Below are 60,948 nucleotides of genomic sequence, written 5' to 3'. Positions count from 1 at the left end.
TCCAGTTTGGTATTTTCTCCTGACACAGCTGTTCGGATACTTCCAATGGAAATCCACAAGGCTGGAACTCAGCCTTTCTTCTTGGCATCTCTCTGTTCTAGTGAGAAGTAAAGCTCCAAATAGCTAGTGAGAACCAAAGGCTTCTCCGAACGTGTCAAGATGCACCTGGAACCAGAGCCTAATAAGTCACGTAGGCAGCGCACAAAGGACAATAGCCCAGGCAGGGCAGGTGTATCAACAAGTGCTGAACAGGATGTCCTATGGGCAAAGGATTCGGACAAAAATGGGTAATTTAACCCTTTCTGGAAGACTGACCATGCCTCAAAGTAGGCATCACACCTATCAGGAAAAGAGAAATTCGGAATAACAGCAAGGAGAGGTGCACGAGACCAGGGCATGCACTTTCAGGGCGTTTTGGCAGCCTGCGCTCCGTTTTCCAAGCCACAAGGAAGCCAGGAGAATGTGCATGCCCAACTAGCAAGGGCAGCACTGAGCAGGGCCCAGGGCAGCGGGGGTGACAACAGCCGGTGCAACCGTGTCACCGTGTTAGTGCAGATGAGAGACAGCGGGTCCAACCCATGGGAGCGGGGCTGAGCTCAACGCGACCGCACTGCCCCTGCGCCCGCGGCGTCCGGAGGAACCGCGGCCGCAGCGCAGAGCCCAGCGCTCGCTTTCCATCAATGTTTGATTTCCTGGCATCCTCCGTGCAGAGACCTTTCTTTGCGCAGCTTGAAAACTTCACAATAAAAGGCAACCTGCCCCAACACCTGCTGCTCAATATTTCACCTTGTTAGGTCAATGGCCAATGTAATCAAACATACGGAGAAACAATAAAAATGCTATATAAAACAAAGTGTCTGCACCCAAAGTAGCCTCCTCTTTGCCAATTTCTGCTTTCATCAACCTGGGTTATGAAGATATATAAAGTACGCATGATCCCTTCATGCGGCCACAGCAAGACACAGGCTAGGAGGAATGGGAAGAGTGGCCAGAAAAGGTAAAGATGCAATTATAAAATGAATAGATAGAGCTAAGAATTGCTTGTATTCCTTTTGATATAGCTCTGTAAGGTCTTGTCTCTGCAAAGATTAATACAAATACAATTTTTTTTTACTCAGGTTAAGTCTTCCAAATTATTTTCTTAACATTGTAAGAGCCCTATAAGCAATTCCACAATGTTTTCAGAAGGGTAGAGGACATACTCACTTTTTAATTTTGTTTTAGCCTCCTCCATAACTTCAATTTTCTTATTCAACAAAATCTTGCTTATTTATTAGTGTTTCTATCAGCTGTAGGTCACGATGCATTCTCCACTGGGTGCAATACTGCCACGAGCGCCCCTGCAGCTCATACACTCACAGGAGCCTTTCAAGGCTGAGCTTTCTTTTTGTATCTTCAATTCTCAGGAACTAGGCGAGACTCATGCATTTTATTTATTTATTTATTGAAAACAGAAACTGAAAAGAAAAGGCAGCTCAGGCTGAGGCGGAGCAGGGGATCCATCTCCCTGCTCGAGGGAAGGCTCCGCACCACAAGCCGGGGCTGGGACCTGGGGCTGGTCCCTCCTGCCGCTCCGTGCGGATCCTGACCCGGCTGCCGCGTGTGTCCTCCAGGCACCATGGGCAGGACCTGCGCCCTGGGCATCGCCCTGAGCCTCCTGGCAGCAGCGCTGGCCACCAAGGCGCCCGACTGCGGTGGGATCCTCAGCCCGTCGGGGCTCAGCTACCGTGAGTACCGGCTCGCGGGGTGCAGGGGCGGGCGCTTCTCGCAGGCACGCAATGAAATGCCTCACTGAATGCCTTGGACTCACTGCTACCATTAATTCATGTCCTTTACCGACTCATTCTCATTATCCTCTTTCTATAGCTAGCAGCAGTAGGATTTATAGGAGAAAGAAATGTGTCACCTGGACAGATCCCAGCCCTTGCTCTGTCCGAGAGACCACCCGTTCCAGAAGGTCTAATGGGTTATCTGCTCTATCGCAGTGGCTGAGGTTTCAAAGCAGCACGCGGAGACCATCCTCGCGCAGGACCTGATGGCCCCGAGAGTCTCGGACCTGCTCCTCGGCTCCCCCAAGCCCACCCGGTGAGTCCCCAGCTCTGCTCAATGATGAAAACAATGATGTTTTCCCCCACGCGCTGCTGCTCTGACCAGCACTGCCAAAGGCATCGCCCAGCAGGGGCAAAAGTCTTCACGGGCGTCAATACGTCTCTCTAAATATAAAGCACCAGTTTAGAGCAGTGATGTTCCAGGTTCTCACCAAGCGCACTGGGCTTGAGAGGCGCATCTGGGGCTCCCCTCTTTAGGCAACGGGATGCACAAATTTCATTGTAGCTGTTGCAGCTTGAGCTACTAAACCAAGCAGAGAAGCAGCACAAAAAGTGCCTAGATTTGGAAAATACATGGCTCTAAAATAGAGAAGGTGAAAACGGAAGTGAGTGGCCAGCAGGACAAGTGCTGTTAGCAGGAAAACAAATTCAGCTCCATCTTCTTTTGCATTTCCAGGAGCAGTGCACAGGACATGCCTGCTGCGGGGATTTATAACCTGTTTTTTCAGGCAAGGGCCTGGATTAGCCTCCAGAACCAACTGGTCCCTGTAACCCCGTACCCAGACCCGCGCATCCCATATCCCACCTTGCTGCTACCAGCGCCAGCAGAGAGGCTTTGGAGACAGGACTAGGGACCGCCGGGGCAGGTCTCCTAACACCTTCGCTTCTGCTCCATCAGGAACCAAATCGACTCTGTCAAAGTTGCCGACCTGTCGCTGTCGCTCATCCCTGACGCGGGGCTGCGGCTGAACATCGACGCAGATCTTGGCATCGTGACCGCCCTGTGAGTACCGGCACGGGCACCGCGGGGGGACGGGCTCGCCAGGAGCTGCCCCATCGCTGCAGAGCCAAGCTCTGCTCTATGACGGAACCGAGCCCAGGGAGCGGAGCCCGCTCACGGGAGCAGGCGGCTCTGCAACGAGCAGCCCCAGCGCTCCGGTCCATCCGTGTCTCCTCTCTTGGCGCAGCTCCACTTCCAAGGTGGTGAGACTGTCCATCATGGCAGACCTCCATGTGGAAAGGAATCCTGAAGGGAACCTGGAGCTGATCACATCAGCCTGCAAGCCCACCATGGAGGAGATGCAGAGCACCGAGGAGGTGGAAAGGTTGACTCCACATGTCCTCGTTCAGGGATGTGGGCAGGTCTGGGGTCTGGAAAACAGGGCAAAAGAAGTAACTGAGTGATAAACGTTCTTACACGTGAAGGTGATGTGTCTACTGAGCCACCAATGGCCCAATAGCTTATAAAGATTAACACAAAACCTTTATCTTCACAAGAGAAACTTCATTCTACTCCATTTGTTTTTTTAATACTATTCTAAAAGTTTTGTTTTCTAATAAGCAAGCAGATCTTTTTCAGTACTGTAGCACGAACACTTAGTGCAGGTTCAGTGATGGTTCTGCAGTGTGTTAGGGCTCTGAGCTGTTATCATACTTTGGTATGTTATAGGACATAAACAGAATAATGTCTAGGGCACTTGTTAGGTCAGACCAAGATACGGCTGGTCACCTGGCTGAGCACAGCCTCAACAGCTCCTGTTTTGTTATTTCCATCCAGCAAGTCTCCCAGTTTGGAGGTGGACAAGGAGCTCGATGTCAGTAGGGTAAGTGAAGTCTGCAGAGACCGAATATAACAGAGTTGCACAGTTGCACTGATGTTAGTGAGGCTGGTGCTTATGAAACCTGGCCTTGCTCAAAGCAAGGACAGGCCAAGGCTGAAGACCGTAGCACTCTCACGGCTCCTCTGCAAGCAGATGTGAGCTGTGGGAGCAGAGCCGCGTGCAGCGGGAAGGCCAGCAGCGCGGCGGGTCGTGCCGGCGTCCCATGCCCCATCCCCAGCTTCTCCACCGCCTCTCACGTTGCTCTGCTCCCCGTTCCGCAGATCTGCGTGGAGGTCTCCAGGCTGCTCGTGCTGCCCAACGAACAGCTCGCGTCGCTCACAGGTGAGGGCCCCTCGGCCTCGCTGGCTGCGAGCGGCTCCGCGACCCGGTCCCGAGTGCCGCCGGCTCCCGCCCGCAGCACGTGCAGAAGTGTCGCTGCAAGTGCAAATAACTGCGGCTGCCAGCGCCCTGCTCTGCCCGCATCTCCTCAGCAATGAGAAGCCCAGGAGAGCTGCAGGTATAATGAGGTATAAAGAGATATAACAAGACATAACCCAACGCCATCTCTACCCCTGTTTCACAGCTCAGTTCCCGGTCACCCCGAGCTGCCAGCTCCAGTATGTGCCCCTGGCTGCTCCTGTGATCTCCGAGCAGGGAGTCACCGTGTCCCTGCAGGTAAGCGGCTGCTCTCCAACAGGCACTGGCCCTGCTCCCATCCCGCTCCAGTGCCCGCGTGGCTCCTTGGCACCTCCTGGGCAGTGCCGGGATGTTGGCTGGAGCCCCTGGTCCTGGAGTGCCGTGACACCGTCTCTCCCAACCCGTGTCCCCGCAGACGACGTTCCTGGTGGCGGGGGTGGCGCTACCCCTGCCCGCCAGCCCCACACCCTTCACCATGCCCGAGGCGGCGAGCGCCAGCGCTGCCCACCTCACCCTGGCTCTGTCCACGCACTTCTACACCGGCCTCTTCTTCGCCCTGGAGACGCTGGGAGCCTTCAACATGACCCTCGCGGTGAGTGCAGCGAGCGAGCCATGAGCGGACAAGCTCGTGTGCTTGGGGGCACAGACTTGTTCTGCTGCGTGTGCATCACCCAAAGGAGCTGCATGGGGAAGGGGACACCCAGGGCACGGAGCAGCTCCTCCGCGTTGCTGCCAGGCAGGTACCGAGCTGCATTTTGCCTTCTAGACCCCGCTGACCACTGCCACGATGGCACAGAAGATCAGCCAGGTTCGTAGCGGCGTGTGCGCCCAGCGAGTGCCGCAGCGAGCACGGGGCTCCACTGATGGCCACGCGCTTGCTGCAGATCGGCTCCCTCTTCCAAGAGGACCGGCCCGTGCTGCTGCGTGTCGCTTTCCGCAGCTCGCCGTGGGTGGTGCTGGAGGAAGGCCACGCGACGCTGAAGCTCTTCCTCACCGCACACGTCGGCGTGGGCTCCCCGGACTTCCAGAGCTTCCTGAGCGTGAACGTGGTAGGTGAACGCGCGGCGCCCACGGCTACCGCACAGCCCTGAGCACGTGTGATTGCCAAATGAGAGTCTGACCTGGTTCTGGCCATCGCACACGGGCTGAACTCAGCCTTGAGCCTGGTCCCCAGCAGCCTTGGGCTCCCGTGCCCGGCACGGGACACACTGCACGAGGCTATGCCCGGATGGGCTCCTTGCTGCCGGCCTTCAACAGGGAAACGGGGCCGTTCCTCTGTGCTGTGGTTCTGCCACTGCTTTTCTACCTGCAGGACATGTCTGCGGGGCTCCTCCTTAGTGTGGCCGACGTGAGGATGATGATCTCTGCAGCAGTGATCGAGTAAGGAAGCGGCCTCCCCGGTGCAGCCTCCGCCGGGGCGTGGGGGGCGGCAGGAGACGGGAGAGGGCCAGGGTCCCTCTTCCTTTGCAACGTGGCCGTTGCAGAGGTAGCTCCATCCCAAGGGAACGAGCAAGAGCCCAGGGCCGCATTAGCTGGGCCATTCACCCGCTGCCAACCTCAATGCTCTGACAAAACCTCTGCCTTGGCGACTTGCCCAAAGGGCCTCCACGCAATTCCCGGCCTCTGCCGCTTTGTTTTGCAGGGACATGGAGCTGAGCCTGGCCTCCTCCGATGTGGGCCCCGTGCCGGTAGGTGCCTGCATGGCCGGGGCTGGGAACGGCCCCTCACGGACCGGGAGCATCGCGGCGCCTCCGGCCCGGCCTCCCCGCGGGCTCCGGAGGCCACGAGCTCAGCGGGTGCCTCTCCCCACACAGGCGGACCTGCTGGAGGAGCTGTTCGCACCGGCCCTTCGCGACGGGGTCCTGGCACAGATGAACGGTGAGGAACCCCGGGGGCTGCCCCTGGATGCTCCGCGCGCCCCACGGGTGGCACGGAACGGGCTGTTTTCTCTCTCTTTCCCTAGAGGTCCTGCGTGAAGGAGTTTACTTGCCCCATGCGTCCAATTTCATCTACACCGACGTCGACGTCATCATTCACAAGGTAGGAAAACGGGCGCTTAACGCGTTTCCTGCCACCTTGGAGCAAGCAGTGGGTGTCCCACAGCCCCACCAACCCCATGAGCAGGAACAAAACACAAGTGATAAAAGGGGAGAAGACCCCATGGGCTAACACAAACCGCAATGCACACCCTCCAACCCCTGTTTCTGCCTTTGCTTAGGACTATGTTTTGATCCCATGCAACCTCAAGCTACAGCCTAGGACCGGAGGGCAGATCGTGCTTGGCTGAAGGCTGCTGTCCAGTTCTTTGTGCCTGGAGAAAATCTGCAGCAAAGTTATTCTACAGGCTTTTAAATCAAGTTTTATGTTTTCTTACTGCGTACAATGCTAAAAACAAACAAACAAACAAACAAAAAACCTTTTCTCTTTCTTTACTAAAACATCACTTTCTCATATTTAATTGTACTAGTGAATTTATCTTCCAGTCCTGCTGTTGGAATTTTTGTTGCACCAACAAGATGGGTTGTAACCATGTTCCATACTTCAATTAAATAATTCTCTTTAATAATGTATTGCCTGGTCTGATGGCTGATTTTTTGATCCTTCAATGCTTTGCACTAGGTTTTACACTTGGTAAAGGAATTTCTCCTTGCTGAGGATTGATATCAGTGTAAGAGATACCAGATGTCATATTTAATTGAGGGAGAATGAAAATGCCACTGGTTTATAAGGATGCAAAACCTCCCCGTACTTCTCATCTGCAGAAGTACACGGCACCTACTAACAAGAAATATTTTGTCTGCTTTTCTTCCATTTCTAGCAGTGTTACTATGGGAACATGACAGTTGGTTAGTTTTCCATTGGATGAGAAAAAGGGCAAACCATCCCTATCAGTGCAATGCTTTCTGATTCCACACTAATATCCCTTCAAAGCCCTGGCTTTTGGCAGGGCTCGGACGCGGAGCCGGCGCCAAGCAGAAAGCGCAGGGAAGCCCAGGCCTGTCCATGCACTGAGGCTGCTCAGACAAACCCAGAGACAAAATAAGGATGGAAACACAACTGGAGCTCACGTCCTAGAGCGGAGCCTTGGGACGAGGCTCGCTGAGAGCAAGCGGAGCCAGTCGGGGAGCACCAGGAGATTTAATTGATTATTGGATGCTATTGACTCCTTTCCTCACTCAGGCCAACCTCACCGACGGGCTGGTGCCATGAAGGGCAGCGCTGCTGCTGTCTCTGTAATTTTCGCAGGCTCTAGGGTGTGATGTCTCACTTCACATCCCAGCCCATGAAGGCGTATCAGTTACGCACACATCTGCTTTCACTCCCAACAATTAAACACGTCATTTCTAGCCCTTGGAGCCGCCGAAAAGCACTTGAAAACCTCATATTTCAAAGGCTCCGAAATAGGAAAGCAAACAAAACAAGCCAAGATGATTTATGACAAGGCGAAAAAAACCTGAAGGTTTATGTGCCCAGCTCAGGGACCTGACTAACGATTTTAATGCCCGAAGCTGGCAATAGCAGGAACTGCTTCTAATGCGGTTTGCTGGTAGAGCTACAGCATTGCTCTTTGGCTAATAAATCTTCAACCATCTCCCCAGAAGGAATAAGCTACAGTAGTAAAAAGATTTATTTATTTGCCGGGGGGTGCTCTGGCTTTAGGCTTAACCGTGCTGCAGCAGCCTCCGGCAGGGAGGAGCCGAGCGCCAGCCGTGTCCCCAAGCACCCGGCCACGTCCCCAAACACCCGGCCATGTCCCCGCGCTCTTGGCAGACCTGTCCCCGCTTCCCTGCCATGTGCCGAGGGAACCCCATTCCTTCACAGCACCTGCGGGAGGTGCCAGTGTTTTCCTGAGTAGCCCCTTTGGTTCCACAGGAAGGGAAGAAAAGAAAAGAAAAAAGCCGAAGAGGCATTTGTGTTTGTGCCTTTCGCATAAACAAAATGCAGTTTTCTTGCACAGCAGCCAGGCCTCCAGCTGCAGGACTCACTTTGCAGAGCGATGCTACCCTTGCTTGTGCAATGCCATGGAACAGCCACATGATCAAAACGTGGGGAAATAATGGGGCGAGAGCCTCCACCCGGCCTGCGCAGGGTGCAGCAGCCACCCCTTGGAGCTGAAAATCACACCCGGGCTTGGCCAGCTGCAGCCCCAGCTCCCTCGGGCTGTGGTGGAATGCACTAATCACTCCCCAGTAATGAAGCGCTTGTGAACGTCCCGTTCTCCCCTTCTGCTGCCAGCAGCCCCGCACGGGCTCCATCGCCAGCAATGCGGCTTCTGCAGAAGCTCCAGCACGGGCCAGGAAGCAAGAGTGAACTCCCAGGGCAACCCTCCATCCGCACAAGGGTCCCAGGAGAAGCCCTGCAACTGCAGAGCTTGTCCCCAGTTACCCACAGGCCGCCCGAAGCAAATAGCGAAGGGTGACAGGTTAAACCTGAACCTCGTCTTCTCAAACATGGACCCGAGTCTCAGGGTTTCGCTGTTTGCTCTGGAGCAACATGAAGCAGATGCCAAAATAGGGCTGGGCAGTGACTGCCACCGTGCCAGCTAGCGAGGACAGCGCAAACAAGCTGTTCCGAGCCCTCAGCAGATGAATAGCAAAGAAAGATGCACTGGTGCGGACAGAGTCCTCAATGATCCCATGGAAAGTGACTAGGACACACAGCAAGATGTCCCAAGGTCACCTCTCCATATGGACTCGCAGCACCCGAGCAGCGGTGCCGGGTGGCCAAGGCACCGGGCAGGATGCAGCAGCATCCAGCAACCAACCCTTGCAATAAAGCACAGTTATTAACAGACACAAAACCCTGCCCAGCGAGCTGAAGCCTTCTCGGGAAATTGAGACCACCAGTTCCTGCAGCGTACAAGTCCCAGCCTAAGCTCTCCAGCACAAGGAGGTGCTGGTCCCTGCAAAGGACAGATTTAATTGTTTTTGTCACTGTTGTCATGACTCAGGTTTTATGACTGTGACTTGCAGTGCCCTAGTCCTGGTCCCACCTGCGAGTCACAGTATGAAGTTTACAAGCTACTAAAGTTGCCACACTAAGGAATTGCTGTGTCTTTCTTTGGAAAAGGTCCCTTTGCTCCTTCCTCCTGAACCTGGTGCTGACACACAAGACTCCAGACCCGAAGGAAATACTGCTTTCAGAGAGATGAGAAAGCCACGAAGCTTCCCCGGTTCCCTTTGGAATTGCGTGGACTCAGACGCTGCAGGATCGCGCGCGCTCCGAGCACGCACAGCCCGAGCACGAGCACGCAACTGCTCACCCACCACTGCAACGGTGCCAGCAGAACTAATCCCCCAGCCCCAGCAAACCAGAAAGTACACGGGAGGCCTTGCCCAAAGAGGGTGCGAAAGAGGCGCTAAACTTTACTTACTGCACAATAGGTGTTTGCTTTGGAACCGGGACAAAACCTTCTTCACATAAACAAATCCCTTCCTGTAATAATGACGGATGAGAGGCTGGGCTCACGTGCTGCTGATTGCTCCATCAGTCCGGCAGCTCCCAGGCAGCTCCGAGTGGCTAGCAGGGATCTCCCAACAGGGATCTCCCAGCAGGGATCCAAGGCCCCAGCGTGGCCAGTTCCTCTGTCCACTGGCCAATGTGAGCCACATGGCATCGGGTGCAGCAGTCCAAAGCCACCAGACACCAAAGAGAGAGATGTCCCAGTGTTTCCCTTTGCTCATTAGCACAACCTGGTCCCTCACGCAGCCCCACTGCATATGTGCAGCCCCAGGCGTGTTTCCCCCTGCTTGGTTTAGCCTGTGAGTGGCTGCTGCTCAGCCCGCGGCTCAACAGGGAACCCCTCAGTGTCACCGTCACCGAGCGGGCTCTCCACCCCATGCAGGGCATGTGTCACATTATCAGCAGGCCCAGAGCCTTTGGAAAGGACCGTCCCCAGCAGGCTGCACGTGGCAAGGAGCCAAGGGACACGGGAGATGCCGGGCCGCAGCGAGGCTGCTGATCCTCACCCACTCCAAACACTGCCATAGGCACACGAGACACGACGGGCCCTGAGACCAGGGTGCCCCACAGCAACTCTGACCTGTAACACAGCACGAGGGAAAGGTTGTTGTAGAGACAGGGAGAGCTGAAGGGTCCCGGGTTTTCAACTGCATCGTGTAGGAGCAGCTGGAACGCGTCTGTGGGGTCCTCTCTGCAACGTCCTGCTGTGAGGCTGCTGGAAACCCAGGGCTTGGCCCACAAGGAGGTCACTAAACCTCCCACCCCAATGGAAATCGGGAAGGGATATTGCCCTTCCCTGCAATCAGCCGTAAAAATCACCCGTCTGCCACCCCTGCTCTAACAGTCGTATACTCCCATTAGCTCTGCACAAAATAGTAATGACTACTAAGCTAGCAACAACTTCGACTATTGGGAAAGGAAAACTCTGTGTTTGATTTATGACCTCCAAAGGTTTCTATCCAAAAACATTTATTTTTTGAAATTAAAAGTGCCTGATTTTTTCTCCCCATGATGTGCAGAGACCAACTGAGTTTTATAGTCATCTAAGAAAACATGGACTATTGCATGTGGATGAGCATCCTCCAGTGCTATCGTTCTTCTCTGTTATCTGGTAATTTGTGTTTTCCCCTCAGATTCTTTTAGGAGGTGCTTCACGATCTTTTGAAATTCAATTTCCTTCTCATTTCTGCTTGTGGATTAGCACCTGCTCAGGCAGGGATACAACCAGCTCCCTTGCCAAGAGTAGCTACTGAACATCACGTGCTTCCTCCTGTGGAGGTTTGGGTGGAATAAGTTTTCAAACCAAATACCAAAATTGCCACAGAGCAGCCAAATCCCATAGCAGGAGGCAGGACAGGTACTCTGCCTTAAAGAGCATTAGAAACAAGAATTTAATTCCAAGCACTAAAAAAGTAGGAGCATTTATTAAAAGAGTTGCATGAAAAAATGTAGCCCGAGTCTCCTGCTTAGAGCTTCATATTCTTCTGAACATGGATGATGACATTACTTAGAAAGCCACATGCAACAACTCGACTTTTTCATTATATCAAGAACACTTTTTTCCTTAGGAACATTTTTTTTTTCGAGGAATTCAACCGTTCAGCTGCAACATCACGTACAATTGCTGTAACTGTGCCCTCTAAATTATGCCAGTTGACCAAATTAAATATTTGTACCTCAAGCTGCCTATCCATTTTTGGCTTATGCAAGTATCTTAGTACTCACGTGAGCCAGTTAGATTTAAAGTGCCTTAAAATGTGACCAAGAATCTTGAATCAAGTTTAGAAAAGGAAAGAAGATAATGCCAGTCTTGATGCTTCATCTTTGCTGGTCTTTCTTCCTTTCTTTCTGTCTAGTGGTGCAATGAGACGATCTCTCCATGCCTTGTACTCCCCAGTTCATAAAGAAATTGCCAACATGTTCTGAGGAAACAAAGTGACACAAGAAAGTTATTTCATGACTTTAAAGCTGTTGTGGACCAATGCCCTTCAGGTGACATATTGCTGACAGCAATATATAGTGAGCAGGAAATGGCCTTGCAAAACTACTCACATTAAATTTATAAAGAGGAGGGTGTAATATTCTTCAGAAAGTATCAGAGGATACCACAGCTCCTCTGGGATATCACCAGGATGCAGAGGGTTGGGCCTTGATTCAGGGCACTCTGAAGAGTGCCACTCGAAAGGGCATGCCAATCCCCACGGACCAACGTCAGCAATGCAATGTAACTCACCGTCATGAAAGGAAAGAGTCTGGACAGGGAAAATCAGGATCTGCTCCCAGAAAGGCTGAACATGGCTCATTTTGTACCCTCCTTAATAATGTGCATAGGCAGGATGTACCCAACAACACTTTCTGAAGGCACAATCCTTTCTTGAACTTCTAGGCTTAAAATCTATGGCTCTTGCCTACTAAAATAACAAGGTTCTGCCACAGGAGCCGTGAGCTAGAAATAACCCCCATGACAAGGGTGCCTTGCAGGAGGAAAAAGCCTTTCCAAACACTTACCTGGAGGACCTGAACATCTGCATTTAGAAGCGGAATGCCCATCACGTTTGGTAGGGGGATCCCGACGCCCAGGATATCTGCAGGGAACAGACTGGTCCTTGAACACGCCGGGAAGGACGCGCACAGCTCTGCCACCCAGCTCCCCACCAGGCTGCAGCAGCTGGTCCCGGTGACAGTGACAGCAGCAGAGCCCTCAGGAGGCTCAAGGCACACGGGCACCACTGCCCATGATGCATTTTGGCCTCCCTTATGTTCTCCAGCAGTAGCTGCTGTCCTGAGAGCTGGCACTGGAGTAGGTGTGAGACTAAAGGCCAGGCTGGGGCTCTACTACAGCCCCCAGATACACATAACAGACCTGTAATCGCTGCACAGGAGAGCTGGGGCATCACTGCAGCTTGCACCCGAACCCCTTCCCCGCTCCCGCCAGGACTCAGTCAAAGCACTCTGATTTTTACTGCTATTCTGGCCACCTTACCATTGCAAAACGGTGTGAACTTTTCTATCAGAAGGTTTCTGAGGTGCGGCTTGAGACTCGAGATCTGAACCAGAGATGAAACAACAGAGTGAGAGGTCTCAGGCACATGCAGCAGGGAGCCCTGAGGCCTGAAAGAGCTTCTTCCTAGCACAGCAAAAGCACCAATACTCCCTGTCCTCTCCGAAGCAAATCTACTTTTCTTCCTTGATTTGTATTTGGTACTTGAGAAACCTTTTTCCAGCTACAACTCTTACTGGAATTCAGGGCAATCTTTGCCAAAGTAGGGGTGAATAACCCCTGAACAGATGCCAAAATTTACACTTGCATTATGAGAAAAGGCAAAAGAAGAAAAAAGAAAAAAGAAAAAGGAAAGTTAAAGAAGAATCACTACAACCTACAAAGTGAAGACCCTTGGCAGGCAGAACCCCTCACAAGCAGGACATTCGTAGCAGCATCACGCAATGACTTCGCGTGTCCCTCTCTCCCCAGAGCCACAGCACAGAGCACCCGGTCACTCTAGCCACGTACTAGGGTTTGCTTGGTAAAAGAGACTTACATTAGTGATGCCAACATCCGAAGAGTCCAGGGAGAGCCCCAAGCTGCAGAAAAGGAAAGTGAAGAGAACTTCAGAGTCCATCACCCAGACAGGGCTCTCAGACCCCGAGTCCCTGTTGAAGACCACTGCCATCACCTAACTCAGGTGGTCACCTCACCCCAGCCCGGGGACACCTCTAGGACACCCCCCCAGGCATCCACAAAGGGAGTGCAGTATTTTATGATGAGAAGAAGACAATCCCACACTTGCAAGGGAGAAAAAAAACAAACACAAAAAACAGGAAAATAAAAGGAACAAATCAACATTAAAACCTAGTTTTCCTTTGCTTGTAAATAAAGCAACATTGAAACAGTGCACACTAGCTGCTGGATTGTCCTTCCTTCTCCCAGGCAGTCATTCAACTTGATCAATTATTTCAATTATTTCTGAGCTTTTCTAAGTCTATTCTGCTGCTTAGCCCAGGCCACACAACTTGCTCCAGAATCAGCGCCTGTTTGGCCAAGAGCAGAGGTTCTGGCAAGAGCTTCCACTCCAGATTTAAAGGTCACAAGTCGTGGGGAACTTCTACAGCCTCTAATCTACCAGGTCAATCCCATAACTATCACCACAGTTAAAAATTTGAATTTCTCCTTTCTACTTCAACTGAAATTTGTCATATCTTTTGCCTATTGAATTAAAGAGCCCTTTAACACATTTCCATACCTTATATCAATGCATACAAGCCTTGCCAATGTTGCTTCTAAATCTCTTTGACAAGCTAAACGGCTCGAATTCCTCAAAACTCACGCTATAAGAAATGCTTTACAACCTTTAATCACACTTTGTCTATCATTAATGACAGCACTTCCCTTTACTCCTTTATCACTCAAGTCCAATATCAGATATTTCAAAGTACTGTCCAGGATCAAAGTCAAACCGACAGTCTTACAATTACTCAGAATATCTCATTCCTCCTTGCTATAAAACAGAGTTCTTTTCCAGTCTCCAAAAAAGTCTCCCACTGCTGCAATATCCTTGAAAAATCAGCAGTACCTGTGTCCACCTCACAAAAGCCCTCAGATTCAAGAAATCTGGGTTTTACAGCCAGTTAAAATTATTTTAAATTAGCACTTGCTCACTAATACTGCAAAGGGGAATCTCATCAGCGTGAATAGGATTGTGTGTGCAGCCTCTTGGCAGAAGGGTTTCTGTGTTGCTCCTGTCGTGTATCCGTTGGTTCAGACATTTCTCCCACTGCCACCTCGTCACAGAGGAGCACGGCCATGAGCACCTGTAGTGTCACTATTAAAATGACGCCCTGCCTTTTGTCCTGCACTCCTGCAGACCCTGATTCCCAGAAAACTGAAAATCTGCCTTAAACTCCAGGAATGCTGGAGGTTCTCGGCACTGTTGAACACCCAGGACTAGTTGGGGAGGGGAAGCGGCACTAGGCACTCGCGGCTCTCTGTGCTCCCGCGTCGGCGCGACGAGGCGCGTTACCTGCCCAGGGACACGGCGAGCAGCAGGCCCCGACCCGAGATGGAGAGGCGGACGCGCAGACCCAGGTCCTGCGAGCGGAGAGCGCGGATGAGCCCGCAGGGACGCGGCGTGCGCGGCGCCCCGAGGCCTCCCGCTCGTACTCACGGCCCTGAGGAGCAGCAGGCCCAGGGGCGAGCCGTCCAAGCGCTGCGACAGCAGCTGGATGGTGACGGAGAGGCGCAGCGTGGCCTTGTTCACCTCCAGGGAACAGCGCGGGCTCCCGGACAAGGCGATCTTGATGCTCAGGAGACCGGTGCGGGAGCAGGCAGAGCACTGCGGGCACCGCAGACACGGAGCTGCCCCCCGCGAGCACCGGAGCACGTGGGGGACACGCGCAGCCCGGGGCCCCCACCGCGAACCAGCGCTCCCGGCTTTACAGAGCCGGGAGGAATTTCTCAAAGGATCTCAGGTGATTTTAGCAGCATGGAGTAAAATGCTTAATAAATCCTAGGTGAGAGAGGCAAATGGAACCTCAGGGCTCTCTCAGCAGGATGTACATTTGCTGATTGATCGGCTAGGACTGTGTCTGCACATCCCTATAAACCCAGCAGCAGAAGCAGCTCTCTGCTTTGGGCAGGAACAGACCAAAGGAGCAAACGGGGACACTCTGGCCACACTGGGGGTCCGTGGCAGCCGGCAGCCGGCCCAGGTCATGGAGATGTGAGACAGCGACCAGCTGGGGAGGCCAACGGCTCAAGCCCAGGCCTGTCTCTCACTCGGGGCTGGGACAGGAGGGCAGCTCCAGCGCACAGGAGGACACAGCGTGGAGCAGAGGTGGTCGCAGCTGTGCGGCCAGACGAGCCCCTGCAGCTCTCGTGTGCGCAGACCTTCGCGCAGGGGTCACGGTGACACGGCCACCGCGCACAGAAGAGGAGGGGACGGACACCAGAGACCGTCAGTGGCAGCGCTGAAGCTCGGGTGGCTTCGCTTGGCCGCCCCCGGCCCCAGGGGATGTTGACACAGACCTCGGCCAGCGCCAGGCACTCACCCCTGCAGGAAGGAGCTTGATGACAGCTTCTCTCAGCTGCTTGGCACCAGAGAACTGCGGGAACAAAAGAGCAGGGAGCCCACGTCAACCGTCCGCCCCCCGGCAGCCGCTCCTCCACGCTTGCAAACCCATTTTCAGCCAGTTTGTTCACATTCCTGGGGCCGGTCCCAGAACCTCCTCACTCACCCGCAGTCCCCACTGAAGTCAAGGGCAGCTCCGTGACACAGACCTACAACAGGGCAGCACCTGCTCTTATCTAAGACCTCTGGGTGCTCCACCAGTGCTCAGGTGGCTCTCGGTCAGTTAAGGTGACACAGGAATCACCACAGCAGAACACACAATCTGGAGGGGGTCAGCACTTTTTAGTGCAAAAACCCCTAATATCTTCCAGTGCAACTATAGTGTAGAGGTATAGAAAATGCACATGTCAAGAACTGTACTGCATGCACCAAGCTGCTTTTCATCATGACATTCGGAAACGGAGCCAAGGGCATAACCAGAACAGCTAGATTGGACAGGAATCCCTGGACACGTCCATATGGGAGCAAGAAGGGTTGGTGGCTGCACACCCGAACACAGCTCTGCAAGAGCAGCAGTAGGGACATGTTGGGGCTTTAGCGCTCAGCACAGCGGGCAGGGCACAGGCTCGGCTCCTCGGAAAGGCTGAGCATGGCCTGGCAGCACTGAGGCCAATGCGTTTGCATCCTCCTGCTCATCCCAGCATGATGTCCGGTGCTCTGTACTCACAGCTTCAGGCGTGCAGGGGAGCGTCTGGACCTGCCTGCGGATGAGGAGGCCCAAGGCGGCGTTGACGAAGCCCTGGTAGACTCCCACGACGAGCTGCTTGTTGCGCAGGGGCGGCAGGGGCGAGGGGGACGAGTCGTAGGGGATGATGCTGCTGCCCGCCAGCTGCACCACGGCCTGAGGATGGACAGGACGGAGGCTCCGAAGGGACCCGCAGAGCCTCAGCGTCTGCTGGGACCCGCGGGACAGAGCCCGAAAGAGCCTGCACACACTGAGCGCTTAGGAAAGCGCTGAACCCAGAGAAATTCTACATTTAACACATGAAAAGAGTCGATGAAGGCCAGATCGCACTACCAAGTCCTCCTCAGCTAATCAATTCGCCCTGCACAAACCACCCAATCTCACTGGCTCATCCCATCCTCGAGGCTTCGCTCCTAAGGCAGCCGAGGGGCGAGGACGTGGCCGGCGGAGCCGTCGCCTTTGGCTGTCCCAACGCTCGGCCGTGCACGAGCTGCTGCCCTGGCTCCAGCACCCCGTACTGGCACATCGGCTCACCGGGGAGGCTGGCCTGGACCCCCCTTGGGCACCAACACTAGGAAGTGCCTACGCTAAGGAATGAAGCAGAGCTGATTCTACAGGCTGCAGCACTTGTTATTTAGCCTTTGCTCTTCTTTATTGCTTACCCCCAATTTCTCCGTGCTAGTTATTCACTTTTAACTATTCAAGCTTTTCTGTTTGGAAAGGGGCTTGCTTTTTTGTTTTGTTGTTTCTTTTTGTTTGTTTGTTTTCCAGGGAGACAGCAGTAAAAATACATGCATTAATTTGGTTTAGCATCACACACTACAGAGACTGATCAGTGAAGGCAAAAAGCAACAATAAATAGTGAGCAGGCAGTGGAAAGGAGAGGGTGAAACAGCTGGTGCCATGGAACAGATACAAATAACAGACCACAGGTTGTCTCAGGATAAATCTGTGAACAGAAGAAGTGAAGGCATGAAGAAAAGCACACAAAGTCTTTGCATTATGAGAAAAGGCAAAAGAAAAAAAAAAGAAAAGAGCAGCAAGAGAAGATTTGCACCAGGGCCTAAATATTTAGCTAACATTTCCGGAACAAACATTCATTCAGCTCTTCTGCTTCGTTGTACTGAAGGAAGACAAGTCTCCCCAGGGGATCAAGGTAAATGGTGCTGAAAGAAACTACACTGCAATCAAACTCTCAGGGTTTTGTTACCTAATATTTAACTTACCTCTAAATCCAAGCCCAGGAACGAGTCAGTTGTAAATGGAGTATTGGCGAGTTGATACTGAATCGCTCCTGTACCAACCTGGATCACCGCTTACGGAGAAAATGAGCAGCAAAACATTAGGAGATAAAAAGCAACACAAAGTCCTCCTGCGACCCTCAAATCGCCACCACCCTGACCTGACACCCACAAGCAGATCTTGACCATCACTGCTGCTCCAAAATGGGCAGAACATCAAGTCATGTGGGATCTGTGTTCAGAGTAAAACCCTTAAAAACGTGCCAAAGTTGGTAGGATAAATCCAAGAAATAATATGTAGAAACAGCATAAGGAAGATCGAGGTGAGAGCGGTTCACTGGGACCATTCAGGTGCGGGTTCAGTGCTGAACAATATCCGGGAGTATTCTGTGGACAGAGATTAGCCTGGAATATGAGTTTCTTGGGCCTCTCTTCCTACCCATTTGTGGACATGGGAGCACACGTGGGCCGGGCTGGATTGCAGATTGCAGCCGAGCCAGAGCTGGAGCTGCCAGGGAACGCTCTGCATGGACAAGCCCTGGGATAAAGCCAGGAGCCCCAAAGGTCTCAGTAAGGAAACCAATTTACACAAAGGCTGCAAGAATAGTAACTACTATTTATTCCTGATTTACTCTTTTTCCAGCATTCCCCAGGGACTCCTGGATCCTCTCTCCTCTTTCCCCTCCTTGTCCCCCCAGAGCCTCCTCAATCCATGCAAATACAGACCTCGGAGCGGTGCAGGTAACACCTGCTTTGTGCTCAGGGGTGCTTAGGAAACTCGATCACGACATCTCTCCCAAGGGGCCTCATGGACCAGGCGGAGGGACGGGGGAAGCGCCGGGAGCGGCCGCGCGGGACGTACCGTTGACCGTGCTCAGCAGCTGCATGTTCACGATGTTCACCACGGCGTTCATCACCGAGCACAGCTGCGAGGGAGCAGAGAGCCATGAGCTGCGAACCCGCTCGCTCCACCAGACCCTGGGGAGACCTAGACCCCTGGTCCTTGGGGCAGAGAGACTTTGTGAAGGATTTGGGAACCCCTGGCGTTGTGAACTGCTCCCAGGGGAGCTGTTCCGATCTGAGCAAGATTTAAGGCATCGCTCTGCAGGGAGCCACGGCAGCAGCCATGGTTCCCGCGGCAGGATGTATTCTGCCTCCATCACGGAAAAGCGAGGCAGAGAGATCGTGCTGCTCGCTGCAGCATTTTAATGCGTTGCTCCTGATATCTCTGCATTTCAGCTACAAAAAGATGTCAGTCTGGGGGCTTACCAAAGCCGGCAGAGTCCCGGTCAGCTGGGCATGCACTAAGTCACTTAGTGAGAGGGACAGTAAGCTGCAAGAAAGAGAAGAATGTATGAGAGAAGAGAGAGCACCAGCCCTTGCACATAGGGCTGTCGGCCAGGATCTCCCACCCTCGTCCTGCTCCAGCCTCATCATCCCTTGGGACGTGCTGGCCAGGACGGGAAGGGCTGTACGGAGGCCAGGCAGGACAGGGCATCCCTTGCCCCATGGTGGAACACGTGGCTCCCCTACGAAGGGGATGAACCTCTCGATGTCCTCTAAGGCTGGTCCTCCCGCTCACTCTGGTACTTACATCAGCATTGCTAAGGGAAGGTGGGTGAATTTAGAACATCTCCATGTTAATCGTGGGAAACCAACACTTCCCATGCGGATTAACAAGAGAAGGAATCTGCTGTGCAGCATTTCAGCACCGCTGCTACACAGCTCGGTCTGGGTGATGTGCTGCCTGCAGGCTGTTAGTTTTGATAATCAATATATTTCTCGGCTACGGAGTTAGAGCACAGGGCAGCATGTTCTGCAAGCCCCGAACAGGAGGGATCCATCACCTAGGGCAGAGCTGTGACAGCCGCACGCGGAGCTGCGCGCGCTCCCGCCCGGAGCTCGTCCCCTGCACCAGCCCTTCAGCTGGAGCCCAAAACTCATCCCAGAGTGGCCAGGCCGCCTTCCCCAGCCGCTTACATAGAAACTTTCCAGTTAACTACTGCAGTGATTAAAATAGTGTTTAGTTCATGTGGGGAAAAAAAAAGGAGAAATTCAAGAAAAAAAATGCATAATTCAAACCCAGAAAATTTTCACAATAACCAGTGTAAATAACACAATCACCAACACAAGAAGTCAGCAGTACCAAGGAAGGAGCAAGACTGAGCAAGAGATGGGACACCTGTGTGGAATCACACCCTGCCACGGAGGTTGGACCAGAAGTCCAAATCCCCAACGCCTTTCCGTGACAGCAGCCAAAGGCTGAGCACAGAGACACGATAAGCAATCGCTGCCGTCTCCCCAGAACATTCTCCTCGCCCTTTTATTCCCACCCCTTGGGTATCAATTCATTAGCTAATTCTAAAGAAGTGCATCAGAAACGATATTAAACTTCATGTTCAGATTTTGAATTCAGGTAAGATTTCCTGGACAAGCAGAGCAGATTACTGCAATTTGCCAGCAGCCTTTTTTATGCCATCTTCCACAAAAAGAACTAGTTTTCGCAAAGAGAAATAAATTAGTTCTACTAAGGCCCAGCTCTACACCAGCTTAGCACTGTTCAAGTCCTGGCAGACTGTTTATTGACGGATAGAGCAGAGGATTGCTGGCAATGGAAAATATAAATCCAGTCACTTACCCAGAAAGGAGATTCAACTTTATGTCACCAAAAATACAGAGGCAGTCTTCAATAATAACCTGGACCGTCCCTGATTCATAATTTGTGCATTTAATGTTCATACCAATGGACACCTCCACGGCGATGTCAATTATTTCTGAGAGAAGACCCACCAAGCTGGAGAAAGTAAATGAGGTAAACAGATATAATCTCTTAGTCTCTAAAGACTCTCTAAAGAGAGAACGTCAGCAAAGCCAATGAATAAACAGCACCTCAATCTACTGTCACTCATTACAAAAGCCACATGTCACCCTTTGTGCCTGTTCCACCATGTGGCTTTACAGTATGTTAGAATCATTTAGAAATCCATAAAAGATGTAAAACATCACTTAACAGAAAGCCTGTGGACAGGGGGTTTCCTCCAGCCAAGACCATGAACGCCAACACTCACCAGTTGCCTCGGAGATCCAGCTTCATAGCGATGGACATCTGGACGCCGATGCCGGGCAGCAGCATCACGGAGAGGTCGAGGAAGCGAGCCTTGAGGAGGTGCAGGCTGGGGACAGCAGCGAGAGCCGTGACCAGGCCGAGTGTCACGGAGCAGAGCCGCGTGTGCCCGGCCACCTCCAGCCACGCGCAGGCTGTTTGAGCAGGACTGCGACCGCTCGGGCCCATCGCCCCCGTGCAAATGGGCTGCTGCTCCTGCACCACCGGCAGCGCCAATGCCCAGGGCCCCCCGCTTACCCCGTGATGCTGATGTGCAGGTTCAGCAGCCCCCCGTCCCCCTCGATGTTCGGGAGCAGGAGGCTCTGCAGGTGCTGCTGGAGAAGCCCGTTCTGGAGGATGGCTCCTGCGAGAACTGCGGGACGGCCCCGCGTGAGGACGGGGCCCTGGCCACGGCAGGGCTTGCACCGCCACCTCGGCCCCAAACCCCTGCTCTGAGGGCCTTAACACCGGCAATCCCACTGGGCAGCGTTTTACAATGTAAATAATCTTAGGAAAATATAATTTAAAAAGCCATAAAGCCAAACTGTACTCAGTTAACACAGAAAGGTAACGATATCAACTATCAAAGAGCTCCGACCTGAAGATCAGAGTAAAATTGTGTATTGGCAGAAAAGACTCAGCAAGAATGGTTCCTGAACCTGCAACATTTGATTCCCAGTTGTAAAGGATTTAAAAGAAAAAAAGAAAAAAAAAAAAGAAAAAAAAAAAAGAAGTAATTGGAAATGAATTGCTCTGTTTTTTGCTGAAGCATTGCAAATATTAATGTGGCAGTTAAACTTCACAGCAGTTTTTGGTGAAAATAAGCTGCTCCATTACACAAATGGGAAACCAAGACAAAAAGAGGAAATAATTCACATGCAGCCCCAAGAGTCTCTAAGGCCCTTTGGTGCTGAGATGTGTCTCAGTTCTGCATCTAGAGACTTCCCTAAGAGCCCATGGACACAGCAAGGCCCATCAAAGGCTCTAGCAGCATCTGGAGCTACAAGTAGGTATAAAAACAAGAAAAACCAAAAAGCAGCAAAATAAAGATGAAGAGGGTAGAGAGGGTTTGTTGAATCTCAAGGTCGCAAACAGCCTTCCGAACAGCACAACTCGTGTTCCCTCCGTTTACCGTTCTGCAGCGCTCTCGGGCTGACTGCGCAGGACAGGCCCGGCAGCACCTCCTGAGAAGGTGTCAGGAGGCCACAGAAAAGGAGAATTCCAAAAAGCTGGAACATCTTCATCTCCAGAGGGACCCTCCTGCTGGCAGGGAAACAGCAGAGTAAAAACCAGGAAAAAAACAAACTTCTAAGAGGTCTGAGCCTGTAGAGAGATACAGACCGAAAGAGCGCTCGTCCCCATCCTCTTTACTAAGCTTGGAGCTGAGGGAGGCAGAAGTCCCTTGTGTTCAAGTGTGAGGACAGACTTCAGGCCTGGGTCAGTGAAACCCCCTCACGTTTACTTTGCGACTTGCCCAAAATGTGACCTTAGATGTTCACACAAAAGGGAGTCAAACTGCTTCTCCTATCCTTAATTAATGTTTAACCAGTCATTGCTTTCTATATCCTTTAGATGGAAAGTTACACTTCTTTTGTAAGGATGTTTGCCAAGGGAAAATCTCAGGATTACTCTTATTATTTTCGATTGTCAAAGGCATCAGACTAAAACTGAAGTAACAAAAATCATGAAAAGGGAATTCTACAGCCATAACTCAATCGTTATCAGCACAAATTTAACTGTAAAGTTATCGACAGGCCGATCAGCAGCGTGGTGCACAGTCAACGCTGCGATGAAGGACCCAGCGCCGAGCGGTCGGTGCCCGGACGGGTGCAGCGAGGCTGCCCGTGCCGGGGATGCTCCTACCTGCATCAACCGCAGCCACGCGCGGGCGCCCCGGCAGCTCCGCAGGACTCGGCCTCTCCCGTTTTTTCCGGCAAACAAGCTGGAAGAAGCTGCTGTTCCACCGAAGCTGCAGCCGGGCAGACGCACGGATCCCTCGTGGCTTTTGCCTTCACATCCTTCACGCAGCAACCAGGCGTCCCTCTATATCCCCGCGCGTCGCGAGCAACTCCCAGCTCCACCTGCGCTGATTTATATGCGGTAACGTCACCGGCGCCCGTGCGGGACGCCAGGTCCTCCATGGTCCCGTCACCTCCTTGGACGTCACTTTCTGCCCCCTTTAAAAGGGGGGAACCTGCGCCTTGAGGAAACCAACTTGTAGGAAATCACGGCACTTGCTGAAGGCCCTCAACAAAAGGCAGAATAGGGATCATCTCCATGAGGAAGACCAAGCACAAAGCACACACACCTTACCAAAAAGGCTTGGAGAAATGATCTCCTTTTCCCTGAGATGACGTAAACCAGGAATGATGATTAAGTGCAGCACTGGAAAAATATTTTCTTTAGAAAAAGCAACTTGGAAAGCTCACAGAATCATCATAAAGATCAGCTTTAAGACTGAGCTTCAGAATGGATTTCAATTGTATTTGTAAGAGTTTCATGAACTGATTGAAAAATATAAAGTTGCAATGAAATGCGTTAAAAACGACAATAAATATAATTCTGAATAAGTAATGCCTACAGGAGCCGCACGAGCTGCAGGCAGCAGAAACGGGTGCTCCCAAGAGGAGCAGCAGCTTCCCCAAGCGCAAGGGGTGTCTCTGCGGGGCGGCAGTGCCGAGCCCTCGGCCCGACACGGCTCCGCTCCCGGGAAGTTTCCATTGTGCGGGGCTGGGAGATCTTATCCGAGCACTTTGTTGTGCTCCGCTGAGCCGTGCTTGGCAGGGGGAACTCCAAGCGAAACACACAGGAGGGCAGGGAAGGAGCAGCCGCGTGCGCGGAGAGCGGGATGGCGCAGAGATAGGATCGTTGGTCATCAAAGAAGAGGGGCAAACGCCAGGAATGGGGAGGACAGCGGCTCAGGCAAAGGGACAAGGTTGGAACGCAAAAAAAACACCAGTGAATAAATTCAGGCTAAAATGAGGAGAAAGCTGATCTGACCACAGCGAGCCTCCAAGCAGCTTTCCCACCAGGATACAAACGGCCACGAAAAATAGTATCAAGGCGCTGTGGGACCGCACGGTGTTTTCTTGCAGTGACAGGAAATGCTCCCAGGCAGGGATGTCTCCCAGGTTGGGCTCCCCAGGCCTCGTGCCGTCATGGCATCGCTGCAGGAGCTGCTGTTCCAACATACGCTTCAATCTAGACTGAACTGACCTGCTAATGACAGCCGAGCCCCAGAAACAAGGGGCGGACTTAGGTCTCCAAGGAGGCTGGAGAGCAGCAAAGTCAGAACTCATTTTTTTTTCCCCCCAGAAGCCACAGCCCGTCCATCTGCAGCGGTTGTGGCCGCTTGGCTTGGTCAGAACCGGGGACAAGGACAAGGACCCGCGTGGGGCTCGGCCCCCAGCATCGCCCAGGCAAGTGGCCTCATGAGCAGATGCACAAACTGGATCCACCACAAATCAGGCACTCGACGAACAGCCGAATTATTGCACGTGCACAATCTGACCGTGTGCCCTAGGCAGACAACCCTGCAGGTCAGTGGCCCGAGACAGGCCCCGTGTGCACCCAACGCACACATGTTGTGGCAGCAGGGCCACCCCGTCACAGCGCGGGCTGGAGGTGCTGCTGCTTGCTGAGCAATTTTTTTTTCAGTCATATTCTCAACTTCTTTCTCATTTACCTCTATTTCATTCTCTCATTGTAGCTGTGATTTAGGTATCACTTACCTGAGCAGTGAATTTAGTGCTGCTGGGACAGGGGGTTATATATTAAAATGAAGCACTGCAAGAAACGCTAGAAAAGACCATGACACTGTAACTACTTAACAGCAGAAAACCTCCTGAAAGACTAATGTGAAGTGCAAAAGCCCTCCAGAGCAGCCTTCAGCACCTGAACTCACCCCGATCGCAGCTCTGGAAAGATGGCAGATTGAAAACCAGCAGGTAACCTCAAAGAGAAAAATTTAAGCACAAAAAAAAAATCTGTTCTATTAAACATGGTTCTGTTTTCTGATTTTTTCCTCTGGCATCCAGAATCATAAAATTTGAGAGAAATTAGGAGTATTGCAAACATGCCTTAAAGTAAAATATTAAGCAATATAAAGGGAAAAGAATTGAGAGTCTTCCTCCACAGTATGGAAAACATGCTGACGTTTCGATACTGAGATGCTTTTTCTCGTTCACGCTGGAGAAACACCAGCTTTATTTATGCGATGAATAAAGAAGAGTAACTTTGGTCTGTAAAACTCCTTTAATGGGCAAATAGTAACTCCTTTTCAAGAACGCACACTATCTCTCGAGGTGAAAAAAGAAACAAATCTAGTAGCTTAAATTACAACCTATAACGGAGCTGACTTATCCAAACCTGCAGCCTGTTCTCTTGCAGGCGCACTTCCCAGCAATGAATGTCATGAACGTTAATAAAATTGCTCACTTCAAATTTCCATGGAAAGTAACTTCTCTGAGGTCACCAAAATGAAGCAGCCAGCTCAGGAGAACAGCACTGCAGGGAAAAGAAAGCGCCCCGGTTGGAGAAATGTCACCATGAGCCTCCACCCCAAGCTGCTGGAATAAACCCTGGGAAAAGTTATAAAGCAAGTGTGAAACGCTGACTGCATCTGGGCTGTGGATTTCCAAAATAGGTAAAATTCACTTTGTGGTGTCCCTGCCTGTCCCCCCTGCCGGGGCACAGGGAACAAGCCAATGCCTTGGCTAGGGAGATGGGCAGGGGCGATTCAGCCAGGAATGGGAAAGCTGGAGGGCTTTAGTAGGAATTGTTGATGAAACCAGACTCTCCTGGAGCTCCAAGCCTGGACTTTATCCCAGTCTTGTGGGAGTCGCCCAACTCCTGCAGCAGCTGGGGCAGCTCCTGTTGCCGGTGGTGCACAAGGGCCAGGCAGCACAATTAGCGCTAACGACCCTTTCCAACAATGCTGACTCCAGGCTCGCCCTGACCTGCGCAGCAAGCCGCTGCCGAGCGCACGCACGGCGCGCGGGCGGACGTCAGAGCATCCTCCCGGCCTCTGATCGCTCGCCCGTGCACTTTCCTACATCCGCACCGCCGGAGAAGCGGAAAGGCAATGCCAAGGAAGGGCCACGCAGAGAGCACAAGGAGGAAAACGCGGAGTTGCACGTGAGCTGCCAGCCGCCAGTCCCGAGCTGCTGCTTGCCAGGACGTCTGGGAACGGAGTCGATTGTGCCATGTGCTCTGTGCAGGTGCTGGTCTCACCAGGTTTTATGAGGTTCAGGAGGTGCCCGTTGGTCACTGGGCTCTTCTGGAAACAAGGTGAAGTCTTAAAGCTGCCTTCAACCACTCTCCACGCGGACATCTTGCATTTTGACTTGGTCAGGGCCATCATGCTCCAGATCCCCCTAGCCCTTTCTTTTTCCTGCAGCCCAAAAGAAGTCAGGCTAGGCTGCTCTCTGCAAGCAGCCTGATGTTTCAAGGGCCTGGTCAGCTCAGAAGCTACAACCTCCTTTTGGATGCCCAGGAAGCCCAGATGGAAGGTGCTGTGCGTGCACAGACCAGCTCCCTGTGAGGGACACAGGGCCAGGAGAGCTGCAAGTGCCCCGGGCACACATCTACTCCAGCAGGAACACAGCGCAGACGTCCTAGCAATGCAATGAGCGTCTTAAAGTCCAATCCAGTCCCATCTTTTAAACAAACTAATGCTGAACCCTCTTCTTCCCATCGCTTCAGACAGCTCACGCTGCGAGCCCAGGGAACACCTCGATTCCTCTTTGCTCTTCATTCTTCCAATTTATTTCTTGCCTTCCTTTCCAGCCTGTAAAATGGATTCCTGTCCATTCCGTTGTCTAAGGAACCGTCTGCATCGCGGCACCAACAGAGACGTTAAATGAAGACAGCAATTTCCATCTGACCGCGAGCGCGACGTGGGGCCAAAGCCGCATTTCCATCTTGCCTGGGGTTGGGGAGAGCTCCGCTTCAGAGAGAGCAGTGATGCCGAGGGAAGCTTGCCTCGATGAAGGCTCTTGATCCCGGGGAGGAATTAGCAGCAGCCTTTTATTACAGACGTTTATCTTGTGCTTTCTGACTCCTTCTCAGCTCTCAGCAGAGCCGGGGGGTGCAGCTGGCGAGGGAGGGAGCAGGACCGGGAAGCCAGGCAGGAAATGGGGATTTCCAGGAGCGAGGAGCTGCTCTGGATCACCCCCAAGAGCCGGACTGGCCTCGCCCCCCAGCCCTGCTCCCCTTCGCAGCCACCTCCCCCAGCTGGGGATCGCGGGGCCCTGCTGTGGGCTGGCAGCCTCGAACCGGTCTCGAACGGGCCCGCGGGGCCGCAAACGGGAGCGCGAGCGGAGCCGCGCGGGGCCACCGCGGCGGTGCCGGGGCTCGAACCCGCGGCCTCGGGGCGGGGCGGGGCGGGCGGCGCCCCCGCGGTTGTACCGCCCCCTGGCGGCGCCGCGCGGCACCGCAGCCACCACACGCGGGGGAGGGCGTGAAAATTCCGCCAAATCGTGGGCACAGGGATGTGATGCACGTGCATAAATGAAGACCCCCTTAGCTCCCCTTTAACTCCGCGAATAAGGGGCTGCAAAGAAAGACGCCAGCCCTGAAAGACTCATGGGAGAGAGCCACGCTCAACCTGCCTACTTCACACTATCAAATAAACTAAATAACAGGCCCCTTTCCTTCCTTGTGGCCACATCCTCACACCCACATAGGCTGCTCCATCAGCGACACACAGGAACCCCGTGGGGCTCGTCTGGTGCACGCTCATTGCACCAGGCCTCTGCACAGCATCTGCAAAGGCGATGGGTAACCACCCGCTGGCGGCCGCCGCAGACCCTTTGGGCCGAGCAGCTGCTTTCAGCATGTTGACATTCAGCAAAAATCCCTTTCAAAGCACGGGGCAGCGCGGAGGCTGGCAGTGGGAATGCACGCACGTAATCCCACGTGCTGAGAAATTTTCCTGCAGCCCCACCAGTAATGAAGGGGCAGCGTCAACACACAGGGCCATTAACACATCCAAAAGGGAGAGCTCGAGGCCCAGAGGCAGCAGCAGCTTCGGGCAGTGCTGCCGCCGTTGCCCGAAGCGAGCGGCCCGGCTGCCTCCCTGATCAGGCCTGGGAGCTTCAGGGGCTCCAGGCACTGCCCGAGGAACCTTCTCAACATCAAAGTCCCAGTAGGGCTTTTAGCAAGACTCTGGAAAGCAAGTTAAGGATTTTTAGCACGCCGTACCACAATCAGCATCAAAGAGCTGCGGGCTGCAGGGAACTGCCACTCAGCGAAGCCACCGATAGCGCAGAAATAGAGCAGAAGAGCTTCAGTGCTAGCATTTGAGAAACTTTTATGTCCAGGAGCTGAGCACTCTGGATGCTTCCAGGGAGCAGAGTTTGAGGGGAAAAAAAAAATTAAAAAAGAATCGACTCTCCTATTTGCCATACAAAATGAGGTGTTGAGATGCTCTGAGCCAGTGCAGAGCATATCTAAATATCCCCCGTGAATGCCGATCATCTGCAGCTCTCACCCACGGTGCAGGCTGCGGCCCTGCCGCGGAGCACGGCAGCTGGCGAGCCCAGCAACCCGCAAACCCTTGCTGTTTGCAACGGGAAGCTCCTGCAGCAGGAGCAGGCCCAGCAGCACCGGCGCTTCGGCTGCCCAAACAACTGGTCCAGGGTGCGCGGCAGCGCTGGGAGAAGATGGAGTGATGTTGGGAGAGCAAAGGAGAAGAGCAGGATGCCGAGGGATGCCATTGCCTTGGGAAGGAGACCACGCACTCAGGCTCCCATGGCCATGCTCCTCTTGGCTTCCCATGTCTTTCCTCCCCTCCGCGAGCAAAGCTCTTCAGCCTCGTGTCACGTTAGCAGACAACAGGCCCCAAGGGGCTGCAGCCCTGGACATGGCAGCGGCAGCAGCTGTGCAAAGCACTGAGCGAAACTCGAGTGCTTTGGACAGAACTGGGTAAGTGGTTTTACTTGCATGCAAGTAGCGAAGTCCTGCAAGCCAAGAAACAGGTTTCCAAGTTGTCACGCGACTGAAAAAGAAATCAAACCAGCATTAACTTAATGCCAGCCTCGGGTGCCTCTGCTAGCAATCAAGGCCACCTTCAGCTCCACCAACATGCAGCAACTTGTAAAAGCCGAGCTGAAGCTGTATTTCATGGATTGAATTGCTTCAAATCTCCAAGGAACAAGTGTCAGGACTCAATAGCTATAGTGGCAATAATAAAACAGGGACCTCTTGCAGTATCAGAGCACAAACAGCAGTTATTTTTCTTTCAAAGCTTTGATTCCTAAAACCTTTCTTACATTCAGCTTGACATCAAAACACCCATCTCATCCACTCGCACTGTCACAGGAGACTTGTGTGCTGCTATTAGGAATAGCCCTGAGGTGAATTAAGAGCAGCCTGTAATGATGTTCCACTGCAGCAACTTTATTTCTAGCAAAGCAAATAAATGAGCAATATTTTATCTGTTGTGCCTGGGCTCGGCAGAGAGCGGCAGCTGCTCCCCACATGATTTATTGAGCGGATGCTTCCTAAAGAGCCTGGGCCGGGTGCCGGAGCCGGTCACAGAATCTCTTAATGGCCCAGCACGGAGACGGAGAGAGAAATTCACGTTCTGAAGAGCAGCAAGTTTGGGCATGAACAGTTTTGTTTGCTCTTTTTCCCCCTCTAAAGACACTACACGTGCAAGAAGCGGCATCACCGCGATCTAGGAACACTGATGTTCAACAGCCGGCAGCAGTGACGGGACATGGAGCATTATTGTGTGGGCGCAGGAGCGAGCCACAACCCTGGGAGCATCCGAGGGTAATGGGCATGCACGGGGCATCCCGAGGCGAAGCCGCATGTGGGGAGAGCCGGATTCTGCCCTTTTGGGCATCTCCTGCTGCAAAGTGACCAGCGGCGGCGGCGCTGCAGCCACCCCGGCTGCACGGAGCCTCCCGCTCCCCGTGCACCCGCTGCCGCAGCGGCCGCCTGCAGCAACGGCCCTGGAAGGACTCCCAGAACTGCGGGATCTCGAGGGCGCCCGCGAGGCCGGCGGAGCCCCAAGGAGGGCCCAGGGCAGGGCCCAGGGACCCGCACGGTGCCGAGCAGCAGGGATGCTCCGCGCTTGGGCACCAGCAGGAGGAAGCAGATTTTCCCCTAGGCAATCCCGACACGGGATACCCAGCACAGACCTCCAAAGCCGAGATGTTATTCAGACTCTAAAAAGGTCTGGGCATGTACAGAGGCACTGAGGACGCACACAACCATCACAGCGATGGTAACATTGCAGGCTCGTTTCGCTGCAGCGGGCTCCAGCTCCACATCAACAAGTGCAAAGCAAGAAGGGGACGAGGCACTAAAGGTACCGGGAGCTGTGGGATTCATGGAAAAGGGGGACTCACCCAACTTCCTGGAAAAGATGCTGCTCCGGGAATGACCATCCGTGGAATTGCTGATTGAATACAGCTGGGCTGGGAGCACAGCGGAAATGACATCCCCATGCTGGGCTGTATTCGTTAGTCCTGTCTCCAGTGAAACATCAGTGAGCCTTAAAGGAAAACTAGTTTAAACCATTCACAAAACACTCAGAGAGCCAAGGACAAATCCTGATGCCAGTTCAAGTCTCTCTGTGCACATTCCCAAACCAAATTACTCTCTGATGCCAGCAGGGCACCTTTGCACTCCAGTATTCCTCTCCATGAATGAATAATAATAATTATAATACTCTGTGCTTGACTAATAATGCATTTAAAGGCCTAAGTATCCACCTGGCCTTGCCATCAATGCCTGGCACGAGCATTTCCACAAGCAGATTATTGACCAGAAGCACATGAGCCAAGATATAAACAGGTTACAGATTCAATAAACGCCACAATAAAGCATTTCAAAACAAATCCTACAGAACCTGCCTTCCTAGAACAGTAGTCAAATATGTGTTTGTTAGATTAGAACCACTTTCTGAGCCATCCAACAATGGAAAGAAAAAAAAGAATCAAAATAAAAAGAAAGCATATTTGAGCCCATAAAGGATTTATTAGTTCAATTTACATTTGAATCAATTATCCAGGCACAGCTCAAACGCTGCCATATGATTCAGATGGCTGAACACACATCACAGGGCAGCACGCAAGCCATAATCCACATCTGCAGCTTGTGGATAGCTGCAGGAGGGGCAGAACACCCGGACGCATGACGCACCGTTAGTTTTGAGCAGCAATGTGATTCGCAGAGCTGGGAACGAAGCCTCTGAACCCTCTCGCTCAAAGGAAACATTCCATTTGAAATTCCGCCCTGTGGACTAGCGATAAATGCTCAGAAGGCAGCTGGACTGGTCCGGGCTTGGCTTGAGCACCCCAGCATGGAGCAGCCCCGAGCGCAGCCAGGGCTGAGCTGGGATTTTGCCTTTCCACTGCGGTGCCCCCAATTCCTCCTTGGGAATCGGGCCTGGAGGGGCTCACCAGGCCCCGGCGCGTGCCGAGCTCGGAGCGGACACGCTGGCCGCGTTTCTGCCAATACCCGTCCGATAAACGGCCACGGGGAGCCCCGGGCCTGCAGGGATCACCCCTGCACTGAGCGCTGCCACAGCGGCCAAGCTCCTGTTTGCAGATTTGCCAACCAGCCTCTTGCAAGGACCCATCGTTTATTTTGCAAGGAGTTGACCTCGCCTGCTTTGCTGATCTCTGCTCACAGAAAAGGAGAAGGGGAGCAGGGGGAACTGGCCCTAGAACCCGCCTGCTCTCCAAGCAGCTTCTCCCTGCCTGCCCGAGGGCTCTGGATCTGTTTCCACACCTGATCTCGTGCCAACACAGGGCTGGGCACAGGCACTTCCACACACATCTGTGCAGCTCCTGCATGACTGGGTGGGAGGCAGCGCCAGCCCCTCCGCGCGGCCGTTCGCTCCCTCCCTGGAAAACAGCCTGGGAAGGAACCGAATCCTGCTACAGGGTAAAAGATCACAAGGAAAGCACTGGCGAAGTACAGCCATTTATTGGAGTAGCCAAAAGAGAGCAAGAACAGTAACCAGTGTCCCAAACTGTCCTTGAAGCACATAGCCAACACATCATCGATTTTAGAAAACAGCACTTGGAGTAGAACGTATTTTTAACAAGGAGACTGTTGTTTGGATCCTCTGAACTTCCTTAGCTGTAATTCTAAAGCAGATGCAGGAGTCTTTCCCCCCATTTAAAAACATAATCAAAGTTTTAGAATATAGAATTATATGAATTAAAATATCTCCACTCATGACGGTCTCTGGCTTTACTGTTCAGTGTAAGAGATGCAACAGCAACTCATCCTGTACGTCAGTCTTTCTTTTTCTTGTGGTAGTTATGGCACACAATACAGCGCTAGAAGAACAAATGAAAAACAGCTCAACTAATTTCACAAGCAAAGAATCGATCCTCTCCTATGTTTTCTTCCTAGCTCAACATATCTATTCTGCAATAGATTTTAGCCTTGTACCAGCGCAAGAAGAGAGACAAAGAATTATGAAGCTATGAATCCCATTAGCATCAAAATGCAACTATGGAAACAAGGGGATTTTAGGGAGATAAAGTATTTTTGAAAGAGCTCTAGACGAAGGAAATATTTCTTTAACAAAGCAAGCATTCTTCATGGACCTGAAATCCAAAGCACCTTATAAAATTGAATTTGTTGCTGCTTTCTCTTTTTACTTAACAGCATTAATCACTAAAGGCTTGCCTAGGTGGGCAGAAAAAAAAATCCATTTCCCATTGTATTAACTTCATGCACATAAGCAGCCTTTCAAGACCCACGTAAAGGCAAACATCTCTGCCCGTTTTCCGAGGAGAACGACAGCTTGTTCATAAATCCTGTTAGTAGCAAACATAATAGGCCAACTCCGACTTCTGGGCAGGCAGGAGCCTCAGAAGCACTTGCGTCTGCAGAACGTCCCCTGGACATTAAGCACGATGTACATTGATCACCCACAGTACCCGGAGCGCTGCGGGAGAGGCAGGCACGGCCCGAGGGGCTCGCGCCGGACACGGACTGACCTGTGCAGGGCGGCAGTCGACAGCTGGGAACGTCAGCCCTGGGATCTTAAATATTGGGATTTTTCCAGTTTTGAGATATGCTGAAATAAATACGCGCAGAGATCAACATCCTTGGCCTGTCTTGCTCTCCCTGTTGAGGCTGAGCTAGAACCAGGGTGAGGGGCAAAAGCAAGCACCAGAAAAGTGCAGATATTTAACAGATCTTTCACATTTGCAAAAGCCTAAGTGCATTTATAATACGGAAAAGGCACACTAGCAGAGACATACTCCCTTTGCTTGATTCTTAGTACAAATATCTCACTAGCCCGCAAAGGGACAGATTTGGTGCAGGCATCTGGAGACGCTCCGCTTTTAAACTTTACTCTTCAGTTCCCAAACACCCACATCTAACATAAAATTACTGCTGTAGCACAAACAGCACAGTCTAAGAGTCAGGTTGATGGCTATGTGTAAGCCAGATTCCAGACTCAGCTTGCCTGAACACTTACAGAATACACAAGTACTCCAGCAAACAAAAATACACTTGAATTGCTCCAAGGAACACTCTTGGCCTGCACAATTTGGGTTTTGACTAACAAGAAATCAGTGGAGAAAATATCCCTGAGGACTTACAATTGATTTCATTTATTATAACTTCTCGAACAAAAGCTCTCAAGGGTTCCTGGAGAACTTTAATCTGAAAGAGAGAGATGACTCAATAAGAAAACCAAAGGAATGCATTGCTGAAACCCTGCCCAATACCATCTAAGTGGATTTGCGCTTTCTTTCTCCTCTTTTCCTTCCCCTTCCTCCTTGCTGTGCTTATTCCCAGGGCTCCTTTCCCCCTCGGAGGCCGGAGCGGTGCCCGTTCCGCTCCGCGCCGACGCGGGACTCACGTGAGCGGTGCCGTTGGCCGGGGAGCGCAGCGAGAGCGCCAGGCTGCGGAGAGAGGGGAACGCGCGGGTGGAACGGGGGCCGGGCCGGCGCCGGGCAGGCCGGGGGCCCCGTCCTACCTGTCGAGGGCCGCGCTGAACCGCACGGCCCCGTCGGCGACGTGCGGAGCCGCTGCCAAACCCAGGTCCTGCAACGAGGATGGAGCAGCTCACCAGAACTGCGGCCAAGCGGAGCCCAGCGCTGCCAACCGCTGCACAAGGCACGAGCAAGGCTGGGCTCTCTGTTACAAAATAAATTATCCATGCCTAGTTTTCAGTTGTTAGTGCTTTTTTGCTGGAATTCATCCAAGAGTTTCTACTCAATTTATTCATATAAAGGTACAAATTCACAGTGTGTCATTTACCCACCAGCCTCCGCACAGGGGCTGCCCTCCAGCCCCCACACTTCACTGCCTTTTAAGCAGAAGTTGGTCCCCAGCACTTACAGCCTGCAGGACAGCAAGAACCACCAAGCTCTCGTTTCCATTTTTGCTCATTATCTCCAGCTTAAGGGACATGTTCATGGCGCAGCGGTTCACAGCCAGGTGCACCTCCAGCGGGACGAGCACCTCCACGATGACGACGAGCGAGAAGGCGGCCGCGGGGCACGCAGGGCACTGCACGGGGACAGAGCTGCCTCAGAGCGACGCGGACGCTGGTGCGAGCGCAGGGACAGCGGGGACGGGCGGTGGGGACAGAAGGAGCCCTTGGAGTCGCTCCTGCCCGACCAACCGCACACGCAGCCGCCACAAGAGCTTCCTCCCGTGGCATCCTCAGCACGGCACAAATCTCCAGGGAAGCTCCACGGCCTGGGCCACACTCACCTTAGACGTGATGGTATCGTTGAGGGCCTCCTCAAGAGCACGAGCCTCCGAGAACTGTTTGAAACAAACACAAACATCAGCTGGAGATGCCCCATTTCCATGAAAGGGCCATGCAGAGCTCACCTCCTCCCAGGAGGATGAGGAGGGGACACCACCTCCTCCACCTACACGGAGCCTTCCTCACAAACGATACCCACGTTAACAAGAAACCCACAGGTTCCCAAGCTAACTTCTCTTTACAGTGCTTGGTGCTCTTCTCAGTGCAGTCTGAAGGCAGTTTCTCTTTTTATAATCTAGACAAATGCAATAGGTTCTTTTTCCTCAATCAGGTTTTCAACAGCTGCCTCCAAGCCCTTTCAGGTAATTAAGGAATATATAGGAGCCTCGGTTAGAGCAGAGAGCGTGACAACAGGCTCTGCGCTCTGCAGCAGCAGCTGTGCAGGTGTTCGGAGCTGCAGCTCCAGAAAGACAGATTTTATGCAAACAAGTAGTGCCTGAAAGCACGCATTAAATGTAGCAATAAGCATTGGAATGTCACTGAGAAAAAAAACCCAAAACAAAGCAAAACACACACACAACCACGAGGTAGAAAGAGGTACTGAGGAGCAGGCACTAGCCCAAAATGCTGTGGTAAGAGCCACATCAGCTGGAAGCTTGAACAACCCAGATAGCTGCATCACTCACTGTTTCAGGGGTGCAAGGGATGGTCCTGGGCTTCTCAAAGACTATCTGCGAGAGGACAGTGGTAAACGTGTTCTCCCCAATGGTTTCAGCTGTGCCATTTGCTACCAGCGTCACCTCAGGGCTGGCTGGCAGAGATGGAATGGGAATTCTCTTCTCATCATCGGTCTCATATTGAATCTGAAAGCCAAGACAACACCACACACTCACTATGGGAGAAACTCCTTAATTACCGGGTCTCAACGAGCGCATGCTGCGAGACGTGAGCAGGAGAATCGCGCTCCGTGAATTCCAAGCGACTCCTGACAGCTGACGAGCTGCACAACAGCTTTCCTGCCAACTGTTCCTCTGCTCAGTGTCACAGAGGAAGCAAAGCTCTAAAACTGCTCAGAAGTTATCAAGCAGGAAGGGGTGAAACTTCGGTCTGAGAAGCGACCCTCACAGCTCGCACTCACCTGCAGAGGTATTTCAATGGAGGAGTTATGCACTTTGGGGGTCTTGGGCACATATATCATTTTCCCCATTTCAAATGCAATTACAGCTGCATAGAAACAGAAAGAAATTTATAGGGGGAACCCCAGAAGAATATCAGATCAGGTGGAAGTCTATGGTTTTGAGCGGCTGCTGAACCATATTAGACCGCCTAAATTAGCTTAAATAGTCATCAAAACAAGTTTGTTATTCTCAAGTTTATATAATGGGCCTATTTAAAGCCAGCAGTTTGTAGACAAAAACAAAACAGAAGTATCACCTAACAATTGATACAAGAGAAAAGGAAAAGAGTTTGCTTTGCATGCCTGAACCTCTTCTCGGCCCCCATTGCAGATGCAATTTGCTCTTCATAGGCCTGGATTGAAATAACCACAGAGGAAGACATTGCCTAGAAAGACCCACGTCCAGGCTGCCCCCTTCCCAGTTCCTCCATTCCATAAGTTTCTGACAATGCTTAAAAACAGAGCAACAGCTGCACGTACTTAGCGAGCAGCCCGGTGACGCTCCCTCTGGAAGCTGGTATTAGACCAAGGGGTACGTGGTCATACCCTGTATTCTGTCACACACAGTGCCCAGAATGGGAAAGTGACAGGGTCTCTCCCACCCAGATCACCAGATGTAACAAGGAAAAGGAAAATGGGGGCGTCACTCACAATTTATACGATGCAGCAACTTCCTGTGCCCAATGGAAATGCAATTTGAAAGTATTTTAGGTGTCTGAAACACAAGAGAATGTTATTCCATTCCAGACTCAGCAATTTTATACAGATGTCAGGGAGAAACTAGGTCTGCTCTTTCCCCCCTGTCAGAGGTGCCTGTGCGTCGCCCCTCTGCCACGCTGCGGCTCCAGATGCGGGTACTGCCCAGCGCTGCAGAACGAGTAGAGAAGACCCCCTCTGGAGGGCTGGGGAATGGAAGGGCAGCTCCAGCTGCTCCAAAGGCTTTAAAGGGCTGCTCCTTTTTCCTAGTCGGGAAGCCACGGGCTGCAGCTCTGGAGAACTGGCATCTCCACCCATGCTCAGGAGGCCGAAGGGCAGAGCCGAGGCTGCTTCCCCAGCAGCGAGAGCTGCGAGGAGGGGAGCTCGCCGGGCTCTGCTCCCATCCAGGCCTGGGGGAGCTCAACCAGGGAAGCTTCCCTTCTTTCTCAGTGTGTTAGGAAGTGAAAGCAGAAATGAGCTGTACCTTTTCTTTTAACTCCGACAGGACGCTGTTTCTTAACGTGGTTTCCACGCTAACACCAGTGTTGCTGCAGACAAAAGGAAATCATTTTGAAGCAGAAGGAATCATGATCAGACCAAAGCACTCGAGAGAAATTAGAGGGAGGAGATCATCAGGAGGTGGTTTTTAAGTGCTGCCACCAGGCTGCAGTCTCAGCAGAGGACAGTCCTGCTTCAGTTCTGGGAGCAAACAAGCCACAGCAGATCTCATACCACCTATATGGGACAGCCCAAGCCGCTTGTGAAATATATTGCCGTGAGTTAGTCTAAAATATAAATTAGTTTATTCCTAAGGAAAGGATGGGGAGAATCAAACAGTAGGACAGTATCTTGGTGGACTGGCACCCATGCAAGGCATTGCACAGAGTTTAAAAATCAAAAAACAATCTCAGTTTGTGACACCTGTATGCAGACACTGAAGGAAAGCTTTCTCTGGTCACTCAAATAGCTATGCTGCACAAATAAATCCAAAACAAAGGTGGTAAATCGAAAATACAGGCTGTATCTAATGGAGATTTAAAGGCTGCCTCATGCCGTAGCACAGGGCAGCTCTAACCCACGCAGATTTCTGCTTGCGACAAATCAGCAGCGCTCACCTCAAACTGATTCTGACATCTATCAGACTGGCATCACACGCGAGGTCCCCGACGCGGACAGAGCTGTTGCTCGGTGAATAGGCTTCCAGCAGAACCAGGGTGCTGCAGTTGAGCCTCGCAGCCGCAGTGACCACGCCAGGCACGAGGACACTTCCACTGTGGAGACCAAGCGACACGGAGCAGCTGCCGTGCCCCGCCACGGCCCCCAGGCTCGCGCTTCCGCGAAGGCGGCCGTGTCCACGTTCAAACCTGCCTCCCTCAAGATCTACCATCAACACTGCCCTTCCCAGCGCTTCCTCCCTGGGCAATCTTTGAGGGAACCTCAACTTCCAATGAAATATAAATGTGTAGTTACACCGGATCGTGAAACAGTGCTCTCTTTCTACAGTTTCTTGACAAAAACAAACAAAAACACACCAATTCCCTCTCCCTCCTCATGCCCATGCAGACACCTTCCTTATGCTCGTCTTGTGCTGTCAAAAGCAATCTGAACTCCACAGCCTTTGGCCAACACTCACCAAGTACCAAAGATGCTCAGAAGAGCAGAAAGGTTCACCTGGACCCCAGCACCAGGGATGCACTTGGCCTTTATTGGCAGAACTGTAGCATTCATGACATACAACCTGCAAAACGAGAGCAGAAAACAAGAGCAGCAAAGATATCTAGACTCAGCGTGTCAGGGTCCTTTATTTGCTTTCACAAACATGAACAATAATGTACTGTTAAACACAGAGCAGCAAGAAGAAGAACTGTCCCTAAACAGCTCGGGCGGAAAATGAAATATAGAGAGAGGAGGAACAGAAACGAGGCTGGCTTTTCAAGGCAGGCACCCAAGGCCGCATCTATTCTTGTCAAATTCAGACATTTATCCAATAAAACGCTTTTGGTTTTATTCTGCAGTGCCGTTCCTCTCCAGACAATCCCTTGCGGATGGGGTCTCAGCTCAGCGCTGTTTGCTGAAGCCTCTGTCTCTGCCTCAGCCTGCGGCTCCCGTGGGCAGACGGTACCGGCTGCACCAAACACCTTTACCCACCACGTTCCAGCGCGGCCGACGCTGCTGCTCCGGTGCAGACACCTTAGTGGGCAACGGGGCCTCTAGACACAAGAGAATCAGGCGGGAGCCTTTTCTCTGCCACTCACCCTTTGATAGCTATTGAATCCACTTTTAATTCTGGGAATGCTAATTTGCTCATTTCAGACTCAAAAAGGCTCCTTGTTGAATCTTCACAAGCTGTAAAGAAAAACACTGCTATTAGACGTGGTGTGCTGGATGGTGACCTCTAACTGCACGGAAGAGCATTTAAGTTGTCATTTTTTCCGCCTCTGTTCTTACACGAGGTAAGAGTCATAGGACACAAGGTGATGAGTTTATACTCTCAGTCACCTGAAGTTGCAAACAACAAAATTCAGTTCTTCAGACATGCCAGGGTGACTGAGGAAGCATTAGGCTTGCTTGCCTTCTTATGGGTGAAGGGAAACATTTTTGTTTGTAATTCAAGCGGACTGCAGCTCAAAAATAGCTGCTCCTGCTGCAGGCTAGGTGGAAAAAGCAAGACCTCGAAAACTCTGGGTCTACGAAGGAAGAGCATCTACAAAACAGACCTGCTTAGTTTCCTAAAAGAGCTGCTATTTCCAGTGTCTGAGAACTTTAATAGGAAGTATAAACAAATGTAAGCAGAGCAGCCAGAAAAGGGTCGTTGGGGAACGATCGCCCCGTGCACACATGGCTGGGATGAACTTTGCTGCTGGCCTTTCCTGCTCACCCTTCTCGTAGGCCTCCCGGGAGATGATGGCGCTCTCTGCATCCGAGCTTGGCAGCGACACCAGCAGACCACACAGGACAAAGCCTAAAACTTTTCGCATCTTCAGTCTTAACAACCTGCCAAAGACAGTCAACTACAAAGACAAGTCTCCTTTTGACACTTTTCTTATGTGTGAAGCATATAGGTCACAAATCACTATTGATTTAGACAAGGGGTGTACAGAGCCAGCCAGAGAAGTAAACCGAAAGGCCCACAAGTATTTAAGATATTGTAATTTCTCTTTCATTCTTTTCCTCCAAAATAATCCACCAACACAGGCTCTTTCAGAATCTGAAACAGCAACTCTGAATTGCCTTGGAAACTACTTGAAGCACACTTACGTGAATCTATTTTTACTTGACGCAAAATAGTTTGGGCACATAATACTGCCTTGGATAGGGTGGGAGCTTGGTCGTTCCCCCAGACAGCTACTACAAAACGTAGCCCTGGCAATAGCTCCTGACGTGGCAGTCATGCAGCGAGCAGCGCGCCGAGGCACCGCGGCAAATGCGAGCGACAGAGCGACAAAGCTCATCTGTGCAAGCGTTTCATCATGCGCTGCCGTGACTCACCGTCCTCCAAACCACGAGACAAAGAGCGGTTTTGTTCAAAATATTCATAGCAAATACACCTAGCATAACAAAAAACAGCAAGGGCTCTGCCCTTCTGCTTTACTCACAGCTCCAGTGACCAGAGGAACGTGCTGAGTTTGGAGATGTTGAGGGATGAGCAGCCGCCAAGCAGGCCTGCAGCATAAGAGCCTAGGAATACAAGAGAGGCACCAAAATCTTGGGAAAAGACGAAAGCCACATGGGTAAATAAGCACGTCCTCTCCAAGCCATGGCCTGCAGCAGGCTCATCGCTGCCTCCGCGCAGAGGGATCCACGCCGGGCTGCACCGCAGGCCCTCCCGGCTCCCCCAGCAATGCAGCCCCATGCTGCCTGCCTCCCCCTGCCATTCCCAACAGAACAAGCGAGCAAACACGCTCCGCTCAACAGCAGGGAGCGGACACGCACCCCGGCAGCCACGGCCAGGGAAGGAGGAGCAGGTCCCGCTCCCGTCGCCCTCCCTCCCAGCTCCAGCAGTGCCCAGCGCTGCAGGGAGCCCCCACTTAAATAGGGCCCGTTGTGCTCGGAACGCCCCGCCGGACACGGGGCTGACAATAGTCCCCACCGCGGGTCACACTAACCTCGGGGCCCGCGCTAGACGAGTGTCAACACCGAGAGGTGCCACTTGAGAAGAATGGACAGTCATGGTCTGTGCCTGGTGTCAGCTGAAGCGGGTGACAAAGCCCTTTCTGCAGGGGACACTCCTGCCTGGGTTGCTCATCTTGACCACCCTGGGAGCCTGCGGAACCGCACGGTGAGGGTGCCCACAGCCTGGCCCTGCTCCATGGAAAGGTGCTGGAGCCACCGCAGCCCCCTGCTCCTCCAGGGTGTCTCAGTCTGCCTACAAGGGACACCGATTTGCTGCACGGGTGACAAACACCCGACTTCACCAAAAACAAGGGGAAAGGTTGATCAGCAAGACCACGCGTGGGGCAGAGCTCCCGCCGCCCCTCGGGGAGCGGGATGGGCACTGTCCCTCGCAGGCCCGCGATGTCCTCCCCGGCGCGGGGACGGGCACAATGGGGACGCGAACAAACACGGCCGCCAATTTGCCGTGACACAGGCGCCACGCTCCGAGCTGCCCGGCTGCGATATTATCAGCAGCCATTGTCCAGGCGCAAACAGCTCGAGGCCACGCCGCAAACAATAGGACGCTTTAAAGCGGCCACATCGCCACCACCACCGTGCAGATGTGCTAATTGCTCATCTGCCTCGCGGTCTGTCACTGCCTCAGCGCAGTCCCAGGGGAGATACCCCAACAAGCCGATATTTTAAACAAGATTTGTAGTCGAAATGTCCATTTGCAGCATCGCTATCAGGCGCAAGCCAAGAGCTGCGGGCAGACACCGGAGCGCCCCGCGGCCTCCAGGCACCCGCGGCAGCACCGGGGACCGAGCGCCGCTGCCCACGCGGGACCCCGAGGAGCCCTGCACCGGCCGGGCAGGAGGCGGCTGCGCTCGGCAGGGCCCTTCTGCCCCGCGGCTGCAAGCGCCAGCACCAGCGAGCCAGGCCCCGAGCGCAGGGTTTGCGGTGAGCGCGCGCAGCATCTCAGCGCCCGCACGCGCTGCTGGCAAACACGGTCGCTGCCACGCTCCCGCAACCACCTTCCATGCTCGAGTACAAGCTCCCTGCACAGGCCCTCCTCAAAACACATTTTCACACGCCGTGATGCCCGCCAATACCGCAGGGGAGGCTCCAACGGGTAACTCTTCTGGAACAAACCATCACGCTGTGAGTTTGGTCCTCCCTCCTCCGCTTCCCTGGATGGAGGGATGAAGCCTCCCCCCAGCGCAGGAGCAGATGCAGGAGCCGATGCAGGAGCCAAGGGGAGCCGGGGGAGAGGGCGGCCCTGGAGGCCGGGCAGCCTCGCGCAGGGCCGTGGGGGCAGCGCTGCCATCGCAGCCTTTGTCCAGCCGCCACCGAGCTGCCCGGTTCCAAGTCACTTCACAGTGACATTCTTGTAGGAGAGGGATAATTACAAATTAATAAAATGCCAAGGCACACTGTATGGAACAGAGCATTGTTTCGCTGCTCGTGTTTACCTCTGTGTTTAACATTATACCTGCTGCAGAGCTCAGACTTCGATAAAAACACCGCCAATTACTTGTTAGAAGACGTATCTACTTCTCATCAAGCATTTCCCCCATTACTGTAAATACAGAGAAGGAAGTCTAAATGCAGCCATCCTTTCCTTTCTTGGGATCCAACAGAGAACTCCAGTTCCCAGCACAGCAGCCTTCGGAAAGCAGCGCCTCGGCCCTCCCACACGCCGAGCTGCTTCCCCGCGTTCAGCGCTGGAGCTTCCCAAGGCTGGATCCTGACTCCCTACAGTGCCCATGCAGTGGAACTGCCACCGGGTTCAGCTTCCCAACTGTCCCCTGGAGTCTATTTGGCAGAATTAGTAACGCGCACGGATACAAAAGTGCCCTCAGCAGCCACCTCAATGCCACAGGGCCATATGGACCAGAGGGAGGGCTGCAAAGGAGACGTTTTGGCCACTTTCAAGTCTTTATCTTGTTCTTACATCACTGGTCTTTCCAGCAGTCCTGTACCTGCCCTCAGCAGATTGCACTCCTGGAAAAGCAGAAGAGTCAGCAATAGGTCTACACTGTTCATCAGCTTTGAGCAACCTGTTCAGACAGTTCTCAGTGAGTTTTGTTGGTATTGTTGGAGGTTTTAAATATTCTTTTTCAAGGATTTCAAGGTCTTCCCTTTCACAAGATTCTGGGAGGATGGCACACCGCGTTAGGGAAACACAACCACGAGAGGAATAGGTTGTTGTGGCTCCTTTCTACCAACACTCCCATGAACGCATCCTCTCTTGGGAACAACGTGGTGCTGAGGGAGTCTGTAAAACACCTGCCCTGCCTGAACCCTGAGCCTCGTGAGGTCGCTTGGGGCATCTTCTCACTGCACTAGCTTGCAGCCAACACGAGCCTACTGATTCTGCAGCATTATTGACACAGAAGTAAGTCTTGAGCTGTGTTTCCTGACTTCACCATCCTAGCTTACTCCCCAGAAAAGGACTAAAATTATTTCTAAGAACAAAAACCTTTTGGTGGGGTAGCTGGGACACAAGCATGGATAGAGCTAAGAACGAGGCATCCTCCCACACCTTCAAATAAGAACGTGCAGCGTATAATCAAATCCCGTGTCAATTACGAGAGCATTCACGGCGACTAATAAAACACCAGTGGGTATCTATCTGCTCAGATAAGATTATTCTGTCACAGGACCAAGGCCCCACACTACGAAAGGTCATTCAACATTAATGGATGAAAATTCCTTATGGTTGTCCCTATGTATCTCCCTGACAGTCTCTGCAATCTGACATTGCAGTTACTGCTCGAAGTAATGATAAACTTGAGACTTTTTAAACACACAATGTAAGATATGTTCTTCAAATGACCCTCCAAGAGCTCAGAAGCTCTGGAGGGACCAGGGATGAAACCCAACCACCTACAATTCACTGAACAGATTAAATTAATTCATGAAGATTCTCACTAAGGACAAGCTCAACAATTTATGGAGGTTCTTGTCAGTTTAACCTTTACATCTTCTCCACTATCTAAATTATTTCTGTGGCAACTGTCAGTGTGACATTAAGAAACTGCAGGGAACTGATCTGTCAAGAAAAGGCTTTCATCCCTTCAGGGATCCGGACACCACTAATGGTAAACAACTTGTAGGGTTCAGCAGTTCATGGCAGCTATTAGACCAGAATCTACAGCTCTTGGACACAACACGCATCAGTTGAGCACAGCCTGGTTTGGGGATTCTCCTGATGTACAGCGGGATCCTGCTAGACAATATTTTTACATTCAGTGCAGATAAGTATTTTAGTTCAGTTTCTTCATGTTATTCATCTCTTTCAGAAGGTGAAAGGGTTGAAGAACTTTTCTTTTGAGACAAACGTGAGGTCAGTGCTACTTCAGAATTATCTCCGATAATATTATATAATGAATATCCACATATCTAGGCAGGCATAAGTGGCCCAACAATAATCTTACATTTCCAGTATGCTGCCAAGATCCTATTTGCAATACTTGTGAACACAACACTGGATTTTCCAAGGTGGCCGGGTAAACTACAGAATGCATCTCCCACTTGCCCTGGAGCTCCAGGATCAGGGTAGAGGTGCATGCATCTGTGCACCTGCAGTGGGAAGGAATGTGGCCATACCAGCAAAGACAACAAGCTAGAATACTTGGGAACAACTGCAAAAACTCTCTCTGTGGCAGGTGACAGTACTGGAATTGCTAATCCACACTGAGCACAACCTGCAAGGCAACTTTGCTACTAACACAAAGCACAAGGTATTTAACAGCCCAGTGCTACTACCTGCTTGCTTTCCATGGCTGAGGTCTGTCTGGTAGGAACTCTGCAGTACTTTGCAGGTAAGTGCCTAAACTTACCTTCTCTCCCCCAGATCATTCTTTACTTCTTTTGAGCTGCAGCAATGCTCAGTGTTCCAGATCTAGGCAGAGACTTGATTTTTATTTCCATCTACAGAGATGTGCTCCTGTTTCATTCTGAGATTTCAGAAATATTCCTTTTCTCTGCAGCTTTATTCAGTCATTCATCAGACTAAAATTCAGACCTTTTTTATTTAAAAAATATTTCCTCATTACCTCCCAGTCTTTTAACAGGGAACGAAATGGTCAACATATTCTGAACCACACAGATTATATATCCAGTGATTTTATTTTTGGTCTCCAAATCCCCGCCTCAAGCCAATTGCATTAGCCCATGCCATGTTCTATGCTATTACTGCTGGTACTTAAGCCAGCTTGGCTATTTATACTGCAGTTCAGTGCAGACAACATGCTTCACGACAGAGCTGGAACCACCTAAAGTCTGGCATTCAGACTGGGCTCGCTGGATGCCTCTGTAGGATCAACGGAGAGAGGTTCTCCATCCCTTCCAAAAACTGTTGTTTATGACAAGCAAGATTCATTGTTTTGGAGGAACCTTCTCTGTTGGTTATAGCAGTCTGTGAATTGGCATGGAGACCCTTGGAGGCATCTCCATGTCTTCCCAAAAGTGGAAATCATCAAAAAAAGCACCAGGGCTCAACAACTAGACTACTTTCAGTACAGGGACCTCATTGTTAGTCTAATATCTGCCTAGCAAACGTAACCAGAGCATTGCTTGGGTCTATCAAACATTCACTTTAACATAGCCCAGGAACCCCCAAGCAAAGAGATTTAGCCGTTTGCACCCGTAGACGTGGCTTAGGCAACAGCACCCATCTTTTCAGTGTGTTGCTCTGAACCTGCCCCATCATCCTCCTTTCCAGCCTCCCGAGGAAGCAGAAACGCAGCCATCCTCAGAGCTGGCGACCAGCCTGTGTCAGGATTTTGCTCACATTTCTGCAGGAAAGTTACCTGGAAGAGAGAACAGAGTGACTCATGCGTCGTCTGCTCTCCCTCCTTCGTGACCAGCGGGTAGACACGGAGCAGAACTAAAACCTCCAACCTTTTGCACAGTTGCTGCTGAGCCCCCTCAGAACTTGCTGCTAGTTTTGCTCGTCTTGCTTTTACTGATGAGCTTGAACAGTTGCTCACAGGTTCTTGAGAGAATTGACACGTACCTTGGCATTTTCACCTTCTTCTGCTGGTTAGGCTGCCTGAAAATGTCAGAAGCCTCATCGCATGCCTAAAGCTCCTGCACTTCAAATCACACCCCCCAGACCATTTCAGTTCTGCTTTGATCCGACACATATCCTGCATGCTTGAAAAACATGACAGCATTTTGGGGGGACAATATTTTTCTGAAGTTAAAGCACAAAGGAGATAATTTCTTAAAGACCTTCTGCTGCAACTTTACTGAGACATAAGGGCCAGAACTGGAGAGTCATGCTGCTAGCCATACTGATGCAGAGAGGAAAGCAAGAAGCGCAGACTGCATCTTCATTTCTGAAAGAAGCTGTTGCCTGCGGGCAGGATTCACAGAGAAGAACCCGTGCAAACGCAGTGACCACATTTTGAATCAGAGCTGACTTTACTCCGACCCCTGCTGAATCACAGGTGCCTGCACAGAATCGCACCCGCCAACGTCCTTTAGCCTGAGCAGCCTCCTCTCCTCTGGGCCGTTTCCTGCAGTGAAACAGATGGCAAATCTCTGCAATATCAAACCCAGGCAGCAGAAGTACCCTCAGCACTCCAGGCATCACTGGAGATTTGCTATACAAGCTCATCCAGCACGTATTCCTCCCACCAGCTTCCCTGCCAGACCATGCTAAAAATCACTGATTTCTTTTGCATACTTCCCATGGACACCTCCTGATTCTCAGCAAACTCCTGGCCACTGGAAATCAGTCACGTTTCCTTGTGGGAGCTTCCACTGACACTTCCTACCTTTCCCCCTCCCTGTCACATTGGGCACCATCAACTGGCTCCAATGCAAGCACCAAGAGCAAAGCAGTTAGAGCATCCCCTGTTAGAAGGGCTTGGAAAAGTCTAAGCACTTGTTGAGAGACGTGCCTGGAAGGACGGATAGAGCAGCTGCCACAAGGGCCAACAGCTGAAGGCTTCAGTGGGAACAGGACAGGGCCCTCGGCTCTCTCCTACTGCCGACAGCACACGGAGCAGTCAATGTAGGGGCAAAACTGCTCATCTGAACTACAAGATCCCTAAATATGGTTTATGGATAATGAAATATGGAGAAAATAAACAATGCCTTAGGGACACCCGCAGTCCTGTCTTAGAAATAAGGGTGTCACTAAAGTCTAGCGCGGACTGAAATACTCTGTTCGTGAACAGTCTTCCTAAGTGACTGTCCTCCTGGAAAGGGATTGGAAAGGTTCCTTCTTCTCTCATCCTTGTCTGCCCAGCTCTTTCACTAAATATTATAGAAGTGTCACCTCAGTAAAGCTTCTTCCATTTTTGTGAAAATAAACACGTTTAATATAAAATGCAAATAAATAACTCACTGGGAAGGATCTACATACGAAGATCTTAACTGTACTGTACCAGGCACTAAGAATAGGACAACAGCTTATCAGAATGTTCTTGCCAGGAATGGTGCACAGACAAACGTGATCCATCAAGCACAAAACTGCAAAATTGTGTTAATGAGCAATAACCACTGGGGGATGGGGGGACAGGAATCAGAAGGCAGAAAAATTCTAATTGCTCAAGCACTACTTCACTGTTTTGAAGGTTATAACAGCACCTTGAGAAAACAGAGCCTTTACCAGCCTTTGCAGAGCAAACTTTGCAAAATTCTACCCTGCTATTAGAATGGCACCATTACTGCAGTCCAGCCTCAGCCAGCTGATTAAGACATAAGTATCCATATTACTAATAAAACAGTGAGTGTCAGAAATAATAACCATTATAAGTATGTATGATTTCAGCTACAGAATGGAGGGAAAAAGGCTTTTATGGCATCTTATGAATAACACTCATCTCTGGGGAACTATCAAAACAGAAGATGCCTTTTTCCAAAGCAATCGCTGATGATCTATGAGCAGAGAAAACAGACAGCTATGCATGAAGATTAGAGCACGTCATTCGAAACACACTGCAAGGCCCCAGAGAAGGCTGCGTGGGACAGCCCTGTGTCCAAGAGACATTCAGCAGGAAGGAGGAGAATTCCAGGGTAGGAAAAGAGCGCCCATGTGGGAAAATAACAAAACCAGACAAAGCAGCAATGGAAGCTGCATCCATTTCAGGTAAAAAAACAGTTACAGAAGAATTTAACAGGCTGGTGCTGGCCTCCAGTTCATGCAATGCTAATGTCGCACTCAGGTGCGATGTGGATTCTTCAGCGTGTTTCCAGGGGCAAGGCTGCAAGAAGCCAGCACACAGCTGATCCCCCTGCTCCTTCCTGAGGAATAAGGAGCAGGGAAGACCGACCATGGCTGCAGGCACCTGGCAGCAGCTTTAGGAAACAGCTAGAGATGCAAGAAGGAGGAAAGACAAACGGCACCAGAATCCGTGCTGAAAAAGCAGCCCACAAACAAGATGTGGGGAGGGAAGACTAGGATAAGGATGCAGCACGTAGCCTTCCTGCGAGGCAGGAAGGAAACAGCCCTGGAACAACTGCAGAGCAGAAATACAACCATTGCTCACGCAATCCCCCGGCCAGAACAGCCACAGGACAAGGCTCTGGCAAGTAATATAGTCAGTGATTTACAGCCTGAAAACAGAGGGTCCTAATAGGAAAATAACAGCTTGTCAGTGTAAGTAATGGTGCCTGCAGAGCCCTGCCAGCTCCCTTAGAGCAACCGCTGTCGGGGAAAGAAATGACCAATTTGGGCAACGAGCTCTCGTGTTGCGCGGGGGGAAGGGGACGCCGCTTCCCTTGGGAATAGCTGGTCTGGCTGGTTCAGGCCCTGGAGATTCCCGGGAGCCGTCGCGCTGCAGGAGGCTCAGGCACCATGAGCACCTCCCAGCGCCTGGGACCTGCTGCCAGGAACAGGAGCACTAGGAAAACAAGGACACACCTTGAAGGGCTGTTTTACAGAGGGGTCCAAGCAGGAAGCTTGCGCTTAACCAAGGTGCTTGGAAACGAGACTTGCGCTTGGGAAAACCGTTTTGCCAACAGAGAAGGCAGTTCTAGGAGGAGCCTCTCTTGGCCTGGGATCTCCATCTGCTTGCCACGAAATCCACACGAGGGATGGATCCGAGGCACAATCCTGACCCCAAGCACAACCCCCGGTTTGTTCAGCTGCTAAAAAGCACGTTTGGAAAGGAGGCCATGTGCAGATGAACAGCAGCAGATGGGCCCCCGTCAAAGAACTTGAACAGCCAATTGCACCTCAAATGCCAAGTTCCGAGGAGCGAGGAAGCAGCTAAGGATCTGCAAGACTAAAATTCCAGCATATACAAAACTTCAGTGCCAATAAAAGAAAAAATCTGCAGAGATGACCCAGGTTAATCCTGTCCTATAAATCCTTCAGTGGAAGGGCTGTACCACCCTCCAGACCACAGCCCAACAGTACCATCTCGTGGCAATGCTCCTCTGCTGCAAGCAGGAGCAGGAAAGAGGAAAACAAAGTCATTTAAGGCATTAGATCCATGTTTTAAAAATAGGGACAGACCATATCACCACCTTCACGATTCTCTTCCGCATACTGAGAGACTGCCGGAGCCTTTGGGTTTAAAGAACACGGGTTTGTCAGATCCACAGAAAAACATCATAACTGAAGTTTATGTAGAACGAGAGGCAGACAAGCCCATGTGGAAAATACTCTTTAAACACTGCACCATTTTCTTTAAGCTCACGTAATCAGACACAAGAAAATAGAAGGTGTACAATAAATTTACAGATTAATAAATTATGATAGTCGCAGAAGACTGAACATTATCCTGTTGTCAGGATCCTAAACAGAAGTTTACAAGGGCAGGTGCCAGCAGTTGGGACTTTTGTTTCCTGGAAGCAGCAGTTAAATATCTTTTGTCATTCCAGGATTGTTTGGACAGGAGAAACTGCAGTTGCAGAGCCCTACAATCTCCAGGCAGACATTCAGCCGGCTTTGCTAGAGAGCAACGTGAAACCCATATAGGCAAAAACAGAGCAGACAGACATTAGTAAGGCTGGGGAAAACAGCTACAGCTGTAGATAAAGTCAGATGTCTCCCAGATTTACAGCAGAGCAGATACAGAAGTGTGTTTGGGCAGTTGCCAAGATGCTAAATAGCAACTGTGGGGCTTTCCGTGGTACCCCCTTAGCTTGCAGGAGAGGTGGACGGCTGCCAGGATCAGGGCACTGCGAGCGAAGGGGGATGGAGAACACGGAGCTGCGGGGGGGAAAGAGACAGGAATCAAAGAGGAATGAGGCACACACGGAAGAGATACAAGCAAGAATGCGGAAAAATAGAGGAAGGGGGGAATTAAAGTAATGGGAAATGGAGTCGACTAAAATTTGCAAGAAAAAGCAGAGAACAAGCAACTGAAATGTAAACCAAAAAAGAGGGATGTGAACCATGAGGAGATACCTGGTTTGCACAGGTGTGCAAGGAGACCTCACACGGGCCTGTTAACCCAGCCTTTCCCAGCACCCAGCTCCTTCCAACGGAGTCTCCAACCCTGCTCCTTTCGGGAGCACGGAGCCCAGGTACACCAGGGAGCGTGAACCCTCCTCCCTGGGCAGAGATCCCGCTTCCCCGCTTCCCTTATCCGTCGTTTCCCTGAGGGCCAGGCCCAAACCGCCAGGCCTGCTGCCTGCTCCGCGGGGCTGCCGAGCAGGACGCTGCTCCCGGCTCCGGGTCTGCTCCGCGGCCGCCCCGGGCTGCAGAGCCCTCAGCGCAGCCGCCCAGCCCGGCTCTGCCCTCCGGGACACGGGACCCTGGGGTCTCCTCACAGGCAGGGGATGCTCCACAGGGCTCTGCTCCCTGCAGTCTGCCACAGAATTTGATCCAATTCCCAGTCATCCTCCTACTCTGGAGGAGCTGTCCTTATACAGCCTAAAACGGCGTCCAGAAACTTAAATGATTCTAACTTGTAAATAAAGCCCCTTGCATATATTCTCCATTCATGCTTCCCAGAACCCAGTGTGGTATCAGCAGGTTTTACCTGAAGGAAAGGAAACGTTAAAGACCAGCAATATTACCTGATACTACTGTGCGACAGAGAATTCATAGGACAGAGACAGAGACCTGTCTCACCAGTGTTTGTGCGAGTTATTTAATGGAAATTAAGCAGGCATCATGGCTCTTATCAGTTGCTGAGCAGGAGGCAACAAGCTTGAGCTGAGGAATGAGCTTTATCTGGTGGCACCAGTTCCCAAGGAGTGCCTGGAACAGAAGAAAGATTTCCCTTAATGACACTGGGGTAAGCCTCCACGTGCTTCGCTGCAATGTGTCTCTGAGGGCTGGCCACAGAAGATGGAGAGAAGAAACACTGGAGAGAAACACAACAGAAAGGCAGAGCCGAGGAGGCCCAGCATCCGCATGCCCAGAGGTGGCTCAGCATAAACACCAGCCTGGGAGTGCATAATTGGCTCTGAATAAAGGTCAGGAGAATGCCTTAACTCCAGCAAGAGGAGCAACATTCCCTCCAAGGGATTCCTGTGTGTGCAGCCCGCTATGCAAAGGGTACTGCGAAGATGCATTAGCCATTTGAGGCAGCTGAGCTCGGAGCACAACAGCAGGGACAGAGAAGGATCCTACCCAAGTCATTCCCATTTGGGAGTCACCCCAGGCGCGCGGAGACAGCCGCGTCACTCCCGACCTCCTCTCCGGCGGCCCCAGAGGGACGGGACCATCAGCACCAACTGTGTTTCCCATTTTGGCAGAGAAAGGTGGTAGACAGGGACAAGCAGGAGTGCTGCTGACCTGCTGTTATTAACATTGTGCAAGTTCCCCGAAGCCCAGGCTGTATAAAGGTGTACAAATGTATGTAGCACGTGAGGCACAGGGAGCCAAAGCGATTCCCACAGGGCATCAGGCACGCAGACCATTTGGAAAGCCACACATTTGATTTGCAAAGTCCTGCTGTAAATAAGTCACTTGCCCCCCGGAGAAGCATCTTACCCGTAATTCAAGGCTGTGATGCAGCTGTCCAGCTCGGCGAGGACAGAGACCCTGTCACATTTGTTGCGACTGATACTGGAGAATTTCCTGCCATGTTTGCAGGGAGAGATCTGGTGAACTGCACAAGTGCTGACATGCTGACAGCGCTCTGCTTTTGCACAGACAGAAACGTTTTTGACCTCGGGTACAGACACCCATTCTGACAGCGATTCACAGGCATGCACAGCATTAAACATGCTGACAAGACACTCAACTACAAAAATCAGAAGCCAGCTCACAACAGGGGTCAGGTCCCTTTGGCTTCAGGGGTCGGGCCCCATGCCCCGCTCCAGAACAGGGAGCAGTGTCTGTAAGTATTTACCAGGAGCTTGATCCAGAGGTGCCATCCTCGGCAAGTCGCTCCGACGCCCGTGTCTCGATGCGGGCCTCAATGAGCCTGGTCAAGCCGTGGAGAAGAGGCAGCCAGTTGTTCCCAGAATTCCAGCAAAAAGGGTGCCACCAGCTGCCACTCCTTGAGCAACAAATGGGTTTCTCGTGCTTCTGTTCCAGGATGAGCTCAGCACCAAGTGAATTGTCAGATATTTGGTTTTTTATCCATGATATCAACAAAAAGTTCAAGAAAAAAACCCACAGGTATTAATTTGAATATCACTAATGACAAGATGAAGAAAAACAGGATTCGAGGGTTCAATTGCACCTCTTCAGCATTCAAGGCCAATTCGTTATCCTGTGCTCAGACTAGAACAGTGACTTCGCATGCAGTAATTTGAGTTGAGACCAGATGTTTCTGTTTAAACAGACTCTCCAGGGAAATTAATGAAAAGTTCTCCTTACGTGAAAAATTGTTTTCCCTCCTATACTTCCTAAAAGAGTTTTCAGGAAAGTAGTGGCACCACAGAAGGAAGTATTTCTCAGACACCTCTTCAACTATAAATTCACAGCCCCTTCTACCAACCTGCTTCATTCTAGAGGGTGGGGGAGAATAGAACCACCCCCAATTGGAAGGATCTGACTTAAAGGGACTTAGGGAAAGGTCACAAAATGGCCCAGCCTTCCTTTCCAGAAGGTCCCCCAGCAGGGACAGCCCGAGTGTCACTGCAGGGGCTCATCAGACAGAGCCGAGACCTTCCCCGGCCGCCCCATGAGCCACATCCCGATGGAGAGGGCAGGGGAGCTGGAATGCATCCCCGCAGCAGGAGGATTCCTCCCTGCTGCCCACCAGGAAGGATCCCAACTGCTCCACAGCTTCTCCACATACCTCACACCTGCCTTTAAACCATCTCTGGCTCAGGAGAAAAAAAAAGAAAAAAAAAAAAAGAGTTTCCAAAGGCTGTTGGACCCCGAGAGAGAGAGAAGGGAGCGAGAGGAGGAATGCAGAGGGGTAGGATGAGAAGGGCATCCTCTCTGCTCTGCCAGGCGTGTGGACAGCAGCATGTCTGCTTGCCCAAGCCAAAGCAATGGACTTGGGGACCCACCACGCAGCAGCAGCTTCAGGGGGCCGGTTTTTGCAAGGGGGCTTCAGGCTGCGAGCGCTGCCAAGGGCAGCCGGCACGTGCAGCTTCCCAACGGATACGTGCAGGGAAGGAAGCAGCTCCACGGTTCAGGCGGTCCAGACCTGCCTCTGATGGACACTGGTCTCTCCTTCGCACCTTCCTAGACATTCGTGAACTAGTTTTGCCCTTCCTTTTATATTAGGGGAAAAAAAAACCCTGTTGTCTCATGAATATCCGAAAGGTAATTCCATGATTTTGTGTCCTTTTCACCGTAGACAAAGTCAGACTCTCTTCTTGCAACCACAAAGACATAAGTCTCTTCCTCCAGCCTCACTGAAGTCTTCTCTCCAGGCTAGATTAACTTCAGTTCTTTTAATCTTCCTTAATAGGCCACGTTACCTCTGCAAACCTCCAAGCCATGAAGGAGAATAGCCATCATATCTTACACTCTGGTTTGTTGCTGTAACAGGCAATCTACTAAATTGATGGGTTTACATACAATAGCAAAACCAGACTGCCTAAACACAAACGGAAACCCATTACAAGCAGTCATTTATCACCAATCTATTACCTTATAATAGACATTGTTCTTAAATTAGAGACCAGTTTATTAAGCCAATTTCATTTGGAAGATGCTTGTGTTTTCTGTTTGATGTAAAACACACACTTAAGTAGTAGGCATTTTTCATTGCATCACAGGAGAACCATTTGAGTGGAAGACAAATACAAGTAGCTTTTAGCGCACGATTGCTCCTCAAAGATGTCTTACCCTGGGATTACTTTCCTGGGCATCCTGAAGAGCAGGTGTGATTTGCTTTTCAGCATGTTATCCTTGCTCCCAAATTCCTGTAGCACATATTCCAGCTATTCTTCCTGCAAGGCAGACAGTGATTTCATTAGCACAGTATCAAAGGAGAGCAGAATTAATTATCTCAGGTTCTCTGGTGTTGACAGAGCAAGAATTATGGGAGATAGCTCAGAAAATAAACACTTCCCTAGTCAGCAGCGAATGATGTTTGATTTTTGTGGTTTCTTAAATGAGGAAACTATTTTTGCGACCACTAATCCTTAGTCCTCATTTTTCATCACAGAGGACAGTACCATTACCCGGGCTGTAAAGCCGTCCCAAGCAATGCCAGTCTTTGTGAACGTGTCACCAGTGTCTCCCTGATCAGCTGCATGCAGAACATGCAGAACTTGTTCATATCCGAACCTGGGAAACGAGCACCCGAGAGCTACACTCCACCCCGTAATTCAGCACCGAGCAAAGAGGTCCCGAGGGAAGCGTGTCTTCGTGTCGCTGCATCAGAGGTGACCCCAAGAGCCACCCCGGGGCAGGTGCCTAAGGCTTCCACATCAGCACCTGCATTCACCGGAGGGTTACGCTCTGCACATTGTGTGTTGCCATTATGCACCAGAGACGTGGCATGAGGTTGTTTTGGAACTAGTCATTTATACAAACCACTTCCAACTCGCATGTGCGTCTGCAATAATTTTGCATACAGATCAAACGACTATTTAACTTTTAAGTTAAATAGCATCAAAATTCTAGTGCATTAAAATTGTCTTCTAAATGGCTACCACCTACTAAAGTTGTTCTGTTTTTTTTTTGTTGTTTGATTTTTATAAAACAAAAAAGGAAATTATTTCCTTACTATTATATTAACCAAAATGGAATAATATGTTGCAGCTACTGCCTTGCCTTAGCATTAGAAATCCCTATCAGGAATGTTATTGGCTTTAAATATTTAAAGTTTGAGGGAAAAAATTAAGTTAGATTTTTCATGAAGACAATATAATAAATTAATAGGCAGAAGGAAGCTCCATTTTCAGCAAACATTTTGAGTGATGTCCCAGCCACTTTGCTGTGTAGTCTATGTTAAACATTCTCAGTGAATCTAACACTCCTTTGGAGCATCCACTTTAAAGTAACTGTATATATAAATCTCAGAAATGATACTGCTACCAGTCTCCATGAATCAAAATTCAAAGACAGATCCTATATCACATCCCAAAGCTGTGCACTTACAGCAGATACATCTTATTGGGTACGTCTGGCAATCCAGCCCATGTCAAAGGATACCTAGAAGCACAAAGACATGGGAAGAAAGCCCAGGCGTCGCAGCAGGTAAACACTGGGGTATATATCAAAAAAGGGTACGACAGGGAAACCAGGAAGGTGAGATTTATGCCTACGTCCACTACTAAATTCCTGTATGATGTAGGATTAATCGCAGCCTCCCTGGGCCAGCTTTTGCCATCTGTAAAACAGAGGTGGTGCCGTCACCATCACCAGCCTGGTCTGGGAAGAGCGAGGATGAATGTGTCTGCAGCGGAGCCGGGCCGGGCCGCTGCTCCGCTCCGGCACCCGCGCTGTCCTCACCCCCGGGAAGCGCTTCCAAAGACAAAACCCTGCCACTTTTGTTCTTCTGGCTTCTTAAAACTTGCATCCCTGCTTCACATTATATCATTAAGGTAGCAGAACACACATTTGAGCTATTCGTAACAATTGCAAGAGTGGATAAAGAAAAAGAGCTACCAACTATCAGGAGAACAAAAAGCGAAGCCATTAAATACTGCAAAGCTCTGGGAGGGAGCTGCATCCTCAGCTCCGGCCTCGCCTGCGCTTGCTCCCTGCAATATTGTTGCCCATTTCTGCAAGTTCTCTGAATTCATCCTGCCTTCTACGTGCCAGGCTACGACAGAGCCTCTGAGCTCTGGAAAACCTCAGAGCTGCAAACCAGTTCGATTCCAACCCAGCACCAGATCGCACTGACTTTTAGTGACTCGTAATTGTCCAGCAGAAACAGAAGGAGAGCTGCAGAACAGCAAATGCACCAAAAACACTCCTATAAGGTTATTATTTCTGATAAACTACAGCTATAGGAAAGAGTCTGTCACAAAAGCTTCCCCATCCAAGGCAACCATACTAAAATCTGACCAGAGTAAGCAGACTTCAGAGGTAGTAGCCCAGGAACAGCCGAGCTATCTCAGAAAAACTTACGCTAACACACCCATTAAAGTTCTGTTTTGCTAACGCTTTATAACAGGTTTCAATACCTGTTTAGTAGCACAGGCTTCAGCTCACAGCTGTGGGGCAGCTGCCAGAAAGGTAGCCAGCTGGAGAGGGCATCAAACCCCGCGGATACAGCCAGTGTCCTGATTCCCAGCCCCTTCTCCGGAGCGCTGGGACATCCCAGGGCTCGTCTGCCCAGAGAGCAGCAGGGTGGAACCTGCAGAGCCCCCCAAGGGCTTCACTCAGCGCCGAGAACGGGCTCTTCCCCGCGTGGATGTGTCCTGCTCCGAGCACAGCCCCGAACGCGGGCACAGAACCATTCCACCCAAGCTGCACCACAAGGAGCTCAAGTACAGGAGGAAACTTCATCTGCAATGGCTCCAAGAGCAACCCCCATCCTGGGGATTTGACGGCCAGGGTGAGCAGTATCTAGTGATTTCAATATATTAAGATTGTTACTACTGCTTCTTCCATGAAAAACTAAAGCAGTATGGGAGGTTTGGTGAGGTTTTGTTTTTTTTGCCTTTTTCCTCCCTCCAAAAAAGGGACCCATTGCAGTTCCATTGAGCGCGTCCAAACTGTGTTCCAACAGAGCTAAGGAACGGCAGCTCCCGCAGCCCCTTCATCTCCACGATGTCCCCATCTGCCCATGCTGCTCTGCAAGACAGAGACCATCAGGGAGGGCAGAGCAAGGCCGCACTGGACTCTCAAACACAGATAACCCCAGAACAGGCTCACGGTGACGATGCCATGGCCAGGGCTCACGCACGGACTAGTTGAAGATGAGCTGGCGCAGATAGTGCTATGGGGTGGCCATGGCAGGACAGAGCGCAGGGCAGCCCCATGAGCAACCATGACACGCAGGCGAGACTGAAAGCCACCTTTCATTCCCCCATTGCATAGGGGAAAAGTGAAAGCTGAAGCTGAACTTTGATACCTGTCCAAATAAGGATCTTCTACAAGGGGGATCTCTAAACAGATTCAGGGAAGAGGCATCTCTGACAAAGCAGGGAGCTGTGTTCCCCAACCAACGACCTGGGGGTCCCCCTGCCAGCACTGGGTGGGCAGCAGGAGGGGCTGCTACTGCCAGGCCCCAGGGGGCTCATGAGGGGGTTTGCCCTTGAAGGCCGTGTCATTCTCTTGACCAATTTATCCAGGATTTTATTAATCCTGAGGGATAAGGGAATTCCTCTTCAGTTGTTCTGCAAAAGCTCTTTCCCATGTAACGATCACTAGGTCCTTTGGGAAGCTCCCAGGGAAGCCGCCCCAACCCCAGGCTCCTCTCGCGCTCGTCGCTGTCCCCGCAGTGTGCCAGGCCGCTGGTCACTCACCTCCTCCTCACGGCCACTGCCCCTGAGCTCGGGCCCTTCTTTCTTCCTCAAATCCCTCAGAGAAATGCCAAGATGAAATATGGCTTTGGGTTCTGGTTTGGGAAACGGACCCATCTCCATTGCTCCTTCCCCCTGTCCCATTTGAACCTCATTTGTTCGTCACGTCATAAATATCCATCTGTAGAGCTTTGAGTAAGGAGATCCATGCACTCTTGGGAGAATTAAAGCCTCCCAAATGTCCATTCGGTCTTATGCATTCCCCAGGGGCAAGAGCCATGCCAGAGCACTGCCAGCAGACTGGCAGACACCATTTTGTGAAACCGCTTTCAGAGGAAGTCTGCAAAACATCTCAAGACTTGAGAAACCACAGCAGTTCCTGTTTCCTACAGTTCAAGAGGTCACCACAAGTTTTATTTACACATAGATATGCATGCGTGTGTATATACATATACCTGTATATTTGTAAGGCCACTATTGAAAAGCTCGCCAGCCTTGCAGAATAAGAGAAAAGCTAAGATGCCCTCTGAGGAGGATAAAAAGAAAGAGGAAGGAAAAAAATTGTCACTTATTCCTCCCTTACAATATAAAGTTGGAATGGCCCTCTTTAGACTTTCCTTTTGGTCCTAAGTGATTTCAAGGGTCATGTTTAACTTGTCCCTGTTCTATTAAGAAAATAGAAAAAAAAAAACCCTCACACTTTCTTGAGGATAACAGATTTCTATCTTAATGATAGTGTAAGAACACATAGCTTCAGCAAAAACACTTTATTTTAGATAGTCTGAACCTTCAGTTTAACTGGTATTACCCAAAAGAGACCTTTTTTTCCCATCTTTTTGTATGCACATGGCCTGTATTAAAACTCCGGCTTTTCTGCAGAACTGCTGTATAAGTCACACACTCACTATGCTGGACTTGTGCAATGATTTTTCCTCTTTAAGCACAGAGTATTGCACTTTTGCTTCTTTCCCCAGAAAGTGTTCTCATGCCAAGTGTGAACAAATCACATCAAATATTTTTTTTAACCATGTTTGATTTTGTCCCTACCCATTTATCCTGTTCCTTTATTACAGCACCCTTCTTTAATTCCTTATTTTCTATATACGCTTTATGTTCTTTAGCACATTTGTTTAATACTTCCTTCCTTAACATTTGGATACTTAATGGGCTTAATATGACCTTCTGCAAGGAACTGGCAGCCAAAATTGCAAAATCTCACCCCAGATCATACTTACCAACCAATTTTAATCGGGGCTTTCCTTCTGCAGAACCATGGCTTGGATTTTTGTTCCTCTGTCTTAAGGATCATTAGCTTCAATATTCCATGCTTTCATCCAAGCCACTTGTTGCATATTCCAGTTGCCCAGAACTGGATCTGCAGCATCTTTGTCTTGCTGCTTTCTCTGCTTTCTGCAGCAGAAGATCAGTGAAGCCTCCAGCTCTCCTGCTCACAGGCCGCAGGTGCCCTGCTGCTCTTCTCTTCCTCAGGTACCTGGCAGGTTGCATCTCCTGTGACAATAAAGTCCTGTCGTTTGGTAGATTTTTCCACTTGTTGACAGCCCCCACTGGTTGCTCATCTCCTGCACTGCAGTTTTGCCAAAGCGCTCGCTCTTTTCCCACCTTATCTAGTCCTTCTGCAGGGTTTCACATTCTCAACCCTGAAATGGATGCACTTGACCTAACACTCACACATGAAGAGACAATATTCATTTTTTTCAACTCAATCTGTGCTTTGCCAAAAAGCTATTTCCCTTGAATGCAAGTTCTAGGCATGCAAGCTATTCCATCAGCCCTGCCAGGTCCATAGTACCATTCCCTGTGTTTCTTGCACTACTAAGCAATTGAGAATAGTCTGTGTGTCGCAGCCTGAAAACCTCATTAGGTTTTTACACCAACTTGCTAAAACTCTTCCCTTTGTGAGAAGTAGATCCCAGCCATATCTATAGGAGAATGTTTTCAAAGAGAAAAACAAAAAAACAAAACAAACCCACACACCCCTCAAGGACACACTTGTTGAGGGCAAACAGTTGTCTACAAAATCACCGAGTGCTTGAACAGTCATATTAAGCAGTGATATGATACAACAGGAAGCAAGTTATGGGCCTTTATTTGAAGGCTTTTAACAATTACAGCAAGAATTGTCATTGCAAACCAGGATTTTTTAAAAAGACTGAATAATAAAAGTTAAAAAAACATCCACAAGCCCACCTGTAAGAAAGACATGTCGGTCCAGAAAGGAGAGGTGGGCTGATGGTTCTCCCATTCTGTTCACTTTTCAAATACCTGATAAAACTAAGAGCCTCAGAAAGGTTGGATGCTATCTGAATTGTTCCAGCAGGTGAGCACTCAATATTTAACAGCATATACTGTACCAGTGTGCCAGAGTAGCTAGGTAAGTCTATGGGTTTCAGCAGGGCTTGCTGTGGTTGCTTGCTTTCAAAAAAGGGCATTAGAAAAGATTATGCCAAGGTACCTATAACGCAGCCAGGTAAGTCTGTCCGTTCTGGTGTGCTGGTGGTACAGAAGGCATGTAAGGAACTGCACATCTTAGCAGTATTTGACTTACAAGACTGCAGCTTCAATTTAGTTCTACAATGCACATCCAACAGCTCCACACGTTCAGTCTCACATGGTCAGGGGCACCCGCACTATTTCTGACTCATCCTTCTCTCAGCATTAACACACCTTTGCTTGCTTCTAATAGCAGAGAACAAAAATGGACCCAGCTCATTGTTTGGGTACATCACGGTTCCACCAATGCAATCTTGAGGGTGGGAGGACTTGCAGCAACCAAGTTCCAATGAGCAACAGACCCGCTGAGAACACCGAAGTACCCAGGAGGTCGTCTCAAGTCACACATCGTTGCCATCTTTTGCTTTCAGCTGGTGCAAGAATGGAGTTGAAAATAGTATGCTTTTGATCTCAGAGCAAACAAGTAATGAGAAAGAAGATTTTATGTGCATCAAAACCCGATCTATGACCACGCTCCTGCCGTGCAAGCCCAGCACTGCGGTATCCGCGGGCGCTGCCGTAGAGCAGAGCGTCCGCACCGCGCGGCTCGGCTGGGAGCGCTGCGGCTCCCAGGCACACACCTCACCACGCACTGCTCAACCTGGGCACTGTGCACAGCTGTGAAAATAACGTTTAAGCTCATCTACAAAATAGGCTCCAACTGAGACAAAACTACTAAGTTAAAGTCAATTTGCTCAGACAGACTGGTGACAGATGTCACCGTTTCAGCCATTTGACCACCTGAAGTCACGCGACAGTTTTCCTGTTATCCAACTCCACTCTTACACCTTCAGAAGGAGGCAGCCAACAACACAGTCACATTTCATCTGCTTGGCAAAGAGCAAGGACCTTCTCCCCAGCCTAAGCCAAGGGAAGCTGCAACGTTACTGCTACTCCAGTTAGCAAGGAACATAACTAGAACTGGAGAAGGAAAGCCAATATTCCAGGTCCTACAAGCTTCGGCATGAACCCCTCGTGATTTGCCTGATCATATCTGAAAGCACAAGAGACTCCAGTAGACGTGACACTCTTGAAATGCAGAACTTTATTTAGAAACTGTTTAAAATAGAAAAACCCTGTCAAGAAAAATCCAAGTCAAATACGGTTTCCTCAGTAAAATGGAGTTTCAGGGCAACAAAAGTCTAAAAGGCCACAAGAGAAATAGCACCACTGCAATTTTAAACAATGGCTAGATACTTGCATTTTTTGGCATTCACTGAATTTGGGTTTTTCTCTGAATTTCACAAAGATTCATGCACTACACAACAATTACCATAAAATGCTCTCCTACACACATTTTAGGACAAGCTACCACCAGAAACAAATGAATAC

At 51.0% G+C, this 60,948-nt stretch overlaps 3 protein-coding genes across 3 annotated transcripts; 1 reads left to right on the top strand and 2 right to left on the bottom strand.

Moving 5' to 3' along the window:
- The first annotated feature begins 1,618 nt into the window (after positions 1 to 1,618).
- Positions 1,619 to 6,353, top strand: BPIFB2 (BPI fold containing family B member 2). Its single transcript, XM_088523659.1, has 15 exons — positions 1,619 to 1,727; positions 1,986 to 2,085; positions 2,728 to 2,832; positions 3,017 to 3,154; positions 3,607 to 3,652; positions 3,931 to 3,991; positions 4,233 to 4,324; positions 4,482 to 4,658; positions 4,833 to 4,874; positions 4,951 to 5,115; positions 5,379 to 5,446; positions 5,709 to 5,754; positions 5,881 to 5,944; positions 6,030 to 6,106; positions 6,285 to 6,353. The coding sequence occupies exons 1-15, from the start codon at positions 1,619 to 1,621 to the stop codon at positions 6,351 to 6,353; spliced, it is 1,359 nt and encodes a 452-aa protein (XP_088379785.1).
- A 5,074-nt stretch (positions 6,354 to 11,427) lies between these two features.
- Positions 11,428 to 21,927, bottom strand: LOC148594841 (BPI fold-containing family B member 4-like). The gene is made up of 15 exons (XM_088523627.1): positions 21,816 to 21,927; positions 20,942 to 21,056; positions 20,649 to 20,753; positions 20,219 to 20,374; positions 18,850 to 18,913; positions 18,443 to 18,506; positions 17,566 to 17,654; positions 16,322 to 16,495; positions 15,575 to 15,628; positions 14,692 to 14,859; positions 14,548 to 14,615; positions 13,069 to 13,111; positions 12,513 to 12,576; positions 12,038 to 12,114; positions 11,428 to 11,451 (listed from the first exon to the last, which is right to left on the bottom strand). The coding sequence occupies exons 1-15, from the start codon at positions 21,925 to 21,927 to the stop codon at positions 11,428 to 11,430; spliced, it is 1,377 nt and encodes a 458-aa protein (XP_088379753.1).
- Positions 21,928 to 31,941: 10,014 nt separating this feature from the next.
- On the bottom strand, positions 31,942 to 39,239 carry LOC148594840 (uncharacterized). The gene is made up of 15 exons (XM_088523658.1): positions 39,140 to 39,239; positions 38,517 to 38,607; positions 37,895 to 37,999; positions 37,377 to 37,532; positions 36,746 to 36,809; positions 36,217 to 36,280; positions 35,527 to 35,612; positions 35,075 to 35,251; positions 34,391 to 34,444; positions 34,013 to 34,183; positions 33,648 to 33,715; positions 33,531 to 33,573; positions 33,268 to 33,331; positions 32,656 to 32,735; positions 31,942 to 31,986 (listed from the first exon to the last, which is right to left on the bottom strand). Exons 1-15 carry the CDS (start codon positions 39,237 to 39,239, stop codon positions 31,942 to 31,944), a joined length of 1,368 nt encoding a protein of 455 aa, XP_088379784.1.
- Between the last annotated feature and the right edge of the window lie 21,709 nt (positions 39,240 to 60,948).

The sequence above is a fragment of the Tinamus guttatus genome, unplaced genomic scaffold (assembly GCF_059628265.1).
Source record: "Tinamus guttatus ecotype Peru unplaced genomic scaffold, ASM5962826v1 Tinamus_guttatus_pri_ptg000194l, whole genome shotgun sequence".
In the NCBI taxonomy this organism is placed as follows: domain Eukaryota; kingdom Metazoa; phylum Chordata; class Aves; order Tinamiformes; family Tinamidae; genus Tinamus; species Tinamus guttatus.
This window is presented reverse-complemented; position numbering and strand designations above follow the sequence as displayed.

Coding starts and splice junctions, on each gene's coding strand:
- BPIFB2 (XM_088523659.1), top strand. CDS start 1,619: ATGGGCAGGACCTGCGCCCTGGGCATCGCCCTGAGCCTCCTGGCAGCA. Junction 5,447..5,708: donor ATCTCTGCAGCAGTGATCGA/GTAAGGAAGCGG, acceptor TTTGTTTTGCAG/GGACATGGAGCTGAGCCTGG. Junction 5,755..5,880: donor CCGATGTGGGCCCCGTGCCG/GTAGGTGCCTGC, acceptor CTCCCCACACAG/GCGGACCTGCTGGAGGAGCT.
- LOC148594841 (XM_088523627.1), bottom strand. CDS start 21,927: ATGAAGATGTTCCAGCTTTTTGGAATTCTCCTTTTCTGTGGCCTCCTG. Junction 17,655..18,442: donor GCTGCTGAGCACGGTCAACG/GTACGTCCCGCG, acceptor TTTCTCCGTAAG/CGGTGATCCAGGTTGGTACA. Junction 15,629..16,321: donor TCCCCTGCACGCCTGAAGCT/GTGAGTACAGAG, acceptor TTGTTCCCGCAG/TTCTCTGGTGCCAAGCAGCT.
- LOC148594840 (XM_088523658.1), bottom strand. CDS start 39,239: ATGCGAAAAGTTTTAGGCTTTGTCCTGTGTGGTCTGCTGGTGTCGCTG. Junction 38,608..39,139: donor CCGGGAGGCCTACGAGAAGG/GTGAGCAGGAAA, acceptor TTTTCTTTACAG/CTTGTGAAGATTCAACAAGG. Junction 33,574..33,647: donor TTCAGCGCGGCCCTCGACAG/GTAGGACGGGGC, acceptor CTCTCTCCGCAG/CCTGGCGCTCTCGCTGCGCT.